This window comes from Uranotaenia lowii, chromosome 3 (assembly GCF_029784155.1).
Source record: "Uranotaenia lowii strain MFRU-FL chromosome 3, ASM2978415v1, whole genome shotgun sequence".
Taxonomy (NCBI): domain Eukaryota; kingdom Metazoa; phylum Arthropoda; class Insecta; order Diptera; family Culicidae; genus Uranotaenia; species Uranotaenia lowii.
This window is the reverse complement of record NC_073693.1, coordinates 208,326,925-208,399,013: the sequence shown is the minus strand read 5'-3', so window position 1 is coordinate 208,399,013 and position 72,089 is coordinate 208,326,925. Positions and strand designations below refer to the sequence as shown.

General features: G+C 39.4%; 2 protein-coding genes across 2 annotated transcripts in view; both read right to left on the bottom strand.

Annotated features, from left to right (window-relative positions):
* LOC129756071 (heme peroxidase 2-like) overlaps positions 1-219 on the bottom strand; it is a 9,692-nt gene extending 9,473 nt beyond the window's left edge. Inside the window, exon 1 of the mRNA XM_055752824.1 lies at positions 1-219. This exon is cut by the window's left edge and continues 4 nt beyond it. Within this exon, the coding sequence (XP_055608799.1) occupies positions 1-51 (51 nt within the window). The 5' untranslated portion in view covers positions 52-219.
* Positions 220-20,925: 20,706 nt separating this feature from the next.
* Positions 20,926-36,435, bottom strand: LOC129753040 (peroxidase skpo-1-like). The gene is made up of 6 exons (XM_055748834.1): positions 36,369-36,435; positions 34,604-35,030; positions 21,663-22,701; positions 21,410-21,601; positions 21,158-21,347; positions 20,926-21,092 (listed from the first exon to the last, which is right to left on the bottom strand). The coding sequence occupies exons 1-6, from the start codon at positions 36,433-36,435 to the stop codon at positions 20,926-20,928; spliced, it is 2,082 nt and encodes a 693-aa protein (XP_055604809.1).
* Between the last annotated feature and the right edge of the window lie 35,654 nt (positions 36,436-72,089).

Here is a 72,089-nt window from a genome sequence, read left to right as displayed (position 1 = left end):
TGCAGCTAATACACATGGTATCGTCAGACAGAAGGCTAAAACCTTTCTCATTTCCTCAATTTGAATGTGACTTTTATCCTTAAAATAACTTACATGCAACTATATCACTAGGGAAAACAGCTCCTTTTTAATACATTAAAAAAACAAGTTTACCACAATTCGACCGTTCATCAACTGAATTTGGGAAACCTTTAACAGGACCTTCAACAACCATCGCCCTATAAATACTACAGTAAGAGCAACCGTTTCCTTATCTTGGCTAACTAAAACACTCTCGATCGAAAGTTTATGACTTAGCTCATTGTTCAGATGTTTTTACGATCTAGGTGCTCGCTGCAGCTATGAACACATCAATCTTATGAAAGTTTTTCCCAGCTGTAAAAACATGATATTGTTGATAGTTGATCTATATACATACATGTAAATATTTGCTACCAACTCATATGTTTTTGTCATGAGATTAAAATATTTCATTAAAATATTTCATTTTTTAAATTCAGTTCTGTAAAAAAAAGGCTCGAATCTTTTGGAGGTCAGTGTGAATGGTTACTGATTAATTATATCAAATCATGAATGGTGTACATCGACTTTTTCGAATACCTACTTGTCAACAATTTTGGGTTATTTTGATATTTTTTTGTTTCCAGTGCCTTACTTCCTTGCATTACTGGCCTTGGTCTTAAAGAAATGAAATATCTAAAAAAACATCAAAATACCATAAAAGAGGTTTGTTTAGTTTAGTTATTTGTTTAGAAAAAATTCTCAAGCGTTATTATTATAACAGGTAGGTACCATATTTTTGAATAAACTGTAAGGTAGGGAATCGTTTTAATTTTATTGATTTGCAAACGTTGCTATGCTTTTGAAAAAGCTAGGATTGATTTTCAGTAAGTATCTAGTAAGACATAAATAGATTAGCCTGAAGTGGTCAAGGAAAATAAGAGTACCTGTATCAAAACGAGATCTAAGCGCAGTACTTGACTGGGATTATTAATGCTTGAAAAAGGGTAATCACAGCAACTTACTGGTCATTGTCTCCGTGCAACAGAAAACTTTTATAAGCCTAACTACTTCTTTTTTAACGAGAGCATGATTCATAAGAGCACTTAAGTAGGGACATTTATAGCACTATGTACGATGTTCTAGGGGAGAGTGATCCCTGGGATAACTTGATGCCCCAGCCATATCTCGTAGTCAGAGTCCTTACAAAGATCAAATGTTCTAGAAAAATATGACAAATGGAGCAAAACAATTGTGCCGTTAGTACGAAGAATAAAAATAAATGAGTTATTAGGATATGCAAGTTTAAAAAAAATTAACAAAATGTGACTTAAAAATCTTTTTTCATCATTCTAAATGTTTTCAACGTGCTCGAACTCGTTCTAATTTTATTAGCTAAGTATGTATGTATGTATGTAGTTTCACCCACCAGTGGCTGATAGGCCTTTCGACCCGAGTCGGTAAGGGAAGTCTCGATGGAACATTCAATCATAGTGATCAATCATCTTGATTCCTGAGGAGTTGAAAACGCAACTTACATCTTTTATCGATAGAATTGACAAGCACAACTATATCTACCTTTTCCCGATTATTCGAAGAATTGTGTTTTGTTTAATAACTTTCTTTTCACTTGAAAAATGCTAATTTTTATCCGAACACTTCGCCCCTGCTCCTCTCGTTGCTACTATCTCGAAGCGAAGACCTGTTTTGCAGGACAGTCGTCCGGCATCCTAATAACATTATCTGCCCTGCGTAACCGTCCAGCCTTCGCCGCCCTCTGGAACACTAGGTTCGCCGTTGAGTCACGCGTGCACCTAGTTCATCTTTCGCCTCCACACTCCGTTATCTTGCACACCGCCGAAGATAGTTCTTAACACTCATCGCTCGAATACTCCGAGTGTGCGCAAGTCTTCCTCGAGCCCGTAGAGGACAGCCGGTCTAATGAGCGTCGTATACACGTTACACTTGTGCGAGAGCTAAGTCTTCTCGATCGCAGTTGCTTGTGGAGTCCACTTCCGCTGAGATCATTTGCCGCCAGATATCTCGCATGAGTAGACGGTGAAGAAAATCTCGTGTAACGAACATGTCTTTCTATAGTCACAACTTGTGGAGGTCTTCCAAAACATGTGGCAGGGTTTGGGCAATTTGTGACAGCTTTCGGCTATTTGTGTCAACCTTCGGTAATTTGTTGAAGCCATCGGCAGTTTTTACCTTAAAACGAGAGAATGTAGCAAAACTTTACTGAATATGCTTTTCCAAAGAAGCCTGTCCATTGCCTATTTCTGATCTCACGGTTGCTGTCATTGTATGCGGTCACCAGTGAGCCAAGATAGACCAAATCTTCGACTATCTCCAGCTCGTCTTCGTCGATCGTGACCTTGTTATTACGGAGAAGCGATCCGCAGGTCAACAACGTCTCGGACGTATTAATCATCTAAAAAATGGTTCAAAACTGCCTGCTGAAAATTATCGTGGGATAGCAATTCTGTCTGCCATACCCAAACTGTTCGAGAGCATAATTTATGAACAAATGTATCCCTGGTTAGAAGGGAAAATGTCGGACTTTCAGCATGGCTTTTTGAAAAAGCGATCAACGGTTACGAACTTGGCAGAATTCGTCCCTCGACCTTCACAATGGATGATGCAGGATTTTCAAGTCGACGCTATATATACCGACATGTCAAAGGCTTTTTACGTGATTTAACATTAATGCTCTCCTGTCAGTGCTGTGTAAAATGGGATCACCGGAATTTGTCTTCAGTGCAGTGGATTCATTCGTACCTGAAAGAAAGAGTCCAATTTAAGAAGATAGGGAATGCGAGATCCAGGGTATTCTCGGTCAACAGCGGCGTATCAGAAGGGAGTCACTTGGGACCCCTTTTTTTCGTCACTGTTAAGAACGAGTTTCCCGGAGCGCTGCATGACGTGTTTTTGTTGATATAAGCAGATGATCCAAAACTGTTCCCCCCTGTGCGACACCCGAAGGATTATTTGACCCTACAAAATGGGCTTCATAGATTTTCAGAGTGTTACAGAAGTTTCGGATTGATAATCAATGCCTCAAAGTGTAATGTGACCTTCACCCGGAAAGTGAGTAATACTGTGCACGAATATTGTTTCGAGAACAGCTGTACCATAGCTAGAAAATCCTCCGTGAAAGATCTGGGAGTCGAGTTGGATGAAGAACTCAGTTTCTCAAAACATGTTGGACAAGTCGTAGCCAAAGCAAACTGTACGGAATGGTAAGCAGGATCTGTAACGAGCTAGACAAGCCCTACACTATTGTCTCTATTTATGTTGGGCCTATCCGAACCACTATTGAATACGCCAGTATAGTGTGGCATCCGTATTATAACGTTCATAAAAACAGGATTGAAAGAGTTCAAAAAAGATTTCTGAAATACGCTTTAAGAAACCTTGGGTGTGTTTGTTAGTAGGACTGGAGTCACTCGAAATTCGGAGGAAATCAACAGATGCGCTGTTTTAAAAGGACTTGACCGGTGGAAAGTATTTTTCGCCATATTTAGTATCACAAATTTATCCAAATGAAGGACGTAGTAGTTTGCGCAACGTGAAACCGTTTCAGCTTACAAATCAAATACAGAATTACGCTCGTAATAACCAATCTATAAAATAATGGCGCTTTACAAAGCACATACTGATGTAATCAATCTAACTATGTCCAGAGAACAAATAAAAAATTCGAGTTGAAAAATCACTTAATTTATTTATTAACAATTGTGTAGCAGTTGGATTATTCTGAAGACTGTTGTCAGATGATGTTTTTATCATAGATGTGTTGTAACTAGTTAGGATCAAAGGCTGAAGCCTAGAATCTGATAAATATATTTCATTTCAATTTCAATTTCAAAGCCGTGTATTCAGAAAACAGGCATTTCTTTCTCTTCGTTCTTTCTCGGAACAGTTCGAACAGTTTCTGATATATAAATAAGTTTTCGATACAGAAGAAGTAGGGAAGATAACCCAAGCAATGTAATTTAACTCCATGGTCGACAAATGTCAAACCAATATGAAAACGAAATGAAATGATAATTTAAGTCGTTGAAAATGCTATAGGGTAAGAACACTATATATTGAACACCATCTTTGGGATTCAACACATTTATGGCCAATAAATAATAACGAAAGGTTTTTCTGATAAAATTTTGATAGCGTAGCTTAAGCTTATTTCTCTGCTTCGAATCGATATTTTTTTTTCGTGGAAATATGTTTTGAAATTATTATTTAAGCCTTTTTATTCAAAATTACTGTTGTCCCAATGATTAAACACAATGATTTAAATATTGAACAGGCAATGTTCTAATTATTGAACACGTAAACATTGAATATCATTGCATATATTCAGGGGTATTTCGATTAATAGTATGCCTTGCAGGGGCGATTTTGGTTGAGCTAGAAACCAAGAAACAGTTTGTTTACATTTCCAAACACCAACCGGTTTTTGTTCAATAACTGGTACATGCATTTCTTTACGAAACGAGTACTGCAAGATTGAACGTTCAATAATTGAAACATCGGCATTTTCTGTGATCCAATGATTGAACACTTTAATTTGTTAAATTTTAAGAAAATAAGGATAATAAAGGATGCCACTCTTCCAGAAATCATTCAAAAAGACTTAGTTTAAAGCACTCATATCATTATCTTAGACGTTTATTTGTCTTTTATCCAATTTTTCCCCCAATCAAAAATAGGCTGTTTTCTTCATCTAGTCGAAAAACCAAGCCAAAATTTGAACACGTATTCAAGTTTCGGGGATTGTGGCTTTAAGAGTCCGAGATTCTTGATAAACATTTGAACATAGGTAGAAAATGCTTCAACAGTGACACAACGAATTTTGATTCATTTTTCTTCTGTATATTATTGTTTTAATCGGTAAATGTTTTACTAGTGTTCAATATCTGGTACCTGTTCAATAACTAGTGCTTCTACCCTATTTAATCTAAGGTTGTCAGAATCCAGGCTAAAATCCTGGCAAAATCCGGGCACTTAATTTTTAAATTCTTGACCAAAAAATTCAGGAAATATCTGGGTAAATTTAGTCAAAACTCAGGAACTACTCAACAAAATTCAAGAAAAAAAAATGAAAAAAATTTGTTTATCAAAACTTATCAGTAAACTTTAAATCGTATTTTAGGCTTCCAAAAATCTTGCAAGATTATTTTAAGAAAAATTGCTCAAAAAATTCGTTTTGTACGCGTAATGTAAAAAATTGTTTGTTTTATTTGGCAAATAAAGTGAATAAATCCGGGCTAAATTTAGGCTGTTTTCAATGAAATCCATGCAACCGGATGGACCGGACTTCTCCCAAATTTTGTATTAAATATTTGGGCAAACCCGGATAAAACCGGTCAATCTGGACACTTTAGTTCAATCACTATCGCATAAAAAACTGAATGAGTAATCTTTCCTGATTCATAACAGCACCCTTTCATAAAAATCAGGCGAATGGTAATTTACTCGGCAAGTATGTTGCTCAAATGTGACGAATTTCTTAAATGGTATCGGCCAATCTATATATATAAAAAGCAATTTCTGTGGGTTTGTTTGTTTGTTTGTTTGTTTGTTTGTCCTCTATAGACTCAGCCGTCTTAAGAGCTAGAGATCTGAAATTTGGCATGGATGCTCATTAGGACCAGGAATGATGAAAAATGTTTTTAGATTTTCGGATAACCCCTTCTGAAGGGGGTCGTCCATACAACACAAATATTGTTTTCGCGATATTGACGTTATTTTTCGTCGGATAGGGATGAAAATTTGCACATAGGGGTTTTGAGGGATCGAAAATCGAAAAAGGTATTGAATTTTGTGCCAGGGGTCGGCAAAAGGGGTCGTCCATATTAACTATTCTGTGTTTTTACTATATTGACGTTATTATGCATTGGATTGATATGAAAATTTGCACATGAGTGTTTTGAGGGACGAGCAATCGATTCCAGGTATTGTATTCAGAGTCAGGGTCGGTAAAAGGGGTCGTCCATATAAACTTTTTAATGTTTTTACGATATTGGCGTTATCATGCATTGTATTTAGATGAAAATTTGCAGACGGGGATTTTAAGGAACGGACAATCGATTCCAGTTTTCACTTTTTGTAGAAGGGGTTGGCAAAAGGGGTCGTCCATATCAACTGTTCAATGATTTTGCGATATTGGCGTTATTATACATCGGATTGTGATGAAAATTTGCATAAGCATAATTTTAGGAACGATCAATCGATTCCAGGATTCAGGATCCAGGGTCAAAGGTCGGCCAATGCGGTCGTCCATATAAGGGGCCATTCAAATATTACGTAACGCGTTTAGGGGGGAGGGGTTATAGCAGTTTGTTACGGTTTAGGAATTTTTGATAGAAAATCTGATAAAAATGTGTTACGTAGGGGGGTGGGGGGTTTGAAAAAGCCCGAAAATTGCGTTACGTAATATTTGAACAGCCCCTTATCACTGTTTTTTGCGAAATTAATGCTTAAATAAATAAATTAAGATGGAAACTTGGTACGTGGGATATTCAAGGAACGAGTGATTGATTTCAAGAGTCGAATTTTAATTCAGAGGTCTGCGAAAGGGGTCGTCCATATAAACTGTTCAATGTTTTTGAGGTGTTCATGTTATTGTGCATTGGAATGAGATGAAAATTTTCATATAGAAGTTTTTCGAGACGCTCAATTGTTTCAGATTTAAAATCTCGAGTCAGGGGTCGGCAAAAATGGTCGTCCATATTATCTGTTCACTGTTTTTGCTACATTGGAAGTTATTCTGCGAGTCGAGTGACGTGACTCACAAAATTTTACTTCATTATCCTGACTCTAGGAAAAGTTTCAGAGAAGAAACGTTTGTATGAATGAGCTCCAAAAATCGATCACGGGTCATTTGAGCTGAAACTTCTAGCCTAGAGTGATTTCTGGAGTCGGCACAACGATGTGAATTTTGCAGATCACGTAACGTGACTCTCGGAATAAGGCCAATTCTCTTGATTGTACCTAGGATTATAATGAAAATTTTCACGCGGGAGTTTTTCAGCACATGTAATTGATTCCACGTGTCAAATTTTTACAAGGAATCAGTAAAAGGGTTCGTCTTAATATTTTCTATTTTTTTTTTGCAATAATTACGTTGTTAGGCATCATATTTAGGCAACAATTTAAACACGAGAGTTTTGCAGGACAAGCATTAGATTCCTGATAACAAACTTTCTATTAGACGACAGGAAAAGGGGTCGTTCACATTTACTGTTTAATGTTTTTGCAATTATTGTTTTATTATGCATGAGATCCAGACAATTATTCATTCACAAATGTTTTACAAAATGGAAAATTGATTTATGAATTAAAATTTGTAATCAGACGACAGAAAAGAGGTCGTTAATATTAACATTAAAATATTTTAGACATAATTTCGTTGTTATGCATCCGAAAAAGACAAAAATTCATACACGGATGTTCTTTTCGACGGTTAACTAATTTCTTATTTTAAATTTCCGTTTGATGGAAAAGCAAATAGGTCGCTTGCAAATTCTGTTTAGTATTTTAAGCAGGGTTGGTAAATTTCGCCCGTCACGCTTTACCCGACTAGTTTTATTTTCATCAAACGACCGGCACCTTACTCAATTGACGGAGCCTCACTACTCGCATGACGGATAAAGCACGACAACAATCAACATTTCTCCGTCTTGCGACTGGCGAAGCTTCTAGGGGAAAAGTTCATATAACGCCCCATGTGGCTAATACGCGCCACTCTTGTTTTGAAGAATCTGACACATTTTAAGCCTGCAAAATATTACCAATTTGTTTTAAATGCTGTGATTGGTCATGGCAAGTATGAATTTTCCCTTAAAATGCCCCTGTGTCGTGATAATTTCACAATTTAGGTTTTTCTTCATTTTATTTTAAAACACTTTTAATAAGGTGTCACCAAGCAGAGAAAAACGAATAAGACAATATTTTCTGACACATCGATAGAGGAGAATCTAAATTATGATTTTATGCTAAAAAATCATACTAAACTCGCTAAAGTATGCTTTTCATGGGTATGTTCTATCACGGCCCATGCGCTCTTTATAACGCGCCAATCGTAGTAGGCTGAAAATAGCATTAATTTTTCAAAAAGGCCAATTTTCATTGAAAATGAACAAAAAGTCTGAAACCATATTTTGAGCGTTAATTCAGCCCAAAAAATCTATTTTTCATTTTTTGTTAAATTTCTATTAGTCCATTTTGATTTTCTTTTCAGTCAAAGTGTCTGTAAGTATTGGTGTGTTTTCGGTCTTCGGCTGCTCTCGGGTGTGTTCGGCTGCTAGGCGCGTATTGAATACACAGCGGCGAGTATTCGCAACACAGTTTTGTGACTTTGAATATGGTTTTTAAAAATCATGTTTTTGAAGAAATTATAGCAATTTGAGTAATTAAAAATCATAGGAATTTGTAGAAAAAAGCTTTCTTCAACGATTACACCCATTTTTAACACAATTTGTACGTGGAATACATAGAAAATGAGCGATTCGCTTAGGTGGCGCATAATAGGGCATGTTCCCCTACACATCCTCGATCGGCTGCTGCCGGCAGGTACAACTAATTGAACGACTTGCTGGCAGAGAGCAACAATAGCAATAAAAAACTGAAAACGGGCTTGCTGGCAGGAGCAACAATAATAATAAATGCGTTTCTTTTTCGTCTTAGGTCGTCTTCGGCTTGCTGGCAGGAGTAACAATAATAATAAATGCGTTTCTTTTTCGTCATCGATCGTTGAAATGCGATTGCTTGACTAGGTTATTATTTTAGCTTCAAATGACTGGGGAATGAATGACTGGCAAACGAATTGACTGGTCGTTATGGAACAGTCAAATGATTTTGAAGGACTACTTTACCGTTGACCGTTGAATTATGCCAACCCTGATTTTAAGCCACTTTTTGGTGAAAATGCGTCCCAATTACCAACCAAATACAAAATCATCAGCTTTAAAGTTAAAAACGAAACGAAGTTCGTACGGGATCAGCTAGTTTAATATATTATTGGAATGCCCTTATTTACGATGAGTGAGCGGATCTTCATTTGACATCCGATCGCGTCTCATCCTTTTCCCGAAAAATAGAAAACTTTTGCAGAATTTGAAAGTCTCCTTAAAGAGCTATAGATTGAACTCAAGATAATCTAAAGCAATAGATAATCTTTCCCTTTCATCCAATTTAAGATCATCGTTAGATCATCAAGGTCTCCTTGAATGATCATATGAACTTTGATCTTCCTGAATTTATCACGATCCCGCCCAAAAAGTTCAGCCAATAAATTCTTCATTGGACGCTATCTTAAAAACCATTTAAAACACCGTCACAAAACACTTAAAAATTATATATTCTATTTGCGCACATGTAAAAATTTCATTACTAGATTATTCGAATACAGTCCTTAAAATGCCCTACGGAAGATCCGAATAAATCGTAAGAAGAAACAATGTCAAACACAAATCTTTTAGCTTCCCGATTTGATCGAGATAACTTCAGAATGGCCAACTAGGTTGAAAATGATTTATTTATAGATCAATTTCCTTAATAAATGAAATTGAAATTGGTAGCGATTATTCATAATTCTAGAGTTAGTTTTGATTATAACTTTCTCATTTCCGAGTGCAATTTGGTTTTTTGGACTTTTTGGATTGGCGTGCCAAACAAAGGTCGCAAAATGACGTTGGTTTTGCGACATTATGCATTTTCTTAACAAAAAAAAATGCTTTGTCGAGTGTTGATATGTTTATAAACTTTAACAGAAACTGTTTATAAGAGTGATTGAAGCCTCACATTAATACAAACTTCTTCAATTTGCTGTGAGGTAAGTTTAAAATCATACATTTTATGACTGGACTGATTTTTAGTTTCATAATTTTCACAGCTTCACAGCTACCGCCACCAAAACTAAAAGCGTTTCGTAGAAACTGGTGAGTCAGTAGAGCGTGTGTAGCTGGGATTCAAACGTAAGTACGCTTTTATTGTGCTTTATTTTGAGGATCTTTGCCCGAAGAAGTTTTCTAAAATACATGATAATAACTGCACCATTCTTCAAACGTTCAGCCAATGTAAGATCAATAATAGTACAGAAGCTATTTAGTAAGAGTAAGCGAAGTTTGAGACAGATGTAAAAAAGTTTTGAGATAAAAATTGTCTAATATGCAAAATGACGTTTGAGTCAATCACACAATGTCCAAGGTCGTAAGTGCACTCGAAAAACTAAATTTATCTATGCCTGAATCGAGTGCACTAGCCTAAATCTCAATTCTAAAGATAACTCTGAGTGATATTCAAAATTGTAGAATAAAAACAGATTTCAAAACTTCAACAGCGATTTTCTCGAAACATGTCGGGTGGCTCATACGACCTAATCAAATCCAACTCTAGAATTGTTTTTTATAAGGTGGTGCATTATCATTGCTTTGAAAATCCTCTCCCTAATTGGAAGGCAGTAACGAATTTGGGTATTCCCGTAATATAAATAAAAAAAATTTGTCGGCAGATAGCTGCCTGAGGGTTATCAAACCAATATAAGGGCTCACCAGGTGTAATTTTTGTTGTCAATTTCTCAGAGATATTTTCGTTACCTTGAATAATACTGCTGCTCATACAGCATGGCATGTGCAAAGTGCCTAACTGTGTGTGTACCTCTAAAACAACCAGTGTTTGTAACTTCAAGGAGAAATGAAATTAATATGTTTTCTTTGAATAATATTTGAATTTTCAATTACCTGTTTGAATTATTTATTAAATGTTTTCTGGATCATTTTTAACGATTATTGAAAAAAATTCTCAATTTAAAAAAAAACATTTTTAAACGAGCAATTTGGTTTAACACAAATTGGTACATAACATATATACAATAAATTTACTTTATTCAATACTTCTTTCCATGCCCAAAGAACCATTCTAGTTGATATTATTAACTCATCGCGCTTCCACTCACTCGCATGTCTCGCTTTTCAAACACTGTCAAAGACCTGCATTTTTCCTTATCGCAAAAAAAATGCAGACTTAATTGTAAATTGAAACCCTTCAACGGGTGGAATTGAAAATGTTCGATGACATAATCAAAGCTGTCTGAGTAGGTCTGATTACGGGCATGTAACTAAGATAAGCAAAATTTGAATTGTGCAGGTCAGAACCTTACCAGCTGATTCTTCCTCACAAGTTTAACCTCCACTAAAAATATTGATATGGTTCCCAAAGCGTGATATTTGTAAAAGAAGTTTAAATTCAATAAAAAAAACTGTATTCGTAAAAAAAACGTTAAGGGTCATTTGCTTACAACTTAGTCATGCTGTAACAAAAGAAGGTAAGTTGACTTAAGGGTTAAAAACCATCGAAAACCATCAATCAAAACGCGCGTTCGAACGTGGGTACCTTCATACGTTATTCTGAATAATCAGAGACAACCATTATTGGCTCGTGGCTGAGATGGTTGAAAGATAAAGGCCTAGTGTTGAATTCAATTGTCGCATGGTTGGTAAATGGTTTTATTACCTGCATTCACCTTTGCATAGCAAACAATCGAAGCGGGGACCGAAAATATGGTTGAGCATCTGGCCATCATTTTGGTTATCGACAATCTTATCGGTTAGGTACCAAGTTGGTGGTCGAATGATCAACCATTCTCGAATAGAAATTCAATGAATCGGACCATACTAAACGGTTGGAAAATTTTTTTTGATATATTTTGAAGGTTTCAAATCTATAGGTTGCTATTACAAATTTGCTACGAATTTTTAAATACTGACGATTGTTGGTATTTTGGTTTTAATTTCTTATTTTCTGAGCACCGATGTGGTCTAGTGGATAGGCTGGCGCGAGTCAATTTATATTTTAGTATATAAAATACATAATTAATTGAGTTTTGGAATCGTTTTCTATTGTTTGGGAACCATATACTCAGATTAAATTTTTTGGATTTTGGTTCTAATTTTTTTCTTGGAAACAGAAGTTGGAAGTTCAGGAAAATATTGTTTTCTTACCAATTATTCCTTAAAATATAAGATGTGAGTCGAATTAAAAAAATGTTTTAGCAAGGTTTACATTCTAACATCTATTTGGCGTGTCAAACCACTGCACAACGTCCCGGGCATTCGAGATGGCTCTTGCCAGAAGCTCATAATCTCAGCTAACAAATTCAAAAGCGCAAAATTTTAAAATACCATTCAAGGGATTTTTAATTTCTTACTGTATGCAGCCAAACTCCACGATATGAAGATAGTTGTTTGGTAGTGAAAATAACCCTATGTGTCGCAATCGCAAGTCCTTAGAGTATTTTACTATCACTTATGGTCTATAAAAACTCAAAAGGAATAATTTAAACAATGATTTATAAATGACAAAACATTATGATGCACTGAACCATAGAAATGTCGTAAATGAATCTGTCGTTAGGCTTAGCATTCCGGAATTTGTCCAGTTAGCATTCAAGTCAGGAAATTCTCGAAAAAAAAATCTGAGAAAATATAAGTAATTTTTCCAATAGTTGGAAAATCAAATCGATGAGAAAAGTTCAAAATAAGATATTTCAATTCAACGTTACAATACCCACAACAACCACGTTCAAGTCGTTTTTTTAATAATTCGTTTATTTGACACGGCTCAAACCTTTCAGTATTACTCCCGTTCAAGTCGTATTTGATTTTTATTTTGATGAAATTGTTTCAAAAAACTTCGCAAAAATGATGAACTGCGAAATCTTTTTAAAAAATTTCGAGGAATGTGAATCAATCGGGGCCGGATACGGATATTTTATCTCAATATTCTGTCATTCTGTCAGTGGCTTTATATTCAGAATAGCCAACGATTCTGTTAACTGTCAATTGAGCATTGTTGGTAAAGATCTATTGCACATTGCTGGTGGCCAAGAATCGGATCATCGAAACGGCAAACAATTGGTACGACGGCCAAGTAATTACAGCACCGCAGTGAGTATTTTACGTGCATTTTTCTCACATAAATGAAAGTTCCATACCGACCTACCTAAGGGTCCGGCGCCGATTGACCGACGCATAGGGCTGAGATAAAAGATCTCCACTGCTGGCGATCCGGAACCAAGGTTCTCGTCAACTGTGCAGATTTCAGCGGCTAGACTTCGCCGCCACGAGCTTTTGGGCCTGCCTCTTCTTCGATGCCCATCTAGATTCCAGTCAAGCCCCTCTCTGCAAATATCGTTTTCATCTCGATTTCTAGCACCTTTTGATGATACCGGCGATGAAGTTCAACGTTTGAGATCCAGTTGCCAGGCCACCAAGCGCGGATGATGTTCCGCAGGCAGCGATTCACAAAAACTTGCAGTTTTCGCGTCGTCACCGCATATGTGCATCAAGTTTCGCACCCGTACAGCAATACGGATTTGACGTTTGAGTTGAAGATTCGGATCTTAGTTCGTAGAGAGATCTGGCGTGAGCGCCAGATGATTCGGAGACTCGCAAACGCAAATCGGGCTTTTCTGATCCGGGTTTCGATGTCCTTCTTGGTACCACCATCAGGCGTTATCTGGCTACCAAGATACTGGAAGCACTCCACTGTCTCAACCTGTTGTCCAGCTACCACGAAATTGGAACGATTTTTTTTTTTTTTTTTTTTTTTGTTTATTTATTTATTTATACTTGCAATTCAAGATACAATCTTATTAGACATTGCAATCGGCTTGTACTGGGGTGTGCAAAAAAATTTTTTAATTACAGCAACTTAACTACTTATGTCTTATCCTAACCTAACCTGGCCAAACATTCTCTCTTAAACAAAACAATGTTATAATTCATTTTGATTTCATCGGGTATCTGGTTCCAGTAGACAACGTCTCGTACGAATAGTGTGCCATTGTAGTGAGAGGTAAGATTTCTCGGGATTACCATTTTTCGTACTCGATTACTCCTTAGTGGTATAAACTTTTCATAAAGGTAGAATGGGGTTCTTGTTGTGTAGATTTTCTGGATCAGGATGTTTGAACGGTGCTTGAAGAAATCGTAGAATGAACAGCCCATGAAACTCCGATGGTGTATGCTGACTCTCGCATAACGGTCCAGTTTGTAAATCCATCTGATGCAATTGTTGATTGTTACGCGTAATCTATCCATAGCAGCAGCAGAAGCATTTAATAAAAACTCAGAGCCAAAAGTAAGGTGGGGTAGAATGAGGGTTTTGGCTATTTTCAGTCTAAAATGTGGTGGAAGCATGCTGGCTGTTAGTTTCAAACGACGGAGTACAGCGTAGATTTTACCACATTGTGCATTTACTTGATGGTCCCACTCTAGATTGCTTTGGAAAATTATACCAAGATTTGACACCTTTTCAACATATGAAACATCAGCCGATCCAAGGGTTATAACCGGGAAGTCTGGAACAGCTCGATTACGAGAAATAAACATCACGTTGGATTTTGCAGCGTTGATTGGAAGCATATTTGTGTCGGACCAAGCTTGAATGTGCGCCAAATCATCGTTCAGCAGTCGTGCCATTTCCTCAAGTGTGCTAGTAGATGAGCACAGGTAGAGTTGGACATCATCAGCGAACATATGTATTTGACTGTGGCAAATAACTGATGGCAAATCGTTGATAAACAAGCAAAACAACAAGGGACCCAAAACTGAACCCTGAGGTACACCAGACATAACCGGAACCGGGTCTGAACAGAATCCATTCACGTTAACAATCTGCGATCTACCAGACAAGTAAGATTGGATCAAGTTTACAGCTCCTGCCGAGAAGTTGAATTTCACTGAGAGCTTCCTGAGTAATTTGACATGTGAAACCCGGTCAAAAGCTTTTGAGAAATCTATCATCATCAGTAATGCAAGTCCTTTTCTGTCAACAGTAGCATGAATATCATCATGTACCTTCAGGAGAGCTGTAGTTGTGCTGTGGCCGGATCGAAATCCCGATTGATTGGAGTTCAGCAAGTTAGCTGAATTCAAAAACGCAGTGACTTGAGTTTTCACAATTTTCTCAAATACCTTCGACAGCGTACATAGTATGCTGATTGGGCGCAGATTGTTCAAATCGAAACTTTTCCCTTTTTTACGTATTGGCAATATTTTAGCCATCTTCCAGGTTCGAGGAAATTTTGAATTTGTGAGAATTAAGTTGAAAATGAACGTTAAGGGACTTATCAGTGATGGTAAAATCAGTTTCACAAACCTCATTGGAATATTGTCGGATCCAACAGCGTTCGATTTAACGGATGAAACAGCTAGAATTACGTCGTTTTCTGTAATCTTTGAAAATCTGAAGCCGTGCGGGTTCGCAGGAGGACAAGCAATATTGTTTTCGTCAGTCGTAAAGTTTGAGGCGAAATGATTATTGATTTCATCGGGGGAATTGGAAAACTAGTTTTCAGTTCCATTATCAGACGGTTTCACAGCTAGGACATTAAGCTTTTTTCATAACGACTTATTGGAGTTTGAATGTTCTACAGTTTGCTGAATGTAGTTAGCTTTGGCTTCATTGATCAGTGTAGTAACGCGATTCCGAAGACGCTTGTATTCCGAATGAGAAAATTCAGTCCTGTCAGCAATCCAGCATCTGTACGCTATATCTCTCTCTATCATCGCCCTCAATATGATGTTATTAAACCATATTTTCTTGGCTGTAGGTTTCAAAACGCGTATAGGAACGAAGGTATTGAATAATTCGATTATTATTTCATTAAAAAAGTCAACAGCCAAATCAACGTCACCAATTGAATATAGGTTTGTCCATTCAATCAAGTTGACCGCAGATTCTAATCTTTGGATGTCAATTCGCGTGTAGTCTCTTATTGTTATAGATTGAACCGAGACGTTTTTCGGAATGTTCAACGATGTAAAAATTACGTCGTGTCTAGAAAATCCAGGGGCAGACACTTGGTTGAAGTTGGAAACAAACTCCAGGTTGTTCGTTATCAAGAGATCAATCAATGAACTCCCCCCCTGATAATGATGAGTAGGAGTTTCATTAACACAGCCAAATCCAAAATAATCTAGAACGCCGCAAAACTGATTTGATATTGCATTATCTTTAGTAGGGTCGATGTTAAAGTCACCAAGAATTACCATGTCGATATATTGCAGCGATATCTCGGAGAGTTTTTGAAACAACTTTTCAGAACAATTGTTCCTAGGAGGGTTATAAAATAATCCAAGCAAGAATTTTCTTGAATAACATTGCAATTCAACAAATATATATTCGGTAACATCTCCGTTGCCTGCCACGTTGATTTCAGATTTTTCGACTAGTCTGAAATTGATTCCACTCCTGACATACATACATAAACCTCCACCTCGACCATACATTCTATCGTTGCGTATTAAATTGAAACCCTCCATTGATATGACATCGTCTGTTATGTTATTATTGAGCCAGGTTTCCGACAAGCAGATAACATCTATTTTGCCATCCAAAAAACATTGCTTAAACTCATTAAATTTGCTCAAACCTCTAGCACAGATACTCTGTATATTCATGTGGCAGATATTCACCTTGTCGTCCGGCAAAGCAGCATTCATAACGGCACGGGGGATACTTGAAATATTGAAGCGCGTACGGGCGTTGTCATAAACATTACTAGCCATCATCGAACATTTTTAGATAGACTAGAGAGAGAATTGCCAGGTTAGGAGGAAAGATAAAAATTAAATGAAAAATTAGGTGCACAATATTTTTAAATATGGAAAACATAATTAATTTTCATAATTCGACTAATGCAAGTGGCACTATTTTGTCCCAGTACAAGAGAAAAAAAAATTCAGCACAGCAGCAGCAGCAACAGCAGCAACAGCAATAGCAGCAACAGCAATAGCAGCAACAGCACCGACGGGTACCCAAAATAACAATCCAATTGATCATTGTTTCGTTGCAGCACCAAGTTGTTCCAGGGAAAAAACGGCCTTCACGGTACCATCAGCACTCTCCTTGATGAAAACAGCACCAGCTTTGGTAAAGACGCTGTGAATTTTACCAGCTTTTTTCTGTTGAATTGCCTTGCCTTTGATTTCACGAGCCAGGGTGGTAAGATTCTCGTTGAAATAAACACGGGTTCCCACTTGAAAACCAAGATGCGACAGGGTAAGGTTACGATTGGCGATGTAGCGAGAAAAAAAATCGTCTCGTGCAGCGCGAAATGCAAATTGGAACAGGATCGGTGGTGAACTACCAGTGATGATGGGTGTTTTGGCGATGCGTTTCGTATAAACAAGCGGTTGTTGTTCACCATATCCCAAAACAGCAGCAATTTTGACAACGTACACGGACAAGTCTTCATCGGCAATGAATGGTACCCCAAACAGCAAGAGATCATTTACTTTCTCCAGTCGTTCAACAGAATTTTTGTTTTGTTCCGTCACAGCTTTCAACTCACCACAATAGTTGCTTATTTTATCCATTCTCATAGCAGTTTGTTGTTGGAATAGAAGGGATTCTTGACGAAGGGAACCTATCTCACTACGAATGTCAGTCGCATTGGCTTCAATTTTAGCATTTGTGTCTTCGAATAATGATCGCATTTTACTTAACAGCGCATCCAACGAATTAACACTTTCGTTTTCTACATCGCTCGATCGATCCAGGTCTTGGCAGCTTCTTTTAAAGTTGCTGGATTTTTCCTTTGTGGTGATTTTGGTTTTGTTGCTCATTATGAAGTTGTGAGTATCGATCGTCTCACTGAAGAAGAATCCGTACAACCGATGATTTTTTTTAAGAAGAAAAAGAGTTCGCTGTATGCTTTGTTGCACAAACTGTTAATTAAAACTCTTATTTTCACTACAAAAACCAGTTCTTTGCCATTTACTCCAATTTGTAAGGATAGAAAAGGCTACTATAAAACTTTTGATGGTAAAAACAGTAGTGCTGAAGTCGGATATCAGGGATAAAACAGTTAAACCACTAGCACATCACTTGCTTTAACTTGATATGCACATCCCTTCAGAGTACCATTTTCTGTATTGATTTCCATCGAATTGGTCTTTCCGACATTGATTTTGAGACCTGCTGCCTTGGAGCTTTCGGTGAGGTCGTCGAGTTTGCTCTGCATGTCTTGTTGTGTTTGGGCGAGCAAAACAATTTCGTGGTCCACACATGATCGTCCGGATCGGAATCCAGCTTGTTGCCGTCGGAGTGTAGCTTCGATTTTCTCCAGGATCCTGTTCAGGATCACTTTGCAGAGTACTTTGAGGGTTGTACAGATCAACGTTATGCCACGCCAGTTACCACACTTTGTAAGGTCTCCTTTCTTCGGGACCTTTACGAGGATACTCTGAATCCAGTCGGCCGGGAATGTTGCAGTATCCCAAATGCCAGCGAAAAGACGGTGCAACATTTGTGCTGACAAGGCAGGGTCGGCTTAGAGCATTCCAGCAGGAATGCAATCGATTCCAGGCGCTTTGTTGGATTTCATGTCCTTGATTGCCGCTTCTATTTCAGTCAGCGAGGGCGCTTCCGAGTTTACGCCATTAATGCGACTTACTGTGGGCGCCTCGAGCTGCGGATTCTGTTGGCAATTGCTATTTGTAACTCGGAAGAGTTGTTCAAAATGCTCAGTCCAACGCTTGAGCTGATCTGTTCGATCTGTCAGCAGCTGACCTGCTCGGTCTTTCAGTGGCATTCTTGCATGAGTCCTTGCACCACTAAGACGGCGAGATATATCATATAATAATCGGATATCTCCAATGGCGGCGGCTGTCTCTCCCTCTTCGGCTAGGGAGTTTGTCCAGGCTCTCTTGTCTCGTCTACAAGCTCGTTTAAATGCCTTTTCCAGCTCCGCATATCGTAAGCGGGCGGCTGCTTTGGCTGACCCGGTACATGCCTGCTCAATTCCGACTTTCGCCTTTCTCCGATCATCGATCATCCTCCAGGTTTCATCCGACATCCATTCACTTCGTCTTCTACACACTTTACCGAGAGTACCATGGCTCGTCGTGATAAAGTCTTTCTTGATTCCACACCACTGTTCTTCGACTGTTCCGTCTGTCGGCAACTCCGAGGCTCGGGATTCTAGCTGTTGAACGTATGCTCTTTTCACCTCTGGATTCTTCAACCGGCGGACACGCGCAACTCTCAGTCGTATCTCGCCAAGGACGAGGTGATGGTCAGATGCAATGTCTGCGCTTCGTTTGTTGCGGACATCACTCACGGCTCCTTCTCCATTTTCGGCTGATGCAGATGTAGTCAATTTGATTTTCTGTTCGGCCATCTCGGGATACCCAAGTGACCTTATGTGCTGGTCGATGGGGGATGAGTGATCCTCCGATGACCATGTTGTTATTGCCACAAAATTCTACAAACAGCTCTCCGTTTTCGCTCATCTGTCCTTGGCCATGGCGTTCATGATGCGCTCAAAGTCCCGATTATCGGAGCCAATCTTTGCGTTGAAGTCGCCTAAGTGGATTTGAATGTCACCCTTCGGAATTCTCTCAACCATGCTGTTCAATTGACTGTAAGACTGCTTTTTGTCCTGCAAATCGGCAACGTCAGTTGGCGCATAACACTGGACCATTGTAAGGTTTCTAACCCGTGTTCTGAATCTGGCTACGATTATTCTTTCGTTGATCGGTTCCCATCTTATAAGGGCCGCATGGGCCTGCGGGCTTAATAGGAAACCAACTCCTCGTTTCCGAGTAGCGTGTTCTCCTCGTATGCCAGAGTAAAGCAGTACTTGCCCAAACTGTGTCTTGTGTTCTCCAGTGTTAGGCCAACGGACTTCGCTCAGTCCCAATACCTCTAGCTTGAGGCGGCTAGCTTCTCTAGCAAGTTGAGTCAGCTTACCTGGCTGGGCAAGGGTCAAAACATTCCAAGTTCCAATTCTAGTCCGTGTTTTCATGCTAAAAGTCGTTGCCAAAGTTCCAATTCGGTTATTTCTTCTCTCAGTTTCCGTAACAATACAAGATATCAGGAGCAGTAGGTTGTTAGCTTAAAGTCCCTATCCCGCGATGGGGCTACCATCTTGGACTTAGCTGGCGGGAGCCGCATTTCATAAATTCAGCCGCTCGCTGCGAGACAGACGCTGCTTGAGCCGCCCCGGACCTGGAGAACAGACGATCGGTTGTTGTTGCACGCCGCCCCTGACCTGGGGAACAGACGCGTGCGGCCACCTTCTCAGTCTGCATGCGACCAAAGCATCCACCGGGGTTGGGTACCCGATCTCCGCTTAGGTTACTCGCATCCCAGCCGGTACCACGGGGAGGTAGAGATAGGAGTTGTGAATAAGAGGTGATATGACCACTATGGGGTCTCGTGTTGCACATTATCCACCGTTTACCAGCCATAAGTAAATGAAAGTTCCATAGAGAAAACATATTTTTGTTGAACTCTTAGCAAGTTAGCAAGTAAATTCTTCAAAGGATGTTCTATGGTGCACTCAACAGGAAGGTTGGAATGTTGAAAAAAAAGGGTAAACCATGCCTTAGGTGCCAAGGTCGGGTACGTTTACCCTATACACGGATGCTGGAATACCTGTAAGTAAACTAGCCCACTTGATTGACTCGTTCTTCCAAAATACACCTACATCATCACACGCAATACATTCACTCCATAACAGTTCATACGAAGCCATGGGGTCCGGGTATTTTGTACGCGCTACATTGGAGATTTGTCGAACCTAATAATCTAAGAATGCATGTAAGCACATACTTAGACAGAAAGTGCACCCATGGTGGATTACCAACATACAACATACATACAAAACCTCCTCTTATTTTATATTTGGAAAACAATAGGTATGTTTATAATTTTTTTTCCGTGATATCTTTAAAATTAAAAGAACCAGAAGGACATCAGAAAAACAGTCATATTCAGAAACTTTTAATGACGGAACTAAGCTGCATAATCCAAGGCTGTAACCGAAATGTTCTTATAGGTACTCAACAATCTCATGATTTTATATGGCGGAATAGGCATCATCATCTATGTCAACTGGTAGCAGATTTAAAGTTGACAGAACAAATGTGTATTTTTTTCTATGTTGAAACGAAGCGTCGATGCCGCAACAGTTGCTGATTGCGTACCAAACGGATGAAGTGGGATGTCCTTCATATCGCCAAACAGGGCCAACAAAGTTTTCAGGTCGATCATTGATATTAGCTGTTTGGTTCCTATATTTAAAAAAAGAATGTATGAAGATAATTCGAACCAAACCGCCAAAAAGTGTTGAGTTTACCCTCTGTATAAAACGGATTCCACTCGTAGAAGAAACGATCACTGCACTTCAGCAGCTTAAACGCCTGACAAGTTGAAGCCGCAACCATGGTTGGTAAATTAGATCCTCTCGGAGTTCGGTTTTCAAAAATAGAAAACAGTACATCCAAATCCATCGGTGATTCGTAATGTTTTTTGAAAACCTTGATAATCTGCGTGGGCAAAGACATTTAGTTAGATTTTACAATATTTCAAGTTGTTTTAATATACTTACATTTTGATCGAAAATATCGGTAAGATCATCGAAGTACCGATAGCATTTTTGGTTGTTTCTTCCAATGATAGAGTCTAGATAGTGTTTGTAGGACAGCAATGGGCACAATCCGGCATCTCGACCGCGCTCCAGATCCAAACACGGCAAACAGTGCCCATCTTTACCATCTTTAGAGTAAAATGTGTTCGTAATCTAATCGAATAAAAAAATTAGAAAGAATTTGATAGATAAGAACTCAATTATTCCAACGAACCGAATCCGCCAGCCCCGATTCGACGATAGAATCATTGAACATTCCCTTAAGAATGCTAACACAATCGAAGTTCTCATAGTTCTCAAAGAACAAGTACAGTGGTTGGGAATCACCCTCAGCTATCGTCAGGTTTTCCGGAATCCATATGTGCTGGAATCGACCGGGTCCATTCACATAAACTGTTGAAACGCTGGACTCCAAATGAGGATCATATTCACACTTGAAGTCACATCTTTTGTGGAATTCCGGTCCAAACAGTTTAGGAATCAGCTCCTCGTAGATTATTTTTTGGTAAACACCGATTACTAGTGTTCTACATTTTTCTACAACGAATCTATCATCATCGGTACTACACGATTTAGCGTGATCGATACAGTAGTTATGGAACCTTGAAAACAGGGCAGCTATACTCAAAAATTGCACAGTTATCACTCGCATGTGAGACGTAAATTTAGCCGCTCCACAGGTCTCCAAAACCAATTTACCCTCACTATCGTACTCTCCGGAACCATAAACCGACGAAAGGTCTAGATAGCTGGATGCTCCATTTCTCTTAGTCGAATACTTCAAATGGCACTGGTCATTGGCATTCTCGATTGGGCTGAAATTAAGGCATTCCACATTTCGAGGGCCATAATGCGAATCCTCCGCCGGAACCTTCAATGGAGCAACCATCGGCGAAATGAATCGACTTATTCCACTGCCATCGGAACGGCACCCTCGGAAGCCTTCGGTGAAATTTCGCGCTCTTTTCATCATTCGACCCACCATATCTGAATTGACGAATTCGCTAAAGAATACACTGAACATGTTCAATGTATCGGGTGCGGTGTCAGTTGCTGGAGGTTTCTCGTTCATCGCCTTTTGGATTTCGGCTATAACCATGCGATTGTTAGGCAGTCTGCGACCGGAAACACTCCGGCGAGGTTTGTTCACAAAGTCATCAAAACAGGGAGCTATTTCGTGCTTCAGAGGGTTGCCAGCTTTGCCCCAGGTCGGATGTTGGATGTTGTTACAAACACCATCGTAGGTTCGATATCTGGAATAGGAATGCAACGAAAATAGGAAGTTTATAAGTATTTTTTGATAAATTTCACAATCGAATCGGTATTTTTTCAAAGCAATCGATTTGAGTTTTATTGAAATTAAATCAACACATCAACACAATTCTCTGATAGTTTTTCTCAATGCATCAGCCTTTCGACTTTGAATAACCAAAACTTCGGCTCTATTTCTTCGTTCTGGCTTAAAATTTCAGCTAGTGTATGGTCAGGAATCTAACTACAACACTAGATCATCTGTAAATATAAAAAGCAATTTCTGTATGTTTGTTTGTTTATTTGTCCTCTATAGACTCAGCAGTCTTAGGCGCTAGAGGTCTGAAATATGGCATGGATACTCATTAGGACCAGGAATGATGAAAAACGTTTTCAGATTTTAGGATGACCCCTTCTGAAGGGGGTCGTCCATACAAGACAAATATTGTTTTCGCAATATTGACGTTACTTTTTGTCGGATTGTGTTGAAAATTTGCACATGAATGTTTTGAAACACGAGCAATCGATTAGAGGTGTCAAATTTTGTGTAAGGGGTCAGTCAAAGGGGTCGTCCGTATTAACTGTTCGCTGTTTTTGCGATATTGCCGTTATTATACATCGTATTTAGATGAAAATTGGTACACGATAGTTTGGAATGACGTGCAATCGATTTAAGGTATCAAATTCAGTGTAAAGAGCCGGCAAAAGGGGTCGTTCATATCAACTTTCCGATATCTTAGTGATATTGACGTTTTTAACATCGGATTGGGATGAAAATTTGCACATATTAATAATTAGAGATAAACAATTGATTTCACTTATCCAAATTACAAACAGGGGTTGGCCAAAGGGGTTGTCCATATTAACTATTCACTGTTAATGAGATATTGTCGTTATCATACATCGGATTCAGATGAAAGTTGGTACACAAGAGTTCTGAGGGACGAGCAATGGATTTCAGGTATTAAATTCAGTGTAAGAGGCCGGCAAAAGGGGTCGTCCGTATTAACCTTTCAATATTTTTGCAATATCGTCGTTATTTCACATCGGATTGGGATGAAAATTTGCAAATGTTATGCCAGGGGTCGACGAAAGGGGTCGTCCATATTAATTATGTATTCACTTTTTTTAGCAATATTGACGTTATTATGTAATGGATTGCTTTGAAAATTTGCACACGGGAGTTTTGAGGGAAGGGCAATCGATTTCGGATATCAAAGATTGTATAAGAGGCCATCGAAAGGGGTGTAACTTTTTGGCAATAATTACGTTGTCATGCAACGATCGAGTCGAAATTTATACACGAAGTTTTTTTGGCACGGTCAATTGATTCCTGATTTCAAATTTAGTAGCAGACGACAGAAAAAGTGATCGTACAATATTTTTGAAAGTATTACTTAGTAATGAATTCGGAAGTGCATCTGGAAAATGCTTGGATATTGACTTTCATACAAACTGTTCATGACATATTACATGCATACATATTAAAACAGTTGAAATTATGAACGGGCAAATGATTATTGCCGCGATTTTGAACCTCTCAGCCAAGCAAAATCGTACTATCTGCAGTCCAGTGCAATCCGGACACGAAAAACGGCAATCCGGATGTGAAGAACCGAATGAAGAAATCCAGAAGGGAGAACAAAATGACAGCTGCATGTAAACATTGCGCTCGTTCTCACGTACACCTACGTATGGAATAACTCGAAACCCGAAACTTGCTTTTTTATTCTGACGGTTCCAGAGCCAAATCCGGAATCAAAAAAAAATACGCCATTTGTTATAATATCCAGCTTATAGTGTAATTTTGTAACAACACTATGCAGGCTTGAATGGATCACTAAAAAAAGCTTATTTTCCAAGAGGAGTCGCCTTTATCGCACAGAGCTGTCAAACCTAATAGAGAATTCGTTTTCGTGTGGTGGTGCACCGGGGCACTACCGGTAGTGCACTTTTTGCTGTTTTCATGCTCGTTTTCAGGATGAGTAGTCCACTGGTAGTGCACCATAAAGTGGACGGTGGAACACTCTGAAAATATTCGGTGTTGCTTGCGCTCTCACCAATACTATCATGAATTTTGACAGCACATGCTTCCCGATGTAAACAAATATCAGCTGGTTGGTTTATTTCTATACCGTATAAATTGCGTTCGAGCTGTTTATTTTTTCTCTTTATTATCCCGAAGAACGGAAACTTGTTCCGGATTCAATACCAGTGCCGTTTCCAACAGAGGCGGAGAATTTCACCTGGATGGCACGTTCCAAAGCAAAAAACGCTTCCAAGAAGAAATGTGCCCAGAAGGCTTGCTGCAATCGGTTCCAGGCGATGCCGAAAAAGAGCAGCAAATCCGAGTGCAAAAAGGCCAACCCAAAGATCTGGTGGTATCGTCCAAATCGAAAAGTTTTCTTGTTCGGGAGGGTCCTATAAGTTGGTCTCCACAACAAGAAGCGTTCAGCTGCATCGAAGCTACTCTGCTTCGAGCCAGCTTCGAGCTGTACCTTAAGGTGACGATGCTCGGTTGCGCCAAGTCCCGGATTCCCACCCGTAGCCCTTCAAAAACGGTAGTTCGAGACTACACCCGCATTGGGAGCTTGAATTTCGTTCGTTTCGGTCTGTTAGCAAAATTTTCTCCTCCGACAAAATACCGGAACTTTCAAGCTGGGGTAATTGTAGTCTAGCAGCAGCAAACATAGACCGCCCAGAATCAGCCGGTATTGCAGTTATCATCAGAGCCAGAGGCGAATCTACCAAGCAAAATAAATCTGAAATCTTCACAATTCAACATAATATATAAATTCATGCTAAAATTTTCATATTATTCAAAAGATAATGATCAACTAAAGTAAATTTCATTTCAATTTTCGAATTCAAACGAAAACAAATACCACCTGTAATGGATTTTTGACAGCTCGATTCATGCTCGTTTTCAGCATGGATGGTGCAACACTTTCGGGTGGTGAAAACAAATACGGTATAAGGTTCATAGTATTTAGCAGAGAACTCACAAAAATTAAACAAAACATGGCGATGTGTTGCACTATGGGAGACCACGCGGGCAAAAATTAGAAAAAAAAATTCAAAGTTCGGCTGACTTTATCCAAGTTTTTCGTGGATATTCTAACAAGTTCTGACGAGTTTAGTTCCGATCTAGAGATTTGGAGCTTTTTGAGAATTATGCCACTGTCAGGTTTTTGGACCTATCCTCTATGAAAGGTACATATCAAACAAGCAGATCGGCTTTTCAGGTCCCCCCATTTTGAAACTAGGCACCGTAATAAGCTACCTATACTAACCTAACTTTTCAAACGTGTTTTTTACAAATAAGAGCTGGCTAGAAGTGTTTAAGAAATGAAAGGGTAGCCACTGAAAGTATGTATAATAATCTCCCGTAGTGCGTTACAATAGTTACCATAGTTATTTTAGGAATTGTTTTATTTTCATAATAAACAATAATGAGCGCAAGGATAGGCATGAAGTAAACATGAGAGGTGGTCGTTTAGCCTGATGGCGAACGTGTCTGACATATAAGCCAGAGGTCCAGGGATCAGAACCCACCACCCTAATCTAGATTAATGAAATTTTTTAAGTCTTCGGACTTAAACGGACTTAAAAATGAACACGAATACCACGAAATGTAACAATGTAATGAAATTTTTAAACTCTACTGAGTATAAATGAATGCAAAATATAATATCTCTACGGAGTATAAAGAGATTGTTAACTCTACGGAGTATAAACAGATAAGGCTGGTCATATAGTCTCAGTAACTGGACCATAATGGGAGTTAGTCGATTGGGCTTGGGCCAGATCACGCTCCACTTGGTCTAACCACCTTGCTCGTTGCGCCACCGCACATCTTGTTCCTACCGTATTCGTAGCGAACACATGTTTTGCAGGACAGTCGTACGGCATTCTCGCAACATGTCCCGCCCAGCGTATCCGGTCAGCCTTCACCTACTTCTGAATACTGGGTTCGCCGTATAGTCGCGCGAGCTCGTGGTTCATCCTTCGCCTCCACACTCCGTTCTCCTGTACGCCGCCAAAGATGATTCTTAACACTCGTCGCTCGAATACTCCGAGTGTACGCAGGTCCTCCTAGAGCAATATCCATGTCTCGTGCACGCAGAGTACAACCGGTCTAATAAGCGTCATATACAGGTTACACTTCGTGCGAGGGCTAAGTCTTCTCGACCGCAGTTACTTGTGGAGTCCATAGTAGGCACGACTTCCGCTGATAATTCGCCTCCGGATCTCACGGCTGGTGTCATTGTCTGCGGTCACCAGTGAGCCGAGATAGACAAAGTCTTCAACTATCTCCAGCTCGTCGCCGTCGATCGTGACCTTGTTATTACTGTACAAGCGGGTTGGTCAGTCTCGGATCCGCAGGCCAGCATGTACTTCGTCTTGGACGTATTAATCATCAACCCAATCCTTCCTGCTTCGCGTTTCAGATTGCGGTAGATCTTCTCCACCGCCGCAGATGATCTGCCGACTATATCAATGTCATCGGCAAAGCATTAAAGTTGACTGGATCTGTTTAAAATCGTGCCCCGCATTTCGCCCACCGCTCGTCGAATAACACCTTCTAGCGCCACGTTGAACATCATGCAGGATAGACCATCACCTTGTCGAAGCCCTTTGCACGATTCGAATGAACTCGACAATTCACCCGAAATCCGCACACAGCATTGCGTTCCATCCGTCGTCGCCTTGATCAGTCTGATCAGCTTCCCGGAAAAGCCGTTCTCGTCCATGATTTTCCATAGCTCGTTACGGTCGATCGTGTCGTATGCGGCTTTGAAGTCGATGAATAGATGGTGCGTAGGGACTTGGTGTTCCCGGCATTTTTGGAGGATTTGCCGTAATGTGAATATCTGGTCCGTCGTTGACCGTCCCTCCATGAAGCCGGCCTGATGACTTCCCACGAATCTGTTTGCTTGTGGCGTTAGGCGGCGGAGTAGGATTCGCGACAACACTTTGTAGGCGGCATTGAGGACAGTGATCGCTCGGTAGTTCAAACAGTCCAATTTGTCGCCCTTTTTGTAGATGGGGCATATTACCCCCTCCTTCCACTCCTCCGGTAGCTGTTCTATGTCCCAGATCCGGACTATCAACCGGTGTAGGCAATCGGCCAACTTGTCCGGGCCCATTTTGATGAGTTCAGCTGCGATGCCATCCTTCCCAGCCGACTTGTTTCTATTCAGCTGGCGAATGGCTTCCTTAACCTAACTCATCGTTGGGAGTGGCTCCTCTACGTTGTTGGCTACGCCGGCGATGTACCTTCCCCACCGTCTTGATCTCCTGCAAGTGCGCCGTTCAGGTGTTCATCGAAGTGCTGCTTCCACCTTTTGATCACCCCACGGATGCCCCCGTCCTTATCCTGGCACATTTCGGCTTGAGGCACGAAGCCTTTGCGGGATGCGTTGAGCTTCTGATAGAACTTTCGTGTTTCTTGGGAACGATGCAGCTGCTCCTCCTCCTCCAGGCGGCGCTTTTTCTCCTGGAAAATTCAGACTCGCTGCCTCTTCCGCTGTCGGCGATTTTCCACATTTCGACGGGTGCCTCTTTGCACTACTGCCGCCCGCGCGGCATTCTCTTCGTCCATCACCCTCCTACACTCCTCGTCGAACCAGGCGTTCCGTCGAGTTCGCTCCACATAACCCACATAACCCCCCCTCTCCGCAGCACTGTTGATGGCTGTCTTGATGGTTTACCAACAGTCCTCGAGAGGGGCTTCGTCAAGCTCGCCCTCTGCCAGCAGCGCTGCTTCGACCGATTGCGCGTAGTCTGCCGCGACCTCAGGTTGCTTCAGTCGTGCGATATTTAACCGAGGCGGGCGCCGGTTTCGCGTGTTGTTCACTACGGAGAGTTTTGGGCGCATCTTCACCATCACCAGATAGTGATCTGACTCGATGTTGGCGGCTCGACAGGATCTGACGTCGATGATGTCCTAGAAGTGCCGGCTGTCAATCAAAACGTGGTCGATCTGTGATTGCGTTTGGTACGGTGATCTCCAGGTGTACTTGTGTGGGAGACGGTGCTAGAAAAATGTACTACGTACGGCCATTCGTTTGCAGGCGGCGAAATCAATAAGTCTAAGGCCGTTTTCGTTGGTCAGCTGGTGCGCACTGAACCTTCCAATTGTCGGTTTGAATTCCTCCTCCTGGCCGACCTGAGCGTTAAAATCCCCGATGACGATCTTGATATCATGTTTTAGGCAACGGTCGTATTCACGCTCCAGCTGCGCGTAAAATTCGTCTTTGTCGTCACCGGTACTTCCGAGGTGAGGGCTGTGCACGTAGATGATGCTGATGTTGGAGAACCGGCCCTTGATTCTCAACCGGCACATTCGTGAGCCACCACCCGATCACGCGCTTTTGCATCTTTCCCATCACTATAAAAGCTGTTCCAAGCTCGTGTGTGTTGCAGCAGCCCTGGTATATGGCACGACCATCTGGGTACGTTAGTACCGTGGAGCCCTTTCAGCATACCTCCTGCAGCGCTACGATGTCGAATTTGCGGCTCTTCAATTCGTTGGAGAGCACGTGAGTACTGCCCGCAAAATTTTGAGATCGGCAGTTCCATGTTCCAAGTTTCCAATCGCTAGTGCCTTTTTGTCGCGTGGGTCTTTGCCGATTTCCATCCAAAATTTGTTGTTCGTTGTTCGTTGCTTATGTTTTTTGTAGTCACGGGCTCGCAAGGCCCGCAGCTAACCCCACCATCTCGCAGGAGGACCGTCGTGATGTTGCTGTTTTGGGTCCCGATCACCACCAGGACGTTGTTGCACTTCGCACGCCGCCCCTGACATGGAGAACAGACGCGTACGAAGCCCCTAAACTCAGTTTGCATGCGACCAAAGCATCCACCGGGGTTGGGTACCCGATCTCCGCTAAGGTTGCTCGCACTCCAGCTAGCACCACGGGGAGGTAGAGAATCGGAGTTGCAGACAAGAGGTGATATGACCACTACCCGAAGGTTGGGTGTATGCGGTCCCGAGTTGCACATTGGCTATTGTTCACTAGCCTTCACTAGCTCAACAAAGTAAAAATTATCAGATCGAGCATTTCTATGTCCGTGCTCGTCTGAGTGAATCAAGAACTAGTGCCAAAAACGATGTGATTCTCTACTAAGCATTCCAGAAATTTTACAGCACGTTTCCGGGCCTTGCAATTCCTGAAGATGTTTTCGAAAAAATTGGCGAAAACCGAACATTCAATTTCAAATTACCAATTACAAAAAACGAGCAGTATCCGGACAAATCTGAGCAAAAAATTTCATTATTCGAACAAAATCAAGGAAAAGATAGGAATAAATTACTTTAAACTTTATTTTTTCTCCGAAGCACATCATATTGTGTTCAATGCTTCTCAAACAAATTTCGAATAAATTTTGATGAAAAAAGTTCTAAGTTCTAATTGATTGATCAAAATAAGAAACAAAAATTGTTCAATTTAGAATCAATATCATTAATATGAAGGTAAAGGTTTTTTTTTGTTTCGATTATAGTCGTTTTAACATCTTTATGTCATTCGTGACTAATATCAACGATGCAGTTGGCGGATAGTCATTGAAAAACTTATTTGGAACAACTGGGATCGATGTTTACTCTTGGGCTTGAATTCACGGACATCGGCTCAGGAAGCAACTGACTTGCCAACTGAGATATATCACAAGCCCGAGGGTAAAGGTATAATTGGACACTTGTGTTCGAAAAATAAACCTTTGAATATATTTATCTAGCTTTATTTCAATACCTGAATGTCAGTTCTAAAACCTGACCATTTTTTTATATTATAATTAATAATCTTTTTCATTCCGTTGAAGTAATTCAAACGGTTTTTTTTTTTTGTTTAACATTTAAGGAGTAAAAAACTGATGACTGGTCATTGTCATTTGAATTTATTTAAATTTTTTTAATAATTTCATGTCACCCTAACCTAGGGTTGCCATTTTTTTTTGCCATCCATCCCACAAAAGCGGGACAAGTCCCGCTTCTTTGTTGAATGTCCCGCTTTTTTTTCTTGGAAAACTTTTACAAAGTTAACTGAGTAACACTGGAAATAATGAATTTTTAGTCTCAATTTTAATTCTGTGATGAACAAAATATCTTTCAAATACTTTTTTTTCTCAAAATAAGTAACATGTTTCATAGTTTATTTTAGACAATACCGAATTACTCTACACTACTCTACAGCTTTTAGCATTACAGTTAGATTCTTATTCAGTTCAGTGTTCTTGGAGCACGTTCAACCAAATTTATAAAGAAAATATTGTTTGTGTTGCTTTCAAATAATTATAGATTAGAGAATTATACAGAACTATTTATTTTCCGGAGTCTTTAAATCGCCTTAAATTATAAACCACCTTTTTCGATTCGATTGTTCAAAGTATATAACGATGGAATATTTCTTGAGTTTTCAAACTTTTAAACAAATTATTAAACAAATTAATTTTTATACAAATTACACAAAGGTTTTTACACGGTATCAAATCCACCGTTTACATGTACGACTTGAAATATTTTCTTTCAAATAACGTGTTAATTCGTGAGAACAGTGGAAAATAACGGTGCATATGGCAAAAAAAATATGTAAACAGAAGTCATGTAAGGAAAATAGAACAAAATCAATCCGCGTTAAAAAAACCTTAGTGTACTTTTTATGAACAACTTTGGCTGAGGAGGGGGGGGGGTAAAAGAGACAATTGCCCCGGGCCCCCGGCTCAGGCCCCCTCCCCCAGGGAAAAAATAGTTTTAACATTACTTTAATCGTACTACTACAAGTCCATGGAAAGAAGTCAGAACTAGAAAATCTGGATGCAAACTTGAAATATAAAAACTAAAGAGCCCCGTGAAATAATATCTAGATTAGTTTTTGTCTTAAAAAGTTATTGGGCCCCTAGAGTAAGCAGTGAAGGAGCTCTCCCACATTTTGCGAGCTGAGAATATCAAAATCTTATGGACAAAACCGAATTCGAGAAAAAAATTAAGAAAAATATGAGGCAAAACACCTCAAATTTTCATTTTTTTATCGAAACATATCAGTTACGATATTCTGTACAGAACAGCTAAAATAAAGAAAAAAAAAACATCTCCCCATTTTCATTACATTCAAACGTCTTGCACAACAATAATGTTTGTTATTACGTTAAGTTTCCAAGTTATGGTTTACTGCACTAAAATAGTAGCTAAATAATTTTGCTTTATGATGAACATCTCAGAATTTTACCCGGGCAGTATCCGGGTTAATACCGCGTATTATAATAACTTTCACCTTTTTATCATTATTTTTGAAATTTTCATTGGTTTATAAATTCTAAACCCTTTTCCTTCCCTTTTTTTGAAAGTAAAATATTTAAAAAAAAATGCAATCGACAGTACAGGGTTTCTTTATTAAATTTCCATCCCAAATTCTGTCTTAGACTTGAAATTTGTATTGGAATATTTTCAACTGATTCAACCAAAATTTTATCATCTACTGAAGTGAATATCCTGAATTCAGTGTATCATTTTCCGAATGATCATACCCAAATTATCATAAAAACGATCTGATAGTTGAGTTGCTAGTATCATTGAGTGATTTTCTTAATATGAATATTTCTATGATCTTAATCTTATCTTTTTCCAGATTCAATTCATAGGGGTTTTCAAGTTTTGTGTTGTTTCTTCAGTTACTGAGGTTCAGTTGCATCATTTTTCTGAATTTTGAAAATTCAGGATCTTTGTTTAAGGTACTAAACTCATATGGATTCCTTATCTGATTTTTTTGCAATGATAACTGATTCTGTGTTTTAAACATTTAATCTTTATTTTTTTTTTTCAACCGATCATTTTTGCACTAATACCCCCTTGGCTTTGAGGGCATCGAATGAGACTTTCGTCACATTTAGAATAACAATTTGATAGAAAAAAAATTTATCTGATGAGAATCATATTCAAAAACATCTCAATAAAAGATTTTTTTGTGTTTCAAAGAAATTGAATTGAAATTAACACTTGGTGCAATTTCTGCTAGTGCTCTGATTGTTACTTTGTATCTTTTTTTTATAAATTCAATTCATATTTTGTTTCTCAAAACTTGATTTGAAATTATGATTTAGATTTGAAACAATGAACTTTGGTTCTGAATATAACGTGATATAAAGTTTTGAATTCTTAAACTCTAATATCTGTATCTCTATGGAATGTGGCTTTAATTATTTTGTTAATTTTTTTTTAATATTGTTTTCTTTGTTTCAAATCTTCATGATACTTCCTAATTGTCACTTGGTAAATATTTCTCGAATATGCAAATCAAAAGATCAATGATGATATGAAAATCATTTATAATATCTATCCGGTCATTTTTTTTAAATAAGAGAATTTTAGTTGGTGATAAGGGTTTTAAAAAAATTATGATTAAATTTTGCATTTTTCAGCTTAAATCAAAGTTTTCATTTCTAAGAAATTTCTCAACTCTTCCCCAATGTTTGCACGTGATTGATTACCAATTTTTATTTGAAAATACCAGAAACTATGTTCTACGCAGACAACATGGCTATTTGAAAATAGTATACTGCACTCATCTCCAGTTTTTTTACACGTTTGAAAGGTCTTGTATTGTCTAGGTAGCATTTGAAAAAAAATCAAATTATAGGGGCCCCCCCGACAAAAATAGCCCCGGGCCTCCCGATGGCTTATTCCGGCCCTGCTGATGGTATACGTTTAAGTTTGGCTTAAGCATAAGTTAAGCTTTTTTAAGAGTTTCTCAAATGTCCCGCTTTTTTCGGCTGTGTCCCGCTTTTTCCCGAAATGTCCCGCATTTTTTTGAAAGTATCTGGCAAGCCTACCCTAACCTGATTCTGATATAGTACCTTCATTTGTTCAAAATAATAGGGTTTTATTTCAAAATGCCAGGTAGCAGATTTGTATCTCTCTTGATTCATTGAGACTGGGACTAGATCTTTACAAATTGAGAATGAACGGTTAAAAATATAAACTTAAAATTGATACTTGAAGTGCTTGAAGGTTAGATTACAAATTCTGTAATTTGAATCCCGATTTAAAGTTTAACTTCCTTTGAAACAATTACGATTTTTAGGTTTCTATTCCGCGCTCATAAAATAGACATAAATTAAACTCACAATGGAAAGTTAGATTCAGAATACAGTCTTCGCATTCAGAATTCAGTTTCAGGAACAAATGGCATGTTCTTAAAAGCGGAAAACAAAAATAGTACTAACAGGATTTAAAATAATTTATTCTAGAATGATATCTAATTTTATCATGCTATTTTTGAAGAAAAATTCTCAAATATTTAATAAGAATCGGTAGGCTCCACACTTTATTATTGATCCAATTGACTATTCGGGGAGATAATGATTTTTCTAATATTATATTTAATTTTTCATCGAATAGCAAAGAGAACATTTATAATAGATTGCTTAATTTAAGTATAATCTTGAATTTCAATTATTTAAAGAGAGCTAGGAAACTTTGCTTAAAAAACATAAATTTCTTACATTAATTTACATACGTATGGAAAATTCAGTTGAAACCCGTCCAAACACACAAGGGATTTTTTTTTGCTGAAGTTTATCTTGAATGGAATAAAATAGATGTTAATTCACATAAAGCGTATTTCATATAATGCACACATTTGCAGACACGAATGCCACAGGGTAAAGTGGTAAAGTATCGTAAATAAAAAAAAATATATTGCACAACTGATGAGAACAAATACGCTGATAGATGACAATTTCAAATGCCACTGCTTAGAGAATCTTCAAAACCAGCAGAACTTGAAAATGGCTCATTTACAAAAAAAATACCTTATTTGGTAGTCTCAATAAACAAACTTTTTTCTTAACTTTGATCCATTTTTCGAGACTTTTTAGCTCAGTGCTTATTTAAGATTCATTACTTACGGATAATCTGCTTTGCATTTGTAGGTTTTCGCACTCTGGCATTCCTTCAGGTCCAAAGTGTTATTTTGTTTGTAACAGTTTCCTTCCAGAAGTTTTCGCACTGCACATTTATCATGATTGGCCAAATACCTCAGCAGAATTTCCGTGGTCATAGTATTTATCGCACCAGCTTCCTCATCTGCATTCATCTCCAGCGTAAAGAACATATCAAAATCATACTCTTTTTCGTCAATCAGATAACACTTTTTATGCGCCAAGGCGGATTGCGCTTCAAATAAACTGCACGCTTCTTCCTGGGCGTAATGTTCCAATCCACGCCAATCGCGTACATTTGGACACTGAGCTCCCCGGCTGCAGGGCACAGGAATTCCGCACTGATGGTGATAATTTTCGTAAAGTCTAGGAACTTCCGGAAACTCAACGATATCTAAAATTTTCGAAATTTATTTAAAAAAAAATCCAAACAACTCCACACGCACCACAAATTTGTTTTACCAATAGCATTCACAACACTGAATAGCAGCAACACCAGATTTAATCTATTCTTCATTTTCGTTCCCCAGGTGGGTGTTACAACTGAAACCAATCATTAACTACTATCCACGAATATAAGCATCTCAGCTGACTGTTATATAAAGACTTTCTAGAGCCATGTTGACTAAGCACGTTCTAAGCTCGAAGTGTGCGGCTGCGTTTTTGTCTTAGGCGGTCTGTTGAAAAACAAGATTCTCGGTAGGTGAGTTTACGGAAGTGTGGCAGTAGATGGTATGTGACAATTCCACGTGCTGAAACCGTTTTTCTGCATTCTGAGAATCTCTGCGTGAATGCAGCAATACAGTTATACTTTTATACGTGAACAGTAAACCGTCATTGATAGAGTTACGGTGAAGTCTTTTTTAGATAAACATTGTTCAAACTAATAATGAGTTTAAGAAATGATTGCCAACAAACAACTCTTAAGTCGTCACGTGAAACGTAACACACCGACAAAAGATACCGGATGATTGATTTTTACGAGAAAAAATAGTGTATTGATACGTTGAATGAATATCGAATTTTCATGGTACTCATGGTACTTCATGGTAGGCCGTTTTCAAGGTTAAGGTTGTCACGCCCGCCATCGTAGCTCGTTATGCTTCAATACAATCACTGAATACAGGAGTTAGATGGTTAAACACTTAATAGAGGTCGCTGATCTGTAGGTTTTCAGTTCGTAGATCGACAGTTAGACAGTACATTATCAGGCCGTAGGTCTTCAGGCAGCATTACGTCTATTCGTAGTTTTTCGGGTTGTAGTAGGCCAGGCCGTAGGAATTAGACCCCAAGGACGTCGGACTCGTAGGACGTCAGACCCGTAGAACGTTGGACCCGTAGGACGTCAGACCCGTAGAACGTTGGACCCGTAGGACGTCAAATCCATATTAACCCATATTAGGACGTCAGAACCGCAGAAAATCAGACCTGCAGGACATCAGACCCGTAGGACGTCAGACCTGTAGGACGTTAGAACCGCAGGAAGTCAAGCCCGCAGGACATCAGACGCGCAGGACGTTGGCCCCTTAGGACGTCAGACTCGTAGAACGTTGAACCAGTAGGACGTCAGACCCGTAGGATATCAGACCCGCAGGACGCCAGACCCGAAGGACGTCAGACCCGTAGGACGCCAGACCCTTAGAACGTCAGAACCGTAGGACGTCGGACCCGCAACACGTCAGACCCATAGGACATCAAAACTGTAAAACGTTTGACCAGTATTACGTCAGACCTGTAAGACGTTTGACCCGTATTACGTCAGACCCATAGGACGTCAGATCGTAAGACGTTTGACCCATATTACGTCAGACGCGTAGAAAGTCAGACCCGCAGGGCGTCAGAACCGTTAGATCCGTAGGACGTCAAACCCGTAGGACGTCAGACTCGTAAGACTTTTGACCAGTATTACGTCAGACCCATAGGACGTCAGATCGTAAGACGTTTGACCCATATCACGTCAGACGCGTTGAACGTCAGACCCGTAGGACGTCAGACCCGTAGGACGTGAGACCCGTAGGACGTCGGACCCGTTACATGTCAGACACATAGGACGTCAGACCTGTGAGACGTTTGACCCGTATTACGTCAGACTCGTAGGACGTCAGACCCGTAAGACGTCAGACTCGTAAGACGTTTGACCCGTATTACGTCAGACCCATAGGACGTCAGATAGTGAGACCCGTCAGACCCGTAGGATGTCTGACCCGTAGGACGTGAGACCCGTAGGACGTCTAACCCGTAGGCGTCAGACCCGTAGGACGTCGGACCCGTAACATGTCAGACACGTAGGACGTAAGACCTGTGAGACGTTTCACCCGTATTACGTCAGACTCGTAGGACGTCAGCCCCTTAAGACGTCCGACTCGTAAGACGTTTGACTAATAGGACCCATAGGACGTCAGATCGTAAGACCCGTCAGACCCGTAGGACGTCAGACCCGTAGGACGTGAGACCCGTAGGACGTCTAACCCGTAGGCCGTCGGACCCGTAACACGCCAGACACGTAGGACGTCAGACCTGTAAGACGTTTGACCCGTATTACGTCAGACTCGTAGGACGTCAGACCCGTAAAACATCAGCCCGTAGGACGTCAGACCTGTAAGACGTTTGACCTGTATTACGTCAGACCCATAGGACGTCTGACCCGTAAGACATCAGATCCGTAAGATGTCAGACCTGTAAGACGTTTGACCCGTAGGATGTCAGATCCGTAGGACGTCAGATTCGTAGGACGTTGGACCTGAAGGACGTCAGACCTGTAGGACGTCAGACTCGTAAGACGTTTGACCAGTATTACTTCCGACCCGCAGAACGTTAGACCCGTAGGACGTCAGACCCGTAGGACGCCAGACCCGTAGGACGCCAGACCTGTAGGACGTCAGATTTGTAGGACGTCTGATTCGTAGGACGTTTGATCCGTAGGACGTCAGACCCGTAGGCGTCAGACCCTTAGAACGTCGGAACAGACGGACGTCAGACCGTATTTCGTCAGACCCGTAGGATGCCAGAACTGAAGAAAGTCAGACCCGCAGGACATCAGACCAGTAAGACATTAGGCCCGTAGAGAGCTAGACCCGCAGGACTTTAGACCCGTAGGACGTCAGAACCGCAGGATGTCAGACTCGCAGGAGGTCAAGCCGCAGGGCGTCGGGTCATCAGACTTTTTGTAGATGTTAAGCAAATTTTAAATTTTAGTATACTGAAGATCACCATGAAAATAAAATAGCATATCTTAATTTATTCAAATTTAACTATTGTGCAAAATTTGATGTAAGATAATATTTAGAAATAGAAACATTCCATTTTCAACTCAAGAAATTGAATTTAAAAGAAAGTTTCAATCATAAAAACTTCAATGTTACAAAACAAACCAAAAGTTAACCCCTCCAAAAGAATTAGAGTCACATCATGTTTCAAATAAGCTTGCCAAATTCACTGGTTTTACCCGGACTCCGAATATTTGAAACAAAGTAAAATTCTGAGATTCAAATGAACAAAACCGTACTCTAGTAATTACTTCAAACCATTTTAGTTTTTGAAGCAACTGGTTTGAACGAGATGAGAGCTGCCAATAAAAAATTTTGCATCAGAACATCTCTCTCGAGGTGATTTTTGTCTATATTTTTAAATCCATTCGTTTTTTTTTATCTTCGGAACAGCGATTTCTTTAGATATTACTAAATAACGGTTCCGTGGAAAGCATCGGACAAGATTTTTCCGTTCGCCACCATTACGGACAGATTGTAACGAATTCGTTTGACTGAATCAGCTCAATAAAACTCAATGAAGTAACGCGAAATCCCTCAATCCCAGCAACATATTTCCCCACGAATCAACCAGTTATGATTTTCGACGCCGCCCGTAGCCACACATCATGAATCTGAATCAGAGCTCAGGCAGGACAGCAGCATACCTCCTACTACTAGAGGACGCCTTCGTCACAGATTTGTCGGTTGGAGCTGGCGTTTTGCAAAACAGTCACGAAATTGATTGGAAAGCACCAGCTTCAATACTTTGGCTAACAGAGTGTCAACAACACGCCTCGCCGATTTTCGTTCTATACAGAACATTTGAGCTCATCGAAATCAATTATTCCGAACGTGCCACGGGTAGTTATATGAAAAGTGATATCTTGGAAGCTGCTATAGAACGGTATTGAAACTCTTGAGCAACTATACCGAACTGCCGGCAGGTAGATTGGAAATAGGCACGGTATCAGGTACGCTAGATAATCTGACTTGAACCAGTCTTCTCACGTTCGCTTTTCTTCGGCAGATGGAGTCACAGTTATCCATGCAGATAAATAGTTACCGAACTGAATGGTCCGATCCGATAGATCGTTCCCGCAGTGTCAGTTCTTAAAATTAAAATGTTTCACTCGAAACACAGATTCCTGCTCCCAACTTTACTACCTACTCGGTAAAAGTTAGGATGACAGAGCTTTACGGCCGTTAAATTCATTCGATTGCAGCTGATGTCCTACTTCATTTCACTACACATCGTTTCACATTGGGCATGGATTCGGAAAAAAACTGTATATTTAGTGATGTTTTCAAGCAATACATTGTATAATTTTTCGTGTGTGAGAAGAAGCGAAATATTTCAATGATGGAAAATTGGTAATAAAAAATAAAAAAAAAATAATCCAACCAGTATTCGAAAAAAAGTCAAAAAAAAAACATAAAAGGAAACCACTTCAAATTTCAAGTTTTCATCGAATCACATGAGCAGCGTTCAAATTAATATAAAAAATGGTTTTTTGTCTGTCTGTCTATATATTCCCTGTAAACTCGGAAACTGCAACCTTTAAAATAAATCACCTGTAACTAACAAAACCTGTTATTTTAAATTGTTTTCCTTGAAAGTTCACCAAGATTCATTTATTATTACAGCAAATGTCCTGTAAAAAAGTTGTTCACTAAAAATTATATGTCACGTAATCATGTTTTCGACCTGTAAAATTACGGTAAATGTCCTGCTCCTTTTTGTCACAGGACATTTGCGTAATTTTACAGGAAATAATTTTTGCTGTGTAGCTCAGTTGGCAAGTCAGTTGCTTCCTCGGTCGATGTCCGCGAGTTCGAGCCCAAGAGTAAACATCGATCACAGTTATACCGGATAAGTTTTTCAATGACTGTCCGTCAACTGCATCGTTGATATTAGTCGCGAATGACATAAAGATGTTAAAACGACTATAATCGAAACAAATTTGGTATGAGAGGGTATTCAAATACGAATAATATTTCTATGATTATTTGAAACACCTCCTTTCTTTTATTGGAAAGATAGAGAAGGAGGAGTGAAGCTCCCATACATTTTTTTATCCTGCATAACTCGAGGACTTTTCGAGCAAATGGAACCAAATTTGGCATGGAAGGTTTTTGAGTAAGAAAATGGTTTCCATCGAAATTTGGTACCGTTCTCTCTTTCCTGTGGGCGATAGGGGAAGGAAGAAGGCTTTCTTACAATTTTTTCCATCGCCTGAGAACTGATCAAACAAATGGAACCAAATTTAGCATGTAGTACGAGAAATGGTAAAATGATTATTGGGGGGGGATCGCACCACGAACTTCGTGGTGAAAAGCGAGCACGCTATCACAAGACCACGCCTAGAAGTTGTTCTAACTGAAAATAAAACTCGAGGCCGATATGATTTTGTAGCATACCTGCAGGCGCACCCGCCCAACCAAACAGCCAGCCAGCCAGGAAGAAAGCACCTCAATGCACTTTTCGAGACTCTGTAAATCCCATTTTGAGTACTTGTATGCCCTTTATGTAACTTGAGTCGATTACAACGAACATGCAAATCACTTTTGCAACTTTCAAATTCATCAATGAGTACGTATATTTGACTTTTGAGAATTGGGCAGCTGATTCTTTTTGTCAGCCAAAATGTAAATTTTAAAGCCTTCATTCTAGTAAATATGTGACTTTTGTTTTTTTATTATTATTATTATTATTATAGAGACTTTGAGTAGGCTCACTCATTCGTCTCTGTTGACTTTTGGTTGATTGGGGTATGGCTCTTTTGATTGTGATGATTTTTCAAAATAACATGTCTTCTCGATGATTTTCCATCAGTGCATTCAGCCGTCAATGTACGTCAACGGAACATTCGACGGCCCCTCGTCAGAAGACACACACACCGACTCGTCCCCGACGAACATCAGCGAAACGTCAGAAGCAGCAAGCAAGCGACATTCCGGGCGCGCCAGCAAGTGACCGATCGGTTGACCGGAAGTTGCCTCTTGAGGTCAGATGCAGGCCTATTACCGTGACAGGACCCCAACTCAATTGAAAATGTGTTGGGAAAGGAAAATAAATAAAAATGTCTAGTTGTGCAAAGTGAAAAAATGGCGTCCATTTTGATCGATCGTGTGGTATCACTGATGAGTGTGAGTGAGAATTTTCACTCCGACACTACTGCACGAGCAAAGCTACGGAATTTAAAGCAGAACCGAACATAGGTGAGTAAAGCCTACTGAAGGGAAAAAATTGTGCCGCATTCGTGTCGTAGACCTGTCGTGATAAAAAAATCCCATATGAAAAAATGTCCAGTTTTTACATCTATCAGACAGCATTCCGTTTACTAAAAAAATAAGGCAGAAACGCCAAAATTATGTGTATAAAAATCAGGCGGAAACGCCAGTTTAATACTTTCAAAAAGTAGGATGAGAATGACAGCTAAAATGTGTTTGCAACTCTGGTGGATGTAGGGGAACTGGGGGTATAATGCCCAGTGTGGGCAAAACGCCCCACTGCGATATCTAGCTAGATATACACTTATTTTAAGAATTCGGTACGCTATTCGTTTTTTATTAACAGTAGAAACCTTTTGTACAAAAAATTAGCATCAAATATGCGATAAATCCCTGCAAAAATCCAAAAATACTTTTCAAGCCATATTCCTTGCTATTTGTGCGTTGACTTTCATAAGGAATTACGGCATCTATCGCAAAAAAATTACCTGACATCTGTTACAATGATGAACATTGGTCTTGAAAATCATCACAAAACGAAAAATTTCCTTATTCAATTATTTTTTATGTTATTTTGAACGATTTTTAAAACATGTCTAGGTGGGGCAAAACGCGCCATGCCCGTTCATCTTTAAGCATGTTTCATATTTGTTTAAATTTATATGCAGTTTCATCACACCAATTTTAAAGAAATTAATAAGTTGTATTGGAAAACATAACTTTAATATAAACGAATATATTTAATTTCTAAATTTAATATAGATTTAATTAACTATTCACAAGAATTTCAGTATATCAGGCAGCACTGCGCGTAGCAATACATTTTCCATCTGTGAAGTAGAATAGAAGTGTTTTTACCTAGCAAGCACTTTTGAAGGCACTTGGATCAATAAACACTTAATAAATGTTAAACGGCGCGATTGGGTACACACATATGCGCATTATGCCCCTACTGTATCTGAAATCCAATTTTCTACCTACTCTTCAAACTTCATTGAATTTGTGGCCTTTTTTGACCTTCCAGTTATTCTAACTATCAGATTTAGACAAAAAATAAATAAAACTTCCAAACACAATCGAAAATTAAAGTTAATCTTTTCAAATGTATTCTAAAACAAGGCTTTCATCTTAACGTGGGCATTATGCCCCCTCCTCCCCTAGAGATAATCCAAAAATAAAATAAATTGGTCATACATGGCAACACTTAGGTAAAGAGATGATAGAGCTTTAGTGTCAACCCTGCGACTGACAGGCTCAGCCGTTATCGCCGTTAAACGGAAAGAAGATTCAGGAAGACGGGATTGAAAAAAAGGAGTCAGTTTACAGACTAGTTTGGAAAAGAGATGACGGCGTTCGAGAAGTAGAATGAGAAACGAAGGATGAAAATGCGAAACAAACCGGTCGATCACGACAGTGAAGACGCTATCCAAAATATCTTTAAAATTTAAAACGCACGCTCGAACGTTCACAATAATGATACATTAAAGGTTTTTAGAAATAAGGCGGAAACGCCAGCGACGTTTTGGTCTTAAACATATGCGTTCTTCTGCCTTCTGTTATTTTGTAAAAAGAGAAAGCTTATAACATTTAACGATATCAGATGATAGCTAAGCAAACAAGTCCTTACCAGGCGAGTACGCCAGTAGTCCTTACCAGGCGAGTATGCCAGCAGTCCCTCCCTGGCGAGTACGCCAGCAGTCCTCCCCAGGCGAGTACGCCAGCAACCCTAACCAGGCGACTACGCCAGTAGTCCCACCCAGGCGAGTACGCCAACAGTCTCTCCCAGGCGAGTACGCCAGCAATCCCACCCAGGCGAGTACGTAAGCAACCCTACCAGGCGAGTACGCGAATAGTCCCACCCAGGCGAGTACGCAAGCAGTCCTTCCCAGGCGAGTACGCCAACAGTCCTTACCAGGCGAGTACGCCAGCAGTCCCTCCCAGGCGAGTGCGCCAGCAGTTCTCCCCAGGCAAGTACGCCAGTAGTCCCACCCAGGCGAGTGCGCCAGCAGTCTCTCCCAGGCGAGTACGCCAGCAGTCTCTCCCAGGCGAGTACGCCAGCAGTTCTTCCCAGGCGAGTACGCCAGCAGTCCTTCCCAGGCGAGTACGCCAGCAGTCCTTCCCAGGCGAGTACGCCAGCAGTCCTTCCCAGGTGAATACGCCAGCAGTCCCTCCCAGGCGAGTGCGCCAGCAGTTCTCCCCAGGCGAGTACGCCAGTTTTCCCACCCAGGCGAGTACGCCAACAGTCTCTCCCAGGCGAGTACGCCAGCAGTCCTTCCCAGGCGAGTACGCCAGCAGTCCCTCCCAGGCGAATTCGCCAGCAGTCCCTCCCAGGCAAATACGCCAGCAACCCTAACCAGGCGAGTACGCCAGTAGTCCCACCCAGGCGAGTACGCCAGCAATCCCTCCCAGGCGAGTACGCCAGTAACCCTTACCAGGCGAGTACGCCAGTAGTCCCACCCAGGAGAGTACGCCAGTAGACCCACCCAGGCGAGTACGCCAACAGTCTCTCCCAGGCGAGTACGCCAGCAGTCCTCATCAGGCGAGTACGCCAGCAACCCTAACCAAGCGAGTACGCTAGCAACCCAAACCAGGCGAGTACGCCAGCAATCCCATCCAGGCTAGTACGCCAGTAGTCCCACCCAGGCGAGTACGCCAGCAATCCCACCCAGGCGAGTACGTAAGCAACCCTACCAGGCGAGTACGCCAGCAGTCCCTCCCAGGCGAGTGCGCCAGCCGTTCTCCCCAGGCGAGTACGCCAGTAGTCCCACCCAGGCGAGTACGCCAGCAGTCTCTCCCAGGCGAGTACGCCAGCAGTCCTTCCCAGGCGAGTACGCCAGCAGTCCTTCCCAGGCGAGTACGCCAGCAGTCTCTCCCAGGCGAGTACGCCAGCAGTCCTTCCCAGGCGAGTACGCCAGCAGTCCTTCCCAGGCGAATACGCCAGCAGTCCCTCCCAGGCGAGTGCGCCAGGAGTTCTCCCCAGGCGAGTACGCCAGTAGTCCCACCCAGGCGAGTACGCCAACAGTCTCTTCCAGGCGAGTACGCCAGCAGTCCTTACCAGGCGAGTACGCCAGCAACCCTAACCAAGCGAGTACGCCAGCAACCCAAACCAGGCGAGTACGCCAGCAATCCCATCCAGGCTAGTACGCCAGTAGTCCCACCCAGGCGAGTACGCCAGCAATCCCACCCAGGCGAGTACGTAAGCAACCCTACCAGGCGAGTACGCCAGCAGTCCCTCCCAGGCGAGTGCGCCAGCCGTTCTCCCCAGGCGAGTACGCCAGTAGTCCCACCCAGGCGAGTACGTCAGCAGTCTCTCCCAGGCGAGTACGCCAGCAGTCCTTCCCAGGCGAGTACGCCAGCAGTCCTTCCCAGGCGAGTACGCCAGCAGTCTCTCCCAGGCGAGTACGCCAGCAGTCCTTCCCAGGCGAGTACGCCAGCAGTCCTTCCCAGGCGAGTACGCCAGCAGTCCCTCCCAGGCGAGTGCGCCAGGAGTTCTCCCCAGGCGAGTACGCCAGTTGTCCCACCCAGGCGAGTACGCCAACAGTCTCTCCCAGGCGAGTACGCCAGCAGTCCTTCCCAGGCGAGTACGCCAGCAGTCCTTCCCAGGCGAATTCGCCAGCACTCCCTCCCAGGCAAATACGCCAGCAACCCTAACCAGGCGAGTATGCCAGTAGTCCCACCCAGGCGAGTACGCCAGCAATCCCTCCCAGGCGAGTACGCTAGTAACCCTTACCAGGCGAGTACGCCAGTAGTCCCACCCAGGAGAGTACGCCAGTAGACCCACCCAGGCGAGTACGCCAGTAGTCCCAACCAGGCGAGTACGCCAACAGTCTCTCCCAGGCGAGTACGCCAGCAATCCTCATCAGGCGAGTACGCCAGCAACCCCAACCAGGCGAGTACGCCAGTAGTCCCTTCCAGACGAGTACGCCAGTAGTCCCACTAGCAATCCTAAGTAGGCGAATACGACAGCAGTTCTAAAAGCTAACCAGGCCAGTGCGCCACCAAAGCCTACACCGCTAGAATACTCCGCGCTATATTTCGCATTGAAATTCGTTGTTCATGTATGATTCAAATCTTGTTGGTATTATTGTCATCTTGAAAACATTGTTTTTGGACAATTTCTGGTTTCCTTGCATTGGAAAACCGTAACGATTATAATTAGCGTTTTTGCCCTAGTTTGTTCGCCTATTATTAATTTTGTAAAACTCTGAATATCAAAGTTTAGACTGGAGGTAGCAATTAGTTCAACAGTATGAAGCTGTCATTAGTAGAGATAAGATTGTGTGGAATCCTCTACAATTCTGTGAATTTAAGGATATTAGAATACCTAGCAAAGTTCCCTAGTCACCCTTTCATAGAAGCCAGAAAAACCATTAGAGAGTTCACGGTATAGAAAACATTTCGTAGCTTGATTCACTTGTCGCAAATATCTGATCGAGAATTATTCTTAGCTGCCAATTGTTCCAGCTTCGAATTGTGGACTTTCGGATAAAAGAAATGCGTGTTAGCTTAAGTGCCTATTGGAAAGCTATACTAGACGTGTTCCAACACCTACTTCTCATAATCGATCATAGCGATCTTACATATCAGCGTTCAACGGGCGAAGGAGCTTTCTTTGTGTTCTAGCCGGATCACAGATTGTTGACTGCGCCATGTTCCGTTCACGCAAGAGTAGTGAGATGCAGTTGTCCAGGTAGTGTCCTTCTAGGCCCTTGTTGATTCCGGCATCGTTGGCTAGTCGCCTGTGGCTGTTGGCGGTGGCATGCGCGATCGATAAAGTCTGTACCGTAGAGGAGGGTGATCGTTGTTAGAAGTGCAAAATTCTAGCGTTGATCCGGCTCTAATGACGTTCGGGTTTCATGATGAATGCCTCTGGTGCCCTCAGCACTTGTGATGTTGAAGGAGGCTTCTTGTTGTTTTTTATCATCGTCTTTCTGAAAGTAAATAAAGAAAGAAACTCAAAACAAATTTTGAGTCCTTCAGACCTCACAGACATTTTTTTAAATTCTAGAGCAGAAAATCTATTGAAAATGAATAATTTGTACACTGCTTTCTTTTGCAATCTTCTGATAATAATACTTCATGATTTTCCATTTTTTAAGCTTTCATCTAACGAAATTTCTATTGATAGGTCTTTATTAAGTGCGCACTATTTTACTATTTTACAGCCGTCACAAGAATGCCGTAGAAACAACGCACTTGAAGACTTTAAATAAGCTTGTGCGTGCTCGTGAAAACCATCCAAAACACTTTCCAGAAATCACTTTTGTATTTTAAAGCATTTTTGTGTTTTAAAATTTGAGTTTTCTCGTAATTTTCACTATTATAGAAAATAGAAAATCACAAAATATTTTGTCCATCTACACGTCGCATGTCGCCAACTGTGATGATACAGTGTAGCCCAGGACGCGTGTCCTAAGCCCTTCTTTTTTAACAAATCCCATCGCGTTTATTTGCAGCCTGGTGCACGCGGATAAATGTATGTAGTACGCCTCAAATTTTTATTTTATTTTTTTCGTCTTTGCTTTTCACGAGGCTCGAATTGATTTACGGTACCTCGTTCGATTGGTCATAAAATGAACAGCTCCCATTTTTCCGCGAATAAAAAGTGCGAAAATGTGTGCGCTTGTGTATTATTCGAAATAAACAACAAATAATTCCAAATTCCGAAATCGGTGAATTGAGGTAGATATTTTTCGCCAGCGCAATCATTTACGTGTGCTTTCAAACACATTTTGTTTTATTTTATTTTCAAGCCAATTTCTTTACTCGATTTATTGCTGGTGTGGAGCAGATGTGTGGATTTGAACAATGATATGCTACAGTTTGATTATTTGCATCGCTGGTGTTTTACAACGCGCATAAAAACGCAAAACAAGTCATAAAAACATAACAACACGTTGCACTGTTTCGGATTGGACGCAATTGAGGTTTTGTTGAATTATACGCTAGAGGTTATAGAGCTCCTTTACTGCTAAATTTGGATCCATTTAGCTTAATCAATTGAAACAGAATGCTTTGCAATAAATGATCAAATGGTTGTCAATGGCTTCATTTGATGTTCTCGTTTCCCATAAGAATCTCAATGAAAGTCGATTGACTGAAACACATTCCTAACATTGACTTGTAATAAAGACTATTAATGATTTTTTTTCTTAAACTTTTTGGTGCGTTCCCAAAATTCCTGAGCAATTCAATCAAATTCATGGTAATACCTGAGCACAGATCAAAACGATGAAATGTCAATCACCAGGTGTCAAAATCTAAACTTCTTCATCATTGATTGGGATGTGATGTGTTGCTGTGAAGTATTCATATTTGGAATGTGTCAAAAAGTTGTGCCGCCCCATTCGTTTCTTTCTAACGAGATCAAATCATCTCTCATCCGGTAGCATTTTATTCAATCCAAACCGTATTCAGTCAGCAGATTGCATATCCCGGTCGGGCTTCCTTTGAACGGCTTTGACATATTTGGCAAACAACATTTCCAGACGCCGCAGTCGCGCCGACAGTAACGAAACAAATCACTTATTTGATGCTTTACCTGTATCACGGGACTGACGAAAAACTGTCTCTAGGGAGGGGAGTTTAAAAATGTGCTTTTTTCGGGCAAACGAAAGCATAACGACAGCAAGTGCACTTTCAAAGTAAAGGGTGGCATTACGTAAAAAACGTTAGCTAACTTACTTACTTTCTTACTTACTTACTCAATTACTTGACAGTTTACATAATTATTAAGCTTTCAATAAAAAAAAATCAACTCACATTTACCATTCAGAAGATCTCAATGACAATTAACTGTTATAGAAAACTTTTAACTAACAACTAGTGAGTGCTTCGTACCGTTACTGATTGAATGAATGAATGTGTTCATCATATTTTCACAATGCCGTTTTTTTCCATTTTTTCATAAGATGTTCTTTTGATAGCTGAAAGAATTTCATAAGACTCTTACGAAACACAATTTTGCACTCTAAAAAGTGGCTTATAAGAAGCATCTTATGATAATTATGATAAGAATTGGCTTGAGTGTACTGGAAGCCCTGACAAAGCTGAACGTAGACTGTGGGATACCGAAAGACCTATGTTGTCGATTATCCTATTTCCGTTTAATATTACACATTATAATTACTAGAGTGTAACTGGATCTGGATTGTCATTAGAACACCCCTCGTAAGTAAACGAATTGCAACTATTGCCGTTTCACATCTTGCGTGCAGGCCGTCTTTCTTCACCTTCGTTAAGCCAATTCAAGACAGCTCCCCGAACACGCACGACGTGCGTCCTATGTCTTCAAGCGACGAATCGTTCTGAGTTTTCCCATAATGCCCGGGTTTGCACAAGGTAAGAGGCAACATTTTCTAGGCTAGGCTAGGCGAAATATGCAGAGAGCGAGGACCCCCTTAACGAGAGCGGAGCGAAGAGTGCCCTACGCAATTGCGAGATCTGCCCTCTGCAGGGCAATCAAGGCGAGCAAAAAGGCTCGATTCAGGCAACTCTGCGAGGACGCCAATGACAACCCCTGAGGCGATGCTTACAGGATTTTCATGGCCAAGACGCGGAACGGAGGTGTGTCACAGGAATCGTGTCCAAACAAACTGCGAGAAATCGTCAACGAGCTGTTCCCATAACACGGGGAAGTTACATGGCCGAAGGTCCTATACGACTGGGATACGAGTGAAGAGGAGCAGATTTCACTGGAAGAACTGCGCGACATCGCTAAGTCCCTCCAGTTGAACAAAACTCCGGATGCTGGAATGTTCCGGTCATCACTGCAACAGTACGTGGATGAGAGGGTCTTCCCAGAAGTGTGGAAGCTGCAGCGATTGGTGCTCCTGCCAAAACCGTGCAAGCCATGCGATTGGTGCTCCTGCCAAAACCGTGCAAGCCAAGCCATGTGCTAGAGAAGGTGGTCCAGAGCAGGATCCAGCTCTACACCGAAAGTGCGAACGGCCTATCCAATAAACATTTCGGTTTTCGGAAAGGCCCAGGCCATTCGACGTGTCATCGAAGAAGCAGACAAAGCCAGACTGAAGAAGAGGAGGGGAGACCGGTTTTGCGTCAGTGGTCACCCTTGACGTGAAGAACGCCTTCAACAGCGTCAGTTGGGCAGCGATTGCGTCGTCGCTCATTTATATGAGGATTCCGGCATATATCTGTAGGATAGTGGAGTGTTACTTCCGTAACCGCCAACTACAGTATATGACCAAAGAGACTGCTGAGACTGCTTCTCCCCACGAGAGTGAGACTTGTGGGATTCGCCGACGACGTGGTTCTCCTGGCATAGGGCACATCAACTGGAGAGGTCCAGCTACTCGCCACAGTAGCGATTGAAAAGGTGGAAAGTTGGATGCGCTTCAAGAGCCTGCGTCTGGCTCACCACAAGACCGAGATGAAGCTGATCACCAACCTGATCTCAGCACAATCAGGCACGATTGCAGCTGGACCGTGCGCTATCGATTCCAAGCGTGCAATCAAATACCTAGGAGTGATGACCGACGACCGGCTGAGTTTTACGTTCCACGTCGAACAACTCGGCGATCCGCTGCAGAAGAAGGAGGGTCTTGGCGAGTGTGACCTCGTCCATGCCCATCTCGGTCTTGCTTGAGGAATATATCTTCTGCTACGAGCACAGGTTCATGCCCGATGTACGGATACATACCAGCAGAAACATGGGACAGCTTGGAACGTGGCCGGTGGACCCATCGCTTGATCCCTAACGGCGGATTCTGGATGAATCGCAGACAAGAAGAGGTGGATTTCTGCATGACACGGTTCTTGACTGGTCACGGATGCTTCATGCAGTACCACCCTCGGTTACCACACGTGGCCTCGCCATTCTGCCCAACCTGCAGTTACACAGTAGAGACACCAGAGCCCGTAGTGTTCAACTGTCCGAAGTTCGGAAGGGTACGCGCTAACATGCTTGCCGCCTGCGAACCAGATACGACAGCCGACAACATCGTGTGGAGGATGTGTGAGGATGCCAATACTTGGCGCATGGTCGGCGATGGGTTCACTCAGATCATGACTGCTCTGCAAAGGAGTTGGAACCAGCACCAGACCGCGACCAGTGTAGGGTGGCAGTAAAGCACAACGTTACCGTCGCGGAGTATTCGAGTCGAATGCGCCCTCTGCGACGGAGGCTTTGGGGATGACTTCCTTCGCCGTCGAACTCGTAGGGGGAAGAGTATTCACGTCGCGGAATACTCTCGGGTAGAGTGGTCTCACGTCGCCGTCGGATGAGCCACTCGAGTTGGGTAGGATGACATCACCGTTGGGATTCATCTGAGTCGCTAGCGTTAAAGACCCGTACGTGTGCTGTGACAGCCGCGAGTCTAGGATAAGCTGCTCTCGATCTGGCACACGGATGGGCAAAGTGGAGAGGACCTCGAGACAAACCAAGTGGAGCCAAGATCTCGAGTCGTTACTGGAGAGGTCATTGGTCTCTTGGAGTGGTCTCCAAGTGGAAACCAAGTGAGCCTCGGGTTACGAGTAAAGGCCGGACCTCGAGTCATCAGACGAGAGGTCCTTAGTCTGGAACCGTAACAAGAGGCAGGGTATATATGCTGGAGTTTTAACTTGAAATTGAGTAAGCCGATGAGCGTTTAAGCGCGGACTTGGTCTCCCATCTCGGGTACAGCCTTCGATGCAGGTCCGGATGGGAATTATGACTAGAGGCCCCATGTGGACTTTATGGCGTATTGGTACATAGTATCTAAAGTCGACCAATTGCACCCATGGACCCAGAATAGCATACTGGGGGGATGAGATGGCTCGCCGTGCCTTGAAATGCAATCCGTAAAAATAATTTACCACCTGTGTGATCAACTTATAAAAAAGTGCCATACACTATAGTATTCATTTGAACTGCAAACGAGATGCGAATTTAAATATGAATTAATCAAATACTGATGCAAATTTTAGACAACTGGCGCAAATTGTATGATTATTTTATAAACTTAAAATAAAATATGTGTAACTTAACGAAAAGATATTTTCAAATTATTTTCAGTTTCCGTAAGCTCTCTGCATCCTCGCCATCATGGTTCACAAAAATTAGAACAAATCGCTGTAGAAAAGCGTATTATAAATTCATAAACTTGGTTCCATGCTGCCTGTGTGAGGGGTTGATTTGTCCCGGAGCTTTTTCAGTTAGCAATTCGCTCGCCCACCACAACCCGGATGGTTTCAACTGTTGGTGATGATCTTGTTGCTTCATCGGATCAACCCGCCCAGTTCAGCCCCACACTCACACACGGCTACACTCCACTCGCGTACAAAAGGCAGAGCGACAGTGTTTAATTAATCTTGAATGAAAAGTGACGGAGGCGTAAACATAACTAGAGCGTGGGACAACGCTCTCTCACAGAACTGTTTTTCCTTTCCGGCGCTTACTGGGCTTTCCAGTTCCCCGGAGAATTTCACCGGAAACCACCAGACGGTGGCAGTCATAAGGTAGGGTGCTTTGCAATGTGTAGTTCACGAATCAGAGATTTTTCTTTTTTTTTTTTGGAGCACCATTAGCAGACAATGTTCAACAAGATTCATCACCGCTGCTGCTGTGTGAAACATTGAAATACCACCAGTTCCCAAAAAGTAACGCACCCTTTCATTGTCTTCCAGTGGTATTAATTACAATTACCTTGAGCATTAATTATGTCCTTTGTTTTGTTAAAAAAGAAAAAGATGGACTCAGAATACTCGCACGTGGTTTGTGAACTGCAGATTTTACCGTACACTCAGAGGAAATCTTATTACAAATCTAGACACGAATGCCATAATGATGGTAAAGTGTCAAAAATAAAACCTAAAAAAAAAAAAAAATTATTACAAATTTCATAAGATACATCTTATGAACCGCTTTTTTGCGTCTAAACTAAATTTTCATAAGAGTCTTATGAAATTCTTTCAATATTCATACGAAGTTCTTATGAAAAATAGAAGAAGCGGCATTGTGAAAAAATAATGAACACATTCATCCCATCAGTCATTTTCTCATCGTCGTACCAAGCACTTGTTTTTCTCAAAGTTGAAGTTGATTTTGTTATTCTACATGGTAAGTTGATTTTTTGTGAACGTTCAAATTATTTGTTAACTAGAACACATATTTTAATGTTTACTTTTCAGCATGTTGATCGGCGAAAAGGATAAGTTTAATGAACCAGGTGCGGCAGAATGACAGTTGGAACCATGCCTGAATGTGCTGCTAATGGTGATCATGGTGTAATTTTAAACAAATAACAAATTACCCAGAAAATAAACTGAATGTTTTTAACATCAATTATCTTGATATTTACTCATCAAAGGTAAAATTTACTGTTTCCATAAGACCCTCTTATGAAAAGCAACAACCCCTCAATGAAGCAGGTGTTCATCTGAAGAATTCATTCGCTTCATAAGACAATCTTATGAATTTCATAGATTTCTCTTATGGCGCCACTTCATAAGAGAATCTTATGGTATATATAATAGTATTTTTCTGAGTGTAGGTTTTGAATCGAATAAACCACTTGATAATATTATCTTTACACATTTCAAGTACCGTCAACTGGGGCAACATGCAACAATTTTCAATTTCATTGGCTTCTAAAAACTTTATGTTCACAGTTAATCATACCTCTTATGCATTAAAAGTTTCAAGGTTGACGGGACATCAAATTGGCGTAGTCAGAAAAATTATTGGTTCCTTCAGTTATTTTTAATTTTCTAAAAACATGCGATTGTCCTTCTCCTCAGAAAATGGGGTAACTTGCAACAAACTATGTTTTTGATAAGAAATCTTATGAAAACGTATGAAAATGTATAGTTTTTGAAAAATTTGCGATGAATTCAAGATCATTACGCATGAAAACACCATTTGCTGTGATTTTTTGTTTTGTGAAAACTTATTTTCACTTTTTTCTGAAAATTAGGGTGCTGCATACATTAAGGGGTAAAACAATAGTACTAAAAATTGAAAAAGCCGAAATCATTAAAAAAAAATGTTTGGATAAAAGAAATTTCAGTATTGACAAACGCGTGATGCAATACAATCATATTCCAGCATTTGGATATGAGATTTACAAGGTGTTTCTTTGATTTGCATTTTGTTGCATTTTACCCCACACTGGTAACTGAATTATAAAAATATTTATTTAAAAAAATTGAGTGATTTTTCGAAAACTATTTTTACATCAATAGTGTTGGTATGGGATGAGGAAATTAGAAAAAGTTTGTAGGTGATATTATCAAGCCAATCCTTCATACTGGGTATAGTTTTTTACGGCATCGAAAAATGTTAAAAATTGTACATTTATTGTTCGATTTTTTAAATTTTATATGAAAATCAAAAACTTTAAAAAACTATCTCAGGATGCTAGAAATTATGTCATCATCATGTTGTAATCATTAAAAGATATCTTTATCTCATTACATTAAATTAAAAATTGAATCAGTGTGGTGTTTTCTAAATGTTACATCCAACCCCGCTGTTGCATGATGCCCCGTTTGACGGTATATCGTTCAGGCGACTTTTCAGATTTAAGGGCTTATTCTGCGAGACGCGTGTCAAGACTAGCAAAATTTCACCTTCCACGCTAATTTCAGGTAGAAATAGTTCCTTTTATCATCAAAAATAATTACAGTAAAGGTGGTGTTGCGATAATGTGCGCTTTTCGATTAAGGAGCTTTCGAAAATCATCAGAAAAATACACTGAATGCTTTCTAAAAAGCTTCAGCAACTTCAAAAACCATCATAATGTATCAAACAATTGTAGATCTCGGCTAGTTTCTAGGGGAGGGGCGGGCTATATGCGTCTATTAAGAAGAATACTGATTTTCTCAAATATTGCATCGAATATGTGTACAAAAACTATAGAAACATGAGCAGGCATCTGTTTCCTATACATTGGAGTTGTTATGTTGAGTTCTTATGTTGAAATCTCCTTCAGTTTTTGAGAAATCGATTTTATTTTAACTGTTGTCAAAATTGCCGAACCTCAAACCGTGCGGGCTAAATGCGCCTATTTATGTTTTAGGCAAAATTTCTGTTTTTTTACAATATTTCCGTATAATTTCATTGGAAATACTAGAAACTGATAACTTGCATACGACAATGCTGAAGTTTTATAAAAATCTATTTCTTCTATAATTTTATATAATAAAACTAGGGTGTCCTACCCGGGATTTCCCGGTCGGGAATTTCCGGGAATTAGAAAAAATAGGGAATTCCCGAATCCCGGGAAACGCTTAAGAAATCCCGGGAATTTCCGATGCCAGTAAAATGTTCTAAATTACTACAAATTTACACGATCTAAATTGGAAAAATGAATCATATTGAGCAAGGAAAATGATAGTTTTACCACTGACCATACTGACTGGACATTTCGTTGGTTGGATAATTTTTACAACAGTACGCAATATCGATTCCAGAGTGCCATCGATCGATTTGAGAAATGCTATCCCAGTTAGAAAGTGCAATCCAACTTAAAAAAAAAGACAATTTCTACGATAAAATCGGGCTAAAAAGGTTATTTTTTTTGTCGGTTTTGCAAACCTACAAACTTTGACAAAAAATAGCCTGAAAATGGTTGAATTTGGTTTCTAAGTGTCATGTCAGTGTTATCAGTTCAAAAGTTGAAACAAAGACAGTAGTAGCACGAACAGTAAAAAAATCAAGATGGACGTACATGGGTAGTTAAAAGTGAATAAAGTGATGGAAAATGAACTGACATATGGCTAAAGACTGTAAAATATTTAATGAGATAACTAACCCAAATCCCATGTACCGGGGGGTGGAGGTGGGCCATCATCATCATCATTATCAGTGACCTTGATGGCTTAGTCTTAAATATTTTTTTTTCTTAAATCTGGTTAACACAAGGAATTTGATAAAAACATGTTTTTCCTATCGAAAACTTGTAACCGCGGGGGGTTCTAATCTTTAAAACCCACTGTGGCTGCCAAATGGTAGCCAGCACTGAATGGTCCCTTCGTGAAGCATGTAGCTTATGCGCCACTCCGACCGAAATCGAAGACCACACACCTAGGTCTGAATTGCCCGGCTGAGACTCTCGTCAAGGCGAGTCCATATGTTAATCCGAAAGGGATTAAGGACCGATTCAGGTGACTTACAAATTAAGACCCAAAAGCTCGAGTGGGAACTCGGTCACACTCTACCAATTCGTCCGAAACCAGATTCAAAGCCAAGATGAGGCGGTAAGAGTTCGCTCATACCTAAAGGTATCTTCATTGGCCTACAGTTACTCCAACCCGACCCACGAACAATTACAGAAGTACACCAAGTTACTCATAATCAAGGCACGAGGCCATTTCTCCAAAAGTTAATTCGAGCCCGAGTGATGGGATTTCAAGTTTATCTTCAACTAAAAATTCTGTCGATTTGGAATTTGCATTATACTGTGTTTATTGCTATAATGTGTTCAATTATGCTAGCATAACGAAAGGCGCTTTCTTGCGCAACTTCATTGACTACTGAAGTAAACGCATGGTAGTTAATGATACAGATTTGGCTTACAATATTTCACTTCTTAGTTTTATTTTTCTACCATCTATCCTATCGGTGCGTGCGAGAATTCTACGAAAAAAAGATTGGCTATTGGTCTAGACCGAGGTGCTGTTGATGCTGATGTTATTCCGCATGGGGATTCCCCGTTCTAGTGCATCGGAATTCGAAAAATTCATATTGGGACTTCCATAACTTCTCTACTTATGCATAAGATTTATAAATTCTCGGAAATTTGTCAACCACTTTTTAAAACATTTTACGAACGCGTCCGACGCTTTGTAAGCGGTCCGGGAAAAATCGGATTCTGCAAGGTGATCCGTTGCATAAAAGATGGACGACACACTGCGAAGATGGGTATGAAAATACTGGAATAGGCACATGAGGGCAATGACTCACCAATTGTAGCCGGGTTGGCTGTACCTCGTGGCAATCTCGTGTGTCGTTGTTGAGTCTGCTGCTGTTTACAACTCCTATTGAGCTGCTCTGTCGTCGTCGATGCTGTTTAGGAAACAGCTTGTAGAACGCTGAACTAATTGTCGGCGGCGAATGGACCTCGCCTCGTTCCACTGGGTGAGGACCCCGGGTTGACGGTTGGGGCCCTTTTCCGACCTACCGTCGGAATGTCTAGTTCGTGGGCGGTCAGATCTCCTCCGCTTTGCTAGATCAGGCGATACTTTTTGGCCAATACGGCAGTAATATTAGCACCATGAGTTACGGTCGGATTACAACGCACGACTTTACCTGCAACTATTTTCTAGTCACGCACAAATTCTCTGCCCTATCTCGCACTAGTAGTTTAATTGGCGAACTACTGAAAATTTAGAAATTTTAATCTCTAATAAAATCAAAACCACATCACTAAAATTTACCTATTATCTGCTTGAAAAATTAAAGAAAATTAAAATTTAATAAAAAAAAATCGAAACGCGATCAAATAGTGCACTTCCGTGTTCACTCACGAACCAGATTAAAGTGTTCTGTAAGATGTATCCTCAGACTAGGGAAAGCCATCTCGGGCGTACGACTTTAACGGAAGTACGTCATTTCCCGATCCATCTTTAGAAAATCTTCGGGAATTCTTAAAATTGGATAAATCGCACGCTATTGGTCCGTAATTCGGGTCTTCCCGTCTCTTTCCAACCCTCTTGGAATAGCCTATGGATCGACTTGGGGGAGTAAGCTTAACCCTCATCCCTTCGAGATGAGCTTCGATTAAGGGATGGGAACATTCAGTGCTTAGTTGCATACATTTTGGCGTTTACGATTCGAGATTCGAACAGTTATCTAATTCAAAATTTTAAATGGTGCGACCGCTACAAACTTAGTGTAATAAATAGTGAAAAACGCCAAAGAATCTATAAAACCAATAATGAAACGCTAAGGAAAGAATCTGAATGTTCTATTTTGCAACACTCATCATTTAGAACCTCCGTTTCGGATACTGTTTACAGTAGCAAAACCATCAGCAAAGAAATGACATATTGTTAAACAAATGGATAGTTATCTGAAAATTTATGTTGTTCGATTAATAACAGTCTAGCTAACTAACTTCTACGGATAGTGAGAAATCTTTCTCAATTATATCAAATTTCGGAAGCTAGAATAAAACCGGTTTAAAGGTTAAAGTACTTTGGGGTCTTCGGTTTGCTTTTTGAATTTTTGACGCATTAAAAAAGATTGAAATATTTTGCAATACTAGATACTACTTTAAATTTAATAATACCATATTGATAAGAATAGATACGCAGTAGAGGGTTAAGATCTCTATGTTGAAATCTTCTTTATCAATTTTCCCGGGATCCCGGGAAAAGGATCGTCAGATTTCCCGATTCTCGGGAACGCTAAAATGGCCGGGAAATGGACACTCTAAATCATGGGTGGCCAAACCATGACCCGCGGGCCACATGCCACATGGACCAGCTTTTTGTGGCCCGCGAAGCTCTTTTTGGAAAAGCCATGTTCTAAGAATTGATCGGTTTTCTTAGTCTGCGTATATCATTTGGAAAAATATATCTAAATCTACTCTTACTAAGTTTAGAACAAAGATCTGAAAATCTCTTTAAATTTATATGTATATGAGGAAAAGTGAAAAAAAAATTATTTCGAAAAAACATGCTTTTAAATTGTTGTGTTTGGTAATTTTTCATACATTTTTCGAACAATTGCATTTTTTTTATTTCGAACGTAAAAGTATGCAAATATAATTTTAATATCTAAAAAAATCAACATGAAGAATCGTTTGACATTATTTACTTGAAATCGATCATTTTTGCAGTAAAACACCTTTGGTTCTGCGGGCCTTAAATAATTTTACAAAAAAGATTACATTCACTGTATAAAAAAACCAATAATATGTAATTACAATTTTTTAAATTATCAAAGTCGTACGGTATTTGTTATTGTTTGCTAAGCTTCAACAGAAAAGGGTTTATTATGAAAATTAAAGCAAATCTAAACAGATTTTTATTAACTTCTTGCTCTGTATTTATGAACATCAATAATAAAAAACTTGACAAAATTTACAGTTGGGTATTAAAATTCAATTAGAACCGGTTTGGTACTGACAAATCTCTCCGAAGAACGACTTTTTTTTAGCAAAACTTGTACTTGAAAAAGCTGCAATGATTAAATAAGACTAAAATTCGTATTCATCTTGTTCATAGAACGCTTTCCAAATTCACTAGTCAAATCTAGATATTGAAAAATTTAGAAAGAGTTGGATTGAGTTGAGGTTGAGGACCGTTCTTCGAAAAATCAATATTATTTATTAGATAACAAGAGTTCGTCAAAAAAATATTCTTTTAAGTGTAAAAAGCTTGTGAACGTAACTTTTTTCAACAATACCATTCTGCGGTATTTTTCAATTCCTCTATAAAATTTTTCTAAGGAAGACGGTAAACTTGAAAACTTTCGAAAATGGACTGTCATTTTTATTATATTTGGAGAATTAATTTATCTCCATTGTAGTCACGCCATTTGAAATTCCCTGGGATGAATAAACTGATGAGATTTTGAATGCCTTGAAAAAATTGACGTTCATACATAAGTTGGCAGGTAATACTCATTTCGTATTGCGTAATTTTATACTATTTTTCAAATTATTCCAGCACGTATCTGGGTTAGGGTTGCCATATTATGGAGGAAATTCGTCCATAAGAAAAACTTTATCAAATCTGTTTGGAGATCTTCAATTCTTTCTAAAGGTGTTAATTAGAGCTTCAATTCGAAGTATTAATGATAAAAATCATATATTTATTCTATTTAACCTGTCATTCAAAGGTAGCGGCATTTTACAAACATGATGGGGGCATACAAAAACACTCTCTTATTTCACTTTCCAATCATTATGAAACCATCATAAAAGCCTAAATTTGTTTTACTTCTATGGTTCATTTGAATAAGAAACAAAAACCACCCAACTTTTTGTTTTGAGCTTCTTTACGTATAATTTTTAAAAGTCAAAATATTACATCAAAAGGTATCCAAACCTTGTATGAATTTTTAAATTTTTTTGAGTTGGTTTTTTCATAAAATTCTTTCTTGCCTTATTTTCAAAGCGTAGGTATTACCCTCAAAATGCATTGATTAGATATGTTGTCTCGTTAGCCATTTCGTCAAACGGCCGTAGGCCATTTTATCCAATGTACAACGTTTCAGATTTAAAAAAAAAACTATTTTTTCGAGGTATTTATTTACTTTTACTGTAGCTTTTGAGTGTGGTGTAATAGAACTTTAACATGTTCGACAAATTTATGTATTTTGACCAGATACATAACTACGTCGGAGATATCAAAGCCCTAATTTGAAAAACAAAAAAGTTAGCATTTTTATCTCGTTATCGGTGGACCCTTTGGCAATAAATGTTATGATGGTGTCCGGAATATCGATTGGACATAGTTTCAGATAATAATATATTTTGTAAACAATCCAGAAAAACACTGGTTTGGATTAGAAAATTTTGAACAAAAAAATCATGTGTGATTTTTCCCGAGGAATCGAACGAAGACTGTTTGAGCCTCCACCGGAAAATGGAGTAATGGCTGATTTTACCCTCGATTCCTCAATATTATTCGATTAATTATATAAAACAGAAAGAGCGGACTTGAAAATATTGAATTAAATAAGACCTATCATGTGTGATTTTTTCCGAGATATCGAATGGAAGCTATTCAAGATAACCGCACGCATCGGAAAAAGGAGTAGTGGCTGTTTTACCCTCGATTCCCCAATATTTTCAATTAAAACAAAAATTTTCAGTCCGATCAAGCTTTGAACTATGTAAAAAATGTTGAGAAATTGATGGTAAAACTGCCATTACTTCAGTTTCCGATGCGTGTAGTAGCTCAAATAATCTCTATTCGATTCTTCGGAAAAAAATTACATACGATAAGTCTCATTTGATTCAAAATATTTATAAGTGTAAACATGCGTTTTTTTTTTCAACTAATTGAAAAATGTAGGTGAATTGAGGGTAAAAATAGCCATAACTCAAATAACCTTATTTGATTTCACGAAAAAAAAATCAAATAAGAAATGAAACATTTGGTCCAAAAATTTCAAGCCCGGACAGGCTTTTCTGAACTACACGGGAAACAATAAAAAGGTAATATTTACCGAGATAGCCAAGGTGAACGTTCGTGGAAGCCGGAAGGTAGCTTCTACCTTTTCGAGGTGAAACTCACCTCACAGTGAGATAAAGTTTACCTGAATCGATCTGGAAAAAAGGTACAATTCACCGAGAAAAAATGTGAATCCAAAAAAGGTTAATCTTACCTCGTAGCAAGGTGAAATTAACCTAAATTGAGCTAAATAAAAATGTACAACCCACCTAGAAAAAAAGGTAAGACTCACCTCGTAGTGAGGTTAAGTTGACCTGGATTGAGCTAAACAAAACGGTAAAATTTCTTTCGAAAAAATAGTAGGGGTAAGCTGTTTTGTCATTCCGGAACAAGTTTTTGCTTCGTGTCCAATTTGTAAAAATCGGAATAGAATGGCAAGTGTTTTCTTAGATATCATTTATTTGTGCTGGTTCTCGTCGTAATATTTTGTTTTTGTTTCAGATTAGCCCACAGAGCTTCTACGTCATCATCTAGTTATCATTCTGGAAATGCCGGACCTGACCGGATTAGTCGAAAGGAGGAGGGCTTGAATATGTTATCGCAATGCAGAAGGATTCAGTGGGTATTATTTACTATTTTTCAAGGTGAATGCGAAAAATCTAAAATTTACCGTTTTGCTAGGTGAATTGAAAAAAAGGTAAAATTTACCGAGAAAGATGGGTGGAAAAAAATCCCCCTGCTTCTTGGTATTTTTTTTTCGAGTACCAGATGACTGTAAGGTCGAATTCACAGTGAGCGCGAAGCGAAGTGCGAAGCGAATTTCCAATTCGCGCGAAAAACCGCTTCTCATTGAAACACGTTGAAAAAGCATCGACCGGCCACAGTGCAAGCGAATTTTCGTGCGAAGACCCGGCTCGATCGCGTGAATTCATTTTGTTCATCCGGACATACACTGAAAATATTCTTTATATATTTTTCATCGCAAATGATTATTTATCTTAAAATCTTTTTCAAAAGTTCATTTATTTAATTTTCAATGCCGTTTCTGTGTTGGTTATGAAAAATTCACGGTTTTTTAAAGCGGATTTTTGAACAAACGCGGTTTCAGTCTTTTTTAATTGAAACTAATTCTAACTGGCAATAAACGTTCGGCATAGGTGTATAGGGTGAAGAGATTGAACGGATAGAAGTTGGAATTCGTTGTCCGACGCCATCTTGAAATCCAATATGGCCCCTTCCTCTCAACTTTAAAATGCTGGCAGTGACTGAAAAGCACATGAAACTCCCACAATAAGGGTATTGGATGAAAGTGCTCAATAAGTAGAAGTCGAATTTGGCTGTCCGACGCCATCTTGAAATAAAAGATGTCGGTTTCCGCTAAATTCAAAATGCAGTAAATAACTGAAAATCGCATGAACCATCCACAATATAAGAAATAAGTAAAAGGGATCTAAAAGAAGATGAAAAATAATTGACAAAAATTTAACAAAAATTTTAAGAAAACTGCAAAAAAGCACTGAAAGAAATAAACAAAAATATGACAAGTGTTATAAAAATAAAGTAAAATTGACAAAAATATAACAAAACTGTGGCAAAAATATGAATAACTATTACTAAAATTTGACAAATGACAAAAATTTGAAAGAACCATGACAAAAGTATGACAAACAAAATAATAAAAAATAACAAAATTTTGAATAAAACACGAAAAATGTGCTGAAAAAATTATGCCGAAAAATATGACAAATATTACAAAATTAGACAAAAATATGAGGAAAATTTCACATAAATGGCAAAACTACGACAAATGTGAAAAAAATATGACAAAATTACAATCCAAATTTGACAATAAAATAACCTGACAGAACTTATATAAGGATAACTATTTGACTACTAATTTACAAAAATGATAAAGTAATAAAAACAATTTACAATAAAATCACAAAACTGACACATATATAAAACTATAAAAAAAAAATATTTCAAAGGTGGTAAAAATATGGCAAAAATTTGACATTAAAATGAAAAAATAAGACAAACGGGCTAGAATATGACAAAGTCCTGGAAAAAATATGACCAAAATTTGACAAAATAATGACAAAAAACTGACAAAATTATGAAGAATGAGATAAAAATATAACAAAATACTTTTAAATATATATAAAAAAAAATTACAAATTGATGACAAATACGACAGTAGAATTACAAAAGCTTAACAAAAAATGACAAAAATCCTAAAATATAATGAAGAATGTGTTACAAATATATGGCAAATATGACGAAAAAATGACAAAATATAAAAAAGACAAATCTATGGGCTTGTGATATGTGTAGCTCAATTGGCAAGTTCAATTTTTTTTTTACATAGTTCAAATACAAGAGTAATCATCAAACACAGTTGTACCGGGTAAGACTTTCAGTATGAAGAGAAGATGGTAAAACGACTATAATCGAACGAAAAAAGACAACTATAAAAAAAACTTACAATCAAATGAACAAAAATCTGACAGAACCATGAAAAAAAACGACAAAATGCAGATTTATGTTATTTTATAGCAAAATTTTGTCATTTTTGTAATTTTTGATTAGTTATTATATTTGTCATATTCATATTTCATTTGTCATATTTTCCATAATGTTGTCAAATATTTGTCAAAGTTTTTATTTCGTGTTTTGTAACTATTGTTATTTTTTGTTATTTAGTTTAGTCAATTTTAATTAATTTTTGTCAGATTTTTTAAATATTTTGGTCATGGCTTCACCATTTTAATGTCACATTTATCAAAGTTTTGGTATATTTTTCTAATATTTTTGTAATATTTTTATCACCTTTGCCATATTTTTCTCAAAGTTTTGTCAGCGTTTCGTAATTTATGTTGTCATAATATTGTAAAATTTCTTTTCATAATTTTGTTATATTTTTGTCATAGTTTTGGTAGATTTTTTTTTCATGCACTTTTCTGTCATTTGAAATATTTTAAAGTTGAGCGGAAGCCGCCGAATTGGATTTTAAGATGGCGTTTCATAGCGTCAGACTGCAAAATTCGACTTCTACTAATTGATTCCTTTTACCTAATACCCTCATTATGGGTGTTTTATACGATTTTCAGTCATTTAAAGCATTTTGATGTTAGGCTGAAGCCACCATCTTGGTTTTTCGGAATTAACGCGGAATGTTTTTTTTTTTTTTTTGCGCGCGCGCGTAATCCCCGCTCACAGTTTTGATTCTGCAAATAAATTTGCAAAGATTTTTTCACGTGTGAATAGTTTTTGCAAGACACAGGTTTTTTTCAGTGTTGAACCGCTTCGCAATTCGCGTGCACTGTGGCCGGCCTTCAAAAACGAACTTGCGAAATTCATCCGGTGAATGAATATTTCGCTTCGCAGCTCGCTTCGCGCTCACTGTGTTCGTACCCTAAGAAGAATCTTTATCGGAACAGCAATATCCGGTTCCGGAAATGTATAACATTTCTTCGATTTGAGATTGGCTGCCGAACTGCATTTTGAGTGCCGTAACACGGGGTAACATTGATCACCGGGGTAACTTTGATCAACATGAAATTTTTCCACATACTCATCAATAACTAAGTCTAAAGTTAAAATATCTCAAATCTTTTTTCTACGTTTAAAAACCTATAAGTTAATATTACCAATTTAAAATTGGGAAAATCTGAGTTTGTTTTTGAAAATTTCAAATATAAGTAAAAATGTAGTTTCAAAATCCTGAAATATCTATTTTTGGATGACTCGCAAACAAACACCCTTCCTGATGAAATAGAAGCGTTAAGAAGCAAACAGGTTGATTTATGTGACAGTTCAACTTTTTTTCTTAGTAAATTTATAGTTTTGGTGTAGTTGTTGTTGTATTTTGAGGTAAAACTTCGATAATTTAAAAATAGGGACATTTTCCAAGGGTAAGCCAGTCTAGGACAAAAGGCTAAAAACCCTATCAAATCGTAAAGTTTGAAAAAAAAATTTAAGGGGAATAGTGCGAGGGCCTAGGGAAATGAATGAAGGCAAAATTTCATTTTTTTTGTAGTTAAAATTTTATAAGTAATGTTTATATATTTAACCCCTTAATTTATGCAGCATCATCTTCCGATTTTAATTGTTGTTCAGCCTTAACGTATTAAGTACCGTGATGTTGTTTTTTTTCTGGACTGCGAAGAAATCTAAACCCAGAAACACCGAAATTCAGCATTCTATATCTCAGAACTAACTGGACCAAAAGTTACAAATTTGGTATCTTTGAGCCACCGAAAGTGTTGTGTTCAATTTTGTAGAGTTTCATGATTATTTTTATATCATTTGAATGTATTCCGAACTGCCTAGCAATTGATAAACTAGCATTTGTAAATGAGGTGTTTTGTAGCCTTTATGATCAAGAAAACTCGTTAAAACCGTCAAAATAGAAACTGATCAATGTTATCCCAAAGCATTAAATTCTAAACAAAGACGAAATCGATTTTAAAAATCAAATTTTTAAGTTGTCTCATTAATTTCTGCAACCATGTTTTACGTTCAGTATTGATTTGAAAAATATGAAACATGCCCCATTCTCCTAAACAGAAAAAATAATCGAAACATATTGAAAAAAGTGATCAATGAAGTGCTGTGATGTGCATCTGGAAAGATCAAATCTAAAAAAAGGCATTTGTATCTTTTTGAAAATTACCTCCAAATGACCCGAGTTTCGAAAAGGATCACATTATATACTACCTACTGTTGAAAAATTATACGGGAAAAATAACGAAGCTCGCAAGAATTTTTTATTCGAATAAGCCCACAACTAACTTGCACTGATTTGTTGTCTAGGGCGAGTGATTGTATGAATGAATTTGCAAATCTATCAGCGACACTTATCTAGAGTTGTACGTTTCGCGTTCGGAATGATCGAAAATGCCTATGAAACCTGACGACCTATCAGCCTCTCCAAAATTATGGAACGAATTAGGAATCGATGATTTGTATTTCTTGTAGAAGAGAGCGATCTGTTAGACAAACGACAACATGCATTTTGTCGAGAATATGAAATAGTACTGCGTACGCGTCTGTTCTCCATGTCAGGGGCGGCGTGCGGAGTGCAACAACGTCCTGATGGTGTTCGCGACCCAAAACAGCAACATCACGACGGTCCTCCTGCGAGATAGTGGGGTTAGCTACGGGACTTGCGAGCCCGTGACTACAAAAAAAAAACATAAGCAACGAACAATGAACAACACATTTCGGATGGAAATCGGCAAAGACCCACGCGACTATGAAATAGTACTTAGGTATTTAGCTTGTAGATCTGGGAAATTTAGGCCTTTTCTAACATCCGCCACGTCGATGTCGCATTGCTTGATCTCCCCAAGGCATAGGTACATCGTTCCATCCCCACATGGAAAGAAAGGATTTTTAAACAACCTTTGACAAAATGGTAGAAAAAGATGATTTGTACAAACATTTTTAACTGATCGCACTATCCAATTTCAATTGGGTTTTGTCGCGGTCGGTACTCGTTATTATTTATAATAGCAATGAACATTATACTCAAAAACTGTAGGAAAGATATTTTACTATGCAAAATCTATGGGTTTCCCAATGGCTCCAGAGACATGTCTCAGGAGCCACTTCTGGCTTGAAAATCATGCTCTCTAGAAGTTTTAAGTAGGTGAATCCTGTTCCTGGGTGTTCCTAATTTTGCATGTGTACCTAATGTCAACATACCGTTCGATTTTGACTGTTTTTGACGGTATTTTTCACTTTTGACAATTATAAAAAAAATGATAATGTAACGGATCATGTGAACTTTCATTTAACAAACAAGTTAGATTTCTAACTCACAGGATTTTTCGTAAAATCTGGATTGTTTCAAAGTATGTCTAAATTGAATGAAATTGTTAGCATATTTCTTAAAAAACACCTTTTTAGAAATGGAAGATAAAAGCTGAACTTGTCAACCGATTTTTTTTTTAATTTTTCGTCGGATTGTTTCTTATCATAATTTTAGTAATTGATTTGTTAGAACCATGTTTTTTTCGTGTAATTAGTTAAAAAAGCTTATGTCCACAGTTAGGAACACTTTTCTCAATGTGTTCCTAATTATAACATAGTCAAAGTTTCCCAAAATATATAAAAGTTATAGAATGTATTTGAAATGAATATGATTGAAGTTAAGTTGTAAAATCAAATTGTGTTTTTACTTAATATTCAAAGAACTGTTAACATTAAATGTTTTGAGTTAAAACATGGTTTTTTTTACTTGAGTATATTTTTAAGCTAAAATGTGTTAAATATATTTTTGCCAGGTTGTAAAGAACTCATCTTATGCGACAGAAAAGGAAACCATCAAGCTACAGAGATCTTCTCAACAAGGACAGAATCTAAAGAAAAAAAATTTAAAAAAATAATCTGAATAAAATACGTTGTATACCGTCACCTAGCGCATAATGCAACACTTTTCAACTACAATCGCTTCTAAAAAGCCATCAGATAATCATACCGCTCGTACATCAAAAGTTTTAAGGTTAATGGATTATCAAATTGGCGTAGTTGGAAAATAGTTGGTTTCACCAATTGTTTTTAAATTTACTAAACTAAGCGATTTTCACCCTACTAAGAAAATGGGGTTAATTGCAACAACCTTTGTTTTTATGAAAAATCAAATGAAAAAGTTTGAAAAGTTCTAGTTTTTGATATATTTGTGATTTCGTTACGCATAAAGCACGATCTCCAGTTAATTTTTATTTTGTTCGAGTTAAATTTTATATTTTTTCTGTCAATGATTTTTTTTTTTAAGAGAAAGCATAACGGTGCTGTATACATCCAGGGGTAAAAAATGCTACAAAAAAAATTAAAATCATATTCCAGTGTATGGAAACAAGATTTAAACTGTGAATCATTGATTCGCATGTTGATGCATTTTAGCTCAGACTGGTAACGGAATTTGAAAAATATTTATTTAAAAAAACTTTTCCAGGAGAAAAAGCGCCGCCTGGAGGAGGAGGAGCTCGAGGAGCTGGAGCAGCTGCATCGTTCCCAAGAAACACGAAAGTTCTATCAGAAACTCAACGCATCCCGCAAAGGCTTCGTGCCGCAAGCCGAAATGTGCCGGGATAAGGACGGGGGTATCCTGACGGACAATCGTGAGGTGATGAAAAGGTGGAAGCAGCACTTCGATGAACACCTGAACGGCGCACATGCAGAAGATCAAGACGGTGGGCGAAGGTACATCGCCGGCGTAGCCAACGACGAAGACGAGCCACTCCCAACGATGAGTGAAGTTAAGGAAGCCATTCGCTAGCTGAATAGAAACAAGTCGGCTGGGAAGGATGGCATCGCAGCTGAACTCATCAAAATGGGCCCGGACTGGTTGGCCGAGTGCCTACACCGGTTTATAATCCGGATCTGGGACATAGAACAGCTACCGGAGGAGTGGAAGGAGGGGGTAATATGCCCCATCTACAAGAAGGGCGACAAATTGGACTGTGAGAACTACCGAGCGATCATTGTCCTCAATGCCGCCTACAAAGTGTTGTCCCGAATCCTACTCCGCCGCCTAACGCCACAAGCAAACAGATTCGTGGGAAGTCATCAGGCCGGCTTTACGGAGGGACGGTCTACGACGGACCAGATATTCACATTACGGCAAATTCTCCAAAAATGCCGTGAACACCAAGTCCCTACGCACCATCTATTCATCGACTTCAAAGCCGCATACGACACGATCGACCGTAACGAGCTATGGAAAATCATGGACGAGAACGGCTTTTCCGGGAAGCTGATCAGACTGATCAAGGCGACGATGGATGGAACGCAGTGCTGTGTGCGGATCTCGGTGATGGTCTATCCTGCATGATGTTCAACGTGGCGCTAGAAATGCGGGGCACGATTTTCAACAGATCCAGTCAACTTATCTGCTTTGCCGATGACATTGATATAGTCGGCAGATCATCTGCGGCGGTGGAGGAGATCTACCGCAAACTGAAACGCGAAGCAGGAAGGATTGGGTTGATGATTAATACGTCCAAGACGAAGTACATGCTGGCGTGCGGATCCGAGACCGACCGAACCCGCTTGTCCTGTAATAACAAGGTCACGATCGACGGCGACGAGCTGGAGATAGTCGAAGACTTTGTGTATCTCGGCTCACTGGTGACCGCAGACAATGACACCAGCCGTGAGATCCGGAGGCGAATTATCAGCGGAAGTCGTGCCTACTATGGACTCCACAAGCAACTGCGGTCGAGAAGACTTAGCCCTCGCACGAAGTGTAACCTGTATATGACGCTCATTAGACCGGTTGTTGTCTACGGGCACGAGACATGGATATTGCTCGAGGAGGACCTGCGTCAAAAATTATCCATTACAAGATTCGGAACTCTAGCGAAAATCGACGGACAAAATCGAAAAGCGCCACCATCAAACGCTGCGGCAGAAATGCAACTAATTAGTAAAACACGCTAAGGAAAAAAAACCAATTTATAGTACACGGTCGAAAATAACTAGCAGTTTGAGGGTGCATCTGCACGACAAACACACTGAGGTCTTTTTCTACGTGGCCTTGGCTCTCCAGAATTAGCACGGGTTTTCGGTATCAGAGTCTTCAATCGCTATTCAAAGCTTTTTCTTCCTTGGGGGCTGTTCAGATACCACTTGGATAGAAAAATGAGATTTTAGACCCCCTCCTATCCCTCCGTGGACAAGCGTGGAAATTTGTCAAATCCCAACCCCCGTCCCCGGATGTTCACGTGGACAGATTTGAATTTTTTTTCAAATCTAATTTGAGAGTACTTTACACTACTTTTTGCGTTTTTGTTATTGAAATGGCTGATTTGGAAAATATGAAATAGCACTTCCTGATATAAAATAATTTTGAAAGTTTTGAATTTCTTATATATCATATTTACCACATGCTTTCAAGTGGTTACTAGTTGTTTAAACTTAAACTGGAAAGCTTTGCAATTTAAGATTTTGATTTAAACATCTTAATAAAACTAAATAAAATTAATCAGCACTTGAATGAATTAAACTAAATTAAATTAAAACCTTGGGAAAAAATTCTGTAATTTATCGAAAATCAGCATCCCAATTAAAATAAATATTGGCCACGTCATCAAAACCCTGAATCGCAATATCCTCAGCCCTGTTCCGTGGAATTTGGAATCAATAATCAGGCTCAACGAGATATGCCATACAAATTAGTTATCTGTTTTTATTGAAGATTTTGTTTTATTGAGGAATCTGAATGCGCAAAAACGAGTGAGGTTCTCAATTAAATTGAGTCAGTGGCATAGCTTTGCTTCAAAAATTGGTGAAAGTACATATGTCAGAGTGCATTTTCAAATGTATATAAAAAATGAACAAAAGTATATTAGGACTTATCTTAGTGATATTGTCGTTTTTATATATCGGATTGGGATGAAAATTTGCACATAGGAGTTATTAGGGACAACTAACTGATTTCACTTATCCAAACTAAAATCAGGGCTCGGCCAAAGGGGTCGTCCATGTTAACTATTCACTGTTGATGCAATATTATCGTTATTATACATCGGATGCAGACGAAAATTGGTACACGAGTGTTTTGAGAGATGAGCAATGGATTTCAGGTATTCAATTCAGTTCAAGGGGCCGGCAAAGGGGGTCGTCCATATAAACCTTTCAATATTTTTGCAATATCGACGTTATTATACATCGGTTTAGGATGAAAATTTCCACACGGTAGTTTTCAGGGACGGAAAATCGATCTCAGATGTCAAATATTTTGCCAGGGGTCGACGAAAGGGGTCGTCCATATAAATTAATTTTTCACTATTTTTAGCAATATTGACGTTATTATACAATGGATTGCTTTGAAAATTTGCACAGGGGAGTTTTGAGGGAAGGGCAATCGATTTCAGATATCAAAGTTTATATAAGAGCAATGCAATGCAATGCAATGATTTAGTCGAAATTTATACACGTGGTTTTTGATTCCTGATTTCATATTTAGTAGCAGACGACAGACGAAGTGATCGTCCAATATTTTTGCAATTATTACTTAACAATGAATCTGGAAAATGCTTGGCAATTGACTTTCATACAAACTGTTTATGACATATTCCAAGTTGAAAGCGAAACGGAGTTCGTATAGGATCAGCTAGTAAATAAATAAAACATTATAAAATTTGTAAAAAGGTCCATTTTGTTATTTTTCTCATTAAAGTATTAAAAAACAGACCCATATGCAAAATAAGGAACAAATAGTGTAATATTGGGTACGCCGTTACATTTTTCCTGATCGATATGTTAACATTAGGAACATCCATATGTTAACATTAGGAACAATTAGTGCCAGATTAGGAACATCGACACACTATACAAAACATGATATTTTTCGTGAATTAAAGCTTGAAATGATTATTTCAAACCATAACAGAGTTCAGAAAAAAATTTGGAACTTAGTTACCGAAAAATTGTATATCTAAGAAATAAAGACTCGGCCTGCTAATATCAAATCCAAAAACCTCTGACAAAATATAGCGAAATTAGACTCACTTACGCTATTCAGCTTTATTTTTGAGATAAAAACAACTTTGAAAAAGGAGTTAGTTGTTAAGAAATTAGATATTTTTAGTATCAAATAATGGAAAATCAATCATATTGTTTGTTAATCCAGCAACAAACAGAAATATCAATAAGTTTATTACGTCAAACCTGAGGCAGAAGGCGATATTTTCGAGAAATCGAATGGACGCTATTCGAATCACCGCATGCATCGGAGAATGGAGTTTTGGTTGTTTTCCCCTCAATTTTCCCCTACATTTTTAACAGGTATAGTATTTTATGTCAAAGGATGCATTTTCCAACCCGACACCCAATTTCATTCCAACTATTTTACACACTATCTAACAGGATGAGCGTGTCATTTGTAATTTTTCTTTAATTGCTCAACTCTTCTGTGCTGGTTACTTTTTTCATCTAAAGCCTAATTAAATTTCAACCAAAAACATTTTCATTCATAAAGTCGTTAAGAGGATCGACTGGGTAAATTGAAAAGAAGCACCCCACCCGTTCAAGGGGTTCATCACATCGGGAATGATAATTAAATTGCTTTCCGATGATGACTTGTATATTTCCCATCCATTTATAATCGGCAGCCGTCGCCCAGCACGTCCGGCGTTTTTCGAATGAAACTTTCTACTTCACGCCAGTTGCCGGAGGGGCTAAGTCCAACCAACCTCAGCCAAGACCTTTGCAAGTTTATAAAACTTTTATTCGATTTCCGAGAGTGATACAGTTGCCGAAAGTTTCTCCATAAATATAACCACTTTTCGTCTACTTGCACTGTGAGAACTTTGCTATCTGTTGTCTTTCCTTTCGTTAGATTCGATACATTTTTTTTCGTTTGGCTCACAACAGATCTTTCTCAGGAGGTTGGGCTCGTAACTTTTTTTTTATTCTCTACCACAAATGCGATTCTCCAAGTTGTAGCGGTTGAATCGGTTGAATAGTATAGTAAGTAGCACTTATTTTAAGTTTCTATTTTTCTTTGCGCCAGAAAACTTTACACCATCAGATTGTGATATGCATCGTGCAACTCGTTTTGTAACAAGTTGCTCCATTCATATTTCACTGCGCTGCTGCTGCTTCTAGGATGCTCGTTATATTTATATTCCGACACAGCTTGAGCCATTGAAAATTTGCAAAGCTGAAAAGTTAAGAGACGTTTCACTTTCGATATTCTCTTTTGCACCAGTTCAGCTTATTCCAAGCATTCAGCCAAATTTATTTATGCTAAATCGCGATTCAATGTTCTTGGATGCCCAGCACTAGTTGATCACTGCCTGAGTTCAATGAAATACTTTTTTTGAAAAAGTCATACACGTGTATTGTTCTTTGAGACTAAACGAGTGTTTTAATTTTTAAATTTGATTCGGGAAAAA

Coding starts and splice junctions, on each gene's coding strand:
- LOC129753040 (XM_055748834.1), bottom strand. CDS start 36,435: ATGGGTCAAACGTCTTACGATCTGACGTCCTATGGGTCTGACGTAATA. Junction 35,031..36,368: donor ACGGGTCAAACGTCTTACAG/GTCTGACGTAAT, acceptor CGAAAATTTTAG/ATATCGTTGAGTTTCCGGAA. Junction 21,348..21,409: donor CCGATATTTTCGATCAAAAT/GTAAGTATATTA, acceptor TTGCCCACGCAG/ATTATCAAGGTTTTCAAAAA.